This window comes from Alosa pseudoharengus, unplaced genomic scaffold (assembly GCF_046254945.1).
Source record: "Alosa pseudoharengus isolate Yale_2024_CS ecotype anadromous, Long Island Sound unplaced genomic scaffold, YU_APseudo_1.1 YU_APseudo_1.1_scf_24, whole genome shotgun sequence".
Lineage (NCBI taxonomy): Eukaryota > Metazoa > Chordata > Actinopteri > Clupeiformes > Clupeidae > Alosa > Alosa pseudoharengus.
The window spans coordinates 25399616-25471704 of record NW_027468689.1 but is presented as its reverse complement, the minus strand read 5'-3'; positions in this window follow the sequence as shown (position 1 = coordinate 25471704).

Below are 72089 nucleotides of genomic sequence, written 5' to 3'. Positions count from 1 at the left end.
AGCATGTGGGATAGGTCGTACAGTAAAGCTTAGCCAAAAAACATCCCAAAAGTAGGTTACTGTGCATGCATCACTTTGATACAGCCGATACTCATTTATCATTAAACAATCTAAACTGCAGCTTTTCAAATCAATTGAGGTGTTTCTGATATTGATCAAGTAGCAAATACAACCATTTTTATCAGTAAGATAAATATCTAAATACCCTAATAAATATCTAAATACCCTAATACCTACAGTACAACCAGAATCATTTTCAGACTCTGTTATGAGGGTCGGATTCATGTCCTGACAGAGCGCAAGTATAAGATAGGAATAGGAATAAATATGGGAATCCAACATATTGTACTAACAATATGTCCTGAAAGTGCTTCCCCACTGTATCTTTTTGGACCACTGTATCAGACCATATTACTTCCTCTCACATGGGCATTATAAGAACCAAATTGTCTCCTTTTGCAGATTCCTCCATCTCTTTGTCTTTAATAATGGATACCTGGCAAGGGTTATTTGAACTTCCTCCATCATTAGCTACGGAGCTGGCTGGTGTCTTCCATACATTACGGTGTCCCAGATTCAAGGGGAAGCGCCAGGACAGCACTGCCAATGCTGGGCATCAAGAATGGGACACTGATAGCATCACTGGTGGGATAGTCAATCAGCTACGTCTGGGAAGGACAAGACATGGAGTAGGGGTGGGGTGGAGGGAGTCTGGTGGGGAGTAGAGGACATGTGGTAGGACAAAGCATACAGTCAGGGTGCGATTTGTAGGGGGGGATGGTGAGGATTTCCCCCCCTCTGGTTTTCCTATCCCTACCTCTGCTAAATTATTTTTATCGTCGGGGGGGACAACATTTATCCCCCTCTGCCCCTCATATTGATTAATGCTACTTCATATAAGTAAAGCGCTGCAACGTGAGAACAGTCTAGGCTAGCCTACATAATAATCTGACATCAGAAACGCACCGTCACCGTCAGCACTGATGCTGCTGACAAAGTGGCTGCGTGATAACTTAATTTGGCCTTGATCGTGCAGGACATTTCAGAATGTCAAGTGTGTAATCCATCATAAATGGCTAGGTTCAATAGAAAAGTTAGCTGGACAAATGAAAGAAAATGAGAAGGATTCAGTGGAGCATAATAATGTTTTAGAACCTTCAAAATTAGAAAACTGATGCAACTGAGATGGAGGACAACTGCACGTAGAGTAGAACGTAGGCCTATTGTCCGAAGGAACTTACATTAAATGAGGAGATATTTGCTGAATGTCACAAAAAGTGTTACAGAAATTGCTTGGCATCGCTTATTCAATGGCTCTCTAAACACCTGTAGTTTGCAGAGGACGAACGAGAAAGCACTCGTTTGATAAATCAGCCAGTAGTAGACAAATAACTTTTAGAAATAATCTGTAATGCAAAAACGAATGTTGGTGGGTATTTAAACTATCTAGCGGGTGTTTTAACAGCTGCAAGAAATAGAAGCTTCATGGTCTTTATGTTCTGGTTCGTAAATTATTTTCATAAAACTTCAAGTTGCCCTATAACTTTACTCTCCAAACTCTTCACTGCACTGTAGGCAATTAACTGACAGTATGATAGGCTATTTATTTTCTGTAGGCTACAATAAACACATTTATTTTTTCAACTTTTGCAATATTACGCACTGGCTACTGAACGCAAATCAGCAGGAGAGAGAATGCACGTAGCCTACGCAGCGTGTAGCGCAATGTGTAGGCTATTTGGTTACCAACTAACACTGTTAGCCAATTCACTAACTTAAGACTTCAGTGCCATACAACGTTTTTTTACACAACAAATACAGAAAGGATGGAGGCAGCAAAAGTAGAGAAGTCATTTCAGATGGGGCAAGAAGGTGAATTTGTATGCTTGTCAAAACGTAGTCCTACCATGCATTAGAGTATGAAGGTATATTGGGTGCAAAAGTGGCGAGCACATTTAACTGCAGATTTTGCATGTGCACACTAAAGTCGTAAATGTGTAACAGTAAAGTTGAAGTTGTACATATTTTTTTTATATCTTGTTAACACAAAATAGGGGCTACGGGTTCACAAATCCTTTTTACAGGTACACAAATCCTTTTTACAGGTACACAAATCCTATCCTGTGAGTCACAACTTTCAAGAGTCACGCACTCGACACTTTTGCTCCAATCGTTGCAGCGCAGTAGGTGCGAAACACATTTGCACATCCGTGTTTCATAATCTGAGAACATGCACAACATTCGTGCATTTGTAAACCCAAATGTGAACTAATGCATCCGAAGTTGTGCATCTGTGAAATAATTTCTCATTAATAAAATTCTACAGATCGCTTTGATTTTCTTGCACGACTACAAGTCAATTGATACAAGTGCTCGAATCTGCTTCTACGAGTGACGAGTGACTTTTGCTCCTGGCTAGGTGATATAATAGGTGCAAAAAGATTTGTATGTGTGCACGTCGAGCAATCGATCGAGAAAACAAGTCGGCCGGATCTGGATCCTGGATCACGCTCAGACTACCATTGCCTGCTCATAAAGTAAGTAACCTCAGCATGTTTCCTTATCAATGAAGGACACACGATTTATAGTTTTTCTTTGCACAAAGCGAGGAAAAAAATATTGCGGTGTGCGGTGTTAAGTCGACCTTATTATTCATAATGTCTGCACAGCAAACAATTGCTAACTTGCCTTGCACTATTAGTACGGTGTCTTGTGTAATTCCGCTGGATTTTCTTGTAAAAATTGATTTTTTTGCATATTTTGCTAGTATAGAGTCTAAGGAACAAGATTTTTTTTGTCTTCAAATTTTCACGATCCATTTTCACACTTAGATGACATCATCATTTATATAATGCATAATTAAGACTGGGACTACTATCACTTGGGTGTCAAATGTGAGAAAACACTGGTAAAGAGGGTATTCTGCCTAATTTTTGGGTGCTGATTCTGAATATCATATTTACTTAGCTGATTTCTTAGTTTTAAACCTGCTAATTAGCATTTGCGGCCTAAAACTGGCCTCCATAGGCAACATAGAATGGGTGAATAGGGTAAAAAATTTAACTCTTTGATATTCTTATGAAAATGTACTAGTTGATTATTTATGTAGAGACAATATTTTTTTGCAATAACTTTTTTGCATTACAAGTTTTCTGAAAATATATGTTTATGCATGTAATTTAACAATATCTCATTAATTATGCGCTAATTTGCATACATTTCAATTACAGACATCTGAATATTGGATAGTTAACATTGAATGTAGTGACGTTCAGGTTTGCCTTCAGAACTTTTTCTGGATTCAGAGCCTTAAAAGAATGGCTTGTTCAAGCACCAGTCCTAGGTTATGCCAATTTCAGTCATCCCTTTATCTTAGAGACGGAAGCATGCCATGCAGAATTGGGGGCAGTTCTGTCACAGGAGAAGGATGGGTTACAGCAACCAATAGCCTTTGCTAGCCGGGGCTTGCGGCCAAGTGAGAGGAACATGTCAAATTATAGTGCCATGAAACTCAAACTCCTTGCAGTCAAGTGGGCAATCACAGAAAAAAATGGCAAGTATCTCCTGGGCAACACGTTCACCGTGTACACTGATCTGTGTCACACGGCCTGGACGTTCCCCTGCCGCTTGCCATAGCCAACATGCAAGCCTCGAGTGCACCTATCCAAGACTCTTGGATGACAGAATCTTGTATGGTGGACACCATCCCTGGTCGAACCAAAAGAGACCTGAAAGTCCTGCAAGGGTTGATAAAGCAGTGGTCCCAGATACAGGAAGTGGATGGGACCTTGTACCGAGCGACCCAGGCTCCTCCTTCTAGGGATCCAGTGCTGCAGCTTTTACTGCCAAAGGTGTTGCGAGTCGAAGTGCTCACTAGCCTACACAACAACCACGGCCATCTGGGGGTGGACAGGACCACAGATTTGATATGACAGAGGTGCTACTGGCCCCAGATGTGGCATGAGGTGCAAAAGTGGTGTTCTGAGTGTGAGCACTGTGCTTGCTAAAGTAAGACAACCCAAGCCAGATCCTTCTTGGGAAATATGTTAGCCACTAAGCCTTTGTAGATAATCTCCATTGACTTTACTCTCTTGGATTGGGCAAGCATAGGACAAGAGAATGTTCTGGTAGTCACAAATGTTTTCTCAAAGTTTACCCAGGCCTTTCCCACCCCTGATCAGAGAGCTTCCACCGTAGCTAAGATTCTAACTGAGAGATGGTTCTATGTGTATGGTGTGCCAAGGAGAATCCACTCTGATCAGGGGCGCAGCTTTGAGGGGGAGCTGTTGAAGCACCTGTGTGACACCTACATCATAACAAAGACTAGAACCACCACTTATCATCCCGAGGGGAATGGTCAATGTGAACGTTTCAACAGGACACTTCATGACTTGGTCAGGACCTTATCCCCTGAAAAGAAGCGTAAATGGCCCCAGTTGCTCCCTCAGCTCCTGTTAGCCTATAATACCACCGTGTACCAGTCCACACAGCACTCCCCATATGAGCTGATGTTCGGTCAGAAGCCACAGTTACCAGTCGACCACCTACTTGGAAATACTGGAGGTGACCACAGGGACAGTCCACCGACTGATTGGGTGGTGCAACATCAAGAGTACCTGACTTCTGTCTATGCTAGTGCTAGGAGACACTTAGAAGAGGCTGCGGCATATCTTAGACATGGTGGTCCTAACACTGTAGTCCTCTTCAAAGTGGTTGTATGCACATCCCACCTCACTGAGGCCAGGTGCAGGACAAAAAAGCTTATCAAGGAAAGAAGAGTAGTTGTCCGCACACTGCAATCATAACACATAATGCAACGTTTCGACCCACCAGGGTCATCATCAGTTATGTTTTTAACTCAATAAATGTAGTTCTTCTGGGAGATTGCAGTGTGCGGTCCTGACACTGTACCCATATTACCACCTGGCACTCTAGTCTTTCAAGTGGGCAGTGGTAGTGTAGTGGTTAAGGAGCTGGGCTAGCGTGCAGTAGCCTGAAAGTTGTCGGTTCAATTCCCGGCTTTCACTGTTATGCCCTTGAGCAAGGCACTTAACCCCAAGTTGCTCCGGGGACAATGTGATCCCTTGTAATATAGCTGACATACAGTATGTAAGTGACTTTGGTCAAGAAGTGTCTGCTAAATATAATGTACATGTAAACTCTTTTGCAAGAACCATTTTCATGGTCGCCACAAAATCCAGGATACATGGGTGTCTACCAAGTATGAAATTGTGGAGTGTCTTGATAGAATTGGCACACTATAAGATCAGGCTGTATGGGGCCCCCTTAAGACGTTCCACTCATAATACTGCCGGACAGCATTTAAACCCCTTCCACCTCCCCACAGTCTGTTTCACATGAGTTCTCTGCCAGTGTAGCAGAAGTAAATATTCTCCCCGTCCCCTTCAGGCCTTGGCAGAAAGGTATGCTACCAGGATGGTGAACTTTAAAGCCAGGTGTGTACTGTATGCAGAAAGGCTGACCTGCAGCGCTGGCGCACACGCCCACCCGTAGGTGGTGATCATATACGTAGCTTTCTCTCTGGGAGAACACAGCCGGTCATTTGATATTTTTGCCGCATGGGTGTTTGTGGTTGTTGTTGTTGGAAGAACATGGCTTAATTCTTAATTCTAAGACTTCATTGCTTCTCTCGCACGCCCGGCCTTTTGGCTGTGGATAACCCGTTGCTTTTAAAGAGAGCAAATGCACATGGTTTAGTGTCTGAGCAATGTTTTCCCTTGAGTTATTTGTTTTTTGTATTAGTTCAGGCTGTGAGAGGGCCATCCATGGTTTGTCTGTTTGTTTGTACCTTATATTCTTTTGTTTCTTAATTTTGCCTACTGTTACTCAACTACCCATGCCTATGACACCTAGTGGTGTACTGTGTTGCCTGTACTATTATAGATTATTTCCAAGACAAATGTATCTTAAGGTAGACAATAGAATGACATGGCAGGTCAAGGAAAGCATCAAGAAAAGCAAAGATTAAGAAATAGTTTTTGACATAGGCAACAAGGGTGGAGGTGTTTTTACACTTTTCAGACACTCAAAGTTTAAAAACTATGGATATTGTTTTAGAACCAACAACCTTTCTACATTATCTGGGGGGTTTCTGTGCAAAAAGTGGAATTAATTGTCAAAAAATTAGAAGAAAATGTGAAAATCACTTTTCGGACTAGATATAATCGCTTATTTTACAACATACAGAAAAAAACACTAAAGATGGATCGTGAAAATTTGAAGACAAAAAAAATCTTGTTCCTTAGACTCTATATTAGCAAAATATGCAAAAAAATCAATTTTTACATGAAAATCCAGCGGGACCCTATTTTCCAAACACAGCGTACTGTACTATATCCAATAGTCTTCGTGCAAGATACAAGTCAGCTGTTCGAAAATTGCAGAACGATTGTGTCAGATTGTGTGTCCTAACGATTTTGGACGGGCAGTGTTATATTTCTGTACTTCTAAACTAGTTATTTATCTAGCGATAGCTAGCTTGATCTGGCACTGGAGGATTTAGCAAGCAGGTAAACTAAGCTAAACATAGCTGTCATGATAATGTAAACCAACAAACAAGATAACTTTCTTCATATTATTATCATGTTACTTACCTTATGAGCAGGCAATGGTAGTCTGAGCGCGATCCAGATCCGGCCGCCTTGTTTTCTCGATCGATTCGCTCGACGTGCACACATACAAATCGTTTTGCTCCTATTATATCACCTAGCCAGGAGCAAAAGTATCGTCACTCGTAGAAGAAGATTCGAGCACTTGTATCAATTGACTTGTAGTCGTGCAAGAAAATCAAAGCGATCTGTAGAATTTTATTAATGAGAAATTATTTCACAGATGCACAACTTCGGATGCATTAGTTCACATTTGGGTTTACAAATGCACAAATGTTGTGCATGTTCTCAGATTATGAAACACGGATGTGCAAATGTGTTTCGCACCTACTGCGCTGCAACGATTGGAGCAAAAGTGTCGAGTGCGTGACTCTTGAAAGTTGTGACTCACAGGATAGGATTTGTGTACCTGTAAAAAGGATTTGTGTACCTGTAAAAAGGATTTGTGAACCCGTAGCCCCTATTTTGTGTTAACAAGATATAAAAAAATATGTACAACTTCAACTTTACTGTTACACATTTACGACTTTAGTGTGCACATGCAAAATCTGCAGTTAAATGTGCTCGCCACTTTTGCACCCAATATACCTTCATATTAGAGGGGCTGATCATCATACCAAGCACACTCGCTGTTTAAAGTCATACACCACGGTAAACTAAAACTAAAATGTTACAAAGGTGGCAAAAATAATACAGGGTATTATTGGCCATGACATTACTAGGCTATGAATCGTTCATTCATTAAAAAAAAAAAAAAAAAAATGGGGGGGTTTACAAACTTATTCAAAATCATCCCCCCCTCTGGTTTTTACACAAATCGCACCCTGCATACAGTATATTAGGGTGTGAGCTTTAAAAAGCTCTCAAGGCCCTTACATGAGCTCTGCTGCATTTCATTTAAGTTTCTTTCTCATCTTATCAAGATAACAGAGATTCCTACAATCCCTGTATGAAGCTAGAAAACTAGCGGTATTCTGTGTGCGGAATAATGTAGGTGTGAACTGATAACAGTTCAATGTTATCAGTCAGTGTTAGCAAATGGGAATAATATATTTACAGTTGATGTCAGAGATTAGTTCACTCACTGAGCAAATTTTACTCATTACATTTCTTATACAATTTACGGTGTTCCACATACATTGGATTGCTAGCATTTCTACAATGTTTTGAAGAACATTTGATCTAAACAAGCTATCCTGCAATTATTGCACTTAAACACGAGCTCATATCATTTCAGTGCCAAGTACAAATACAAACAGTAGAGTCTCCAAGTACCCCTACTCAAATGCATAAAACATCAAAGAAAACAAAAGCACAATTGACTCATAACGTTCCTCTCCTCTCCTTCAAGCACCAAGGTTTCTTTCTTGGGGTGGATTGTGTTACTTCAAACCGCTGGCAGGGCGTGCTGTGAGGCAGATTGGTGATCCCCAAGTCGAGTCTGCGTGGCGTGTAGTTTGCTGAGGCTTGGCTGCCGAGGTCCTAGTGGGAGGAAGCAGGGGAGCCTGGGCGCGCTGCCAGTGCTGTAGTCCTTTATGCACAGAGTCCCAGCTGTAGTTCTCTCTCTCTCTCTCTCTTTCTCTCTCTCTCTCTTTCTCTCTCTCTTACTCTGTCTCTCAGTGTCCCTCACCCATCTCACTATTTCTCTCTCACTTTATTTTTTCCCTTCACTCACTTCTCACTCTCACTTGTTCATTGGCTTTCTCTTACTCTCCCTTATTCTGTCCTTGCACGCTCATTGTCATTCTCTCTAATTCACATAGTTTCTCTCTCACACCATCTTGATGTCCTTTTTCTCCTTCTCCCTCACTCACTCTTTCTCCTTCTCTCTGTCACACACATACTCCCACTCTCTTTTCCTGTCTGTCTCTCTCTATTACTTATCCCACCCCTCTCTCTATTACTTATCCCACCCCTCTCTCTCTTTCTTGCTTGACACACTCGTTCTCTCTCCCTCTCAGTGTCAGCAGTCCCCCCTCCTTCCATCTCTCTAGTTTGCTGCTATGTCTGAGACAGTCTCAGAGCACTGGTTGGTTTACACTGTGTTTACAGAGTTACAGAGATTCACTGTACTGATAGTAGCACTAGCACACTTGAGTTCAGTGTGTGTGTGTGTGTGTGTGGTTAGTGTGTGTGTGCATGCGTGTGTACATGTTTCAATGATGATTCCATGTATTTTGTGATGCAATTTAAAAAAAAGGAGAGGACCAGTAGGACAACTTTATTTGTGAGATTATGAATACACATTGTTTAAATACATGGTAATGTCATGCCCAACACTTATGCAACAATTTGTACAAGTGGCATATTGCAAAAGCTCAGCTGAAAAGAGATAAAATGTAGTGTCGTTGTAAACAAGATTGAAGGTATGCTATTGCCAAAAGCCTAGTGCTAGTTTTTGACAGCTCCTGAAATTATAGCAATTGCCTGGAACCTCGAAAGCAAAATCCATAAAAATGCATTGGGATAAATTGAAACATTTTTCATTTATATGAAGGGAATCAGTACCAAAGCTTCACATAAAACATTGCTCAGAACAATAACATTTGTTAACATGCGGATCTGCTGTTATTTTACGTTTCACCTTATTGATAAATGTTTTGGAGCATAGTAGCAAGTCAATCTGATCTACGGCCATTATCAAACAGACAGAAAATGAAGGGGCATGTTTTAGCAACCAGCTTGCAAATTCAATCTCAGAAAATGTGTCTGACATGCCAAAAGCCTTCAACAAGCGTTTGCTATAAGTGAACATTTTAATTCAAGTTGAGGTGCTCTTTGCAGCCACTGCCACACTTGAAAACTATTTAGTGGTTTTATAGTTCTTCATGTCAGTAATTTGAAATAGGCCGTGACAGTGTTTCTTTTCAAGCCAGAGTCTGTCAGCCTAAAGGTGAGGTTCTGGCCATGGTTTTCTTCCATTAAGTCACCCACTTAAAACTTATAATCCATTTTATGGCCGCAGGTTATTTGAGCCTCTGACACTGATATTCCCTGAGAGTGCCAACAGGTCACTGGGCGTCAGATGAAAATGACCAGTGTGGTAAACTAAACAAAGGTGGCAAGCGTCATAGGTATTAAACAGTCATTTTATGTCTTTTTGCCTCTTATTTTCTGCTTAAAATTCACCCATAGCCTTGGAGTTTGCGAACATACTTATGGGCCATTTTAAATTCAGTTACAAAAACAGTGGTTATCTTTATTGTCAAAAACTGATTAAAGACAAAATGTAAATATTTTGTTTGGGTTTGGAAATAAATAAAATCATACATTAACCAATGATGAAATATTTTTATTTTTTAATTTTTCCCAATTTTCCCATTCTAGAAATGTGTTTCAAAGTGAATCATTAAGATTATAAAGTGATATCAGTATTCTTATAATTGCATATATCTTACTAGATCTGAATATTTCACATTCTATCTCCAGCCTTTCTAACTGTCATAACTGTGAAAGCAGTTTATATTGACCACACATTTCAGCCAAAAATGTCTAATGTAATTTGGACAGAAATTTACTTTTCTTGGCAAAAACACAAATGCAAACCAGCTGACCAGTTTTGGCCTTCGGACAACACACACATCATGCCACTCGGCACCCTGGGTGCAAGAGGAAACTCGACGGATTCACACTAGAGATAGCCGCTCGCTAAAGTGCGAATCCCAGGGAAGGCACGGTGGCGAAGGCTGGCACCATTTCAAGGCAGGCTGGGCTTCACGCTGCTCACTCTGTTAATTTCTCTCTCAGCACTCCTGTGCGCTGCCCTCTGTGCCCTCCACTGCCAGCGCCACAGCCCTTTTTTTACTGCCAATAGCCCTCCGAAATGCCACACACACACACACACACACACACACCACTTGTCCATTTGCATTTCCAAGGCAACACTTACCCACCTGCCTTCCTACCCGAGGATCTGAGAGCAGGTCTCCAGTTATGGCTCGCAAAGACGCCATACGCGGCCAGAACACTTACCGTCATTTGGAAATCCTCTTCCATAGACTCAGTGTCTAGGCTTAGTCCAGGGACTGTGGGAAACACAAATCCTCTGTGATCATTTAGACTGTTTTGCTTTTTTCCAGGCTTTGTTTGTTTTCACAAAGCGTCACAAAGCTTTTAGTGGGCTGAGGGAGAGGATGGATTGTCACCCCTAACTATCATATTAATTGTTTATGTTGACGACTTGTCAACAAATGAGGCCACACTGAAATGGGGACCACACCAGTCTGTTTACAGGGGTGATGTTTATTGCACCCAACATCCTAATGTAGGTTCTTAAAAGTCCCATGATAAAAACCTCAACACAAGATCTGTTCTTCACACCATACCGAAACTCTGAACACATTTTCTCAAATTGCTTGTTTTGCATGTATTGTCTTAAATTGCAGTGCATTGAGCATTCCGGATGACCATGCTTTAGTCCCTACCGTCGTTTCAAGCAGAGTTTTGTGAAGCATATTAGAAAGTAGACGTACCGCAGAGCGGTACAAAATATGACCGCCGCCCAGTCCAGCACATGTTTTCCACAAAAATATGTCACGCTGAAAGGCATATATGATTCTAACTGTCTCACTAAATTGCATTATGCACACTCAATTCTCACTGGTATGCTAGACAACAAGTACCAAAACATGATTAGTTCATAGATTTCACATGTAAAATACATTTTATACAACCCCACCCCCATCTTGCCCCGGTCTTACAGTGTCCCGGGAATCCTTGACGGAAATTTGGACGTGCGAAAAAAAATAAATAAATAAATAAATCTGACTAAACCTATATGACCGCCGCTTCGCTGCGTGGCGGTCATAATAAGTGTATCTATGTATGCCCTGAATGTGCATATATATTTATATTTATATTATTTTTGCCAGGATGCCTGCTCTCAGTTTCATTACAGACGATTCTGTTCACACAAAAAGAAAGAAAAACACCAAAAACACCGCTTTCACTTTCCCTCGGCCCCCAACCATTAAGAGAACATGAACCTCTCACCACACTCATCACAACAATCTCCCACTCACTCACTCACTCATTGCGTGTGGGAGAGATGCGGCGAAACCACCCAATGAGTCACAGCACATGAGATGAATCCGCAAACCCAACATGGAGTTACACAGACCTCCACGTAAGATCGCATTCAATAATTGAATCCCACAAAAGGCTCTTTCGGAGCCAAATCTGTTTTGCTCTATTTGAGTGTGCCGAGTTACACAGTGGTGGGAAATGAATATCAACTGCTGGATAATAGCTGTATGTCTGAGGCAGTACATTTATTATGACCGCCGCGCAGCGAAGCGTCATATAGGTTTAGTCAGATTTTTTTTTTCTTTTTTTGTCTTTTTCACATGTCCAAATTTCCGTCAAGGATTCCCGGGACACTGTAAGACCGGGGTACACGAAACTTGGTGGGCATGTAACCCCACATGGATAGCATGGAACCATCGTTTTTCGTTTTGATCTGTAGCCCCCCCGCTTGACTGGACCCCCCGAAAGGAGGGTAGGGCAGACACAGTTTTCTGTGAATATCTCGAAAACCGTAGGGTTTAGGAGGACCATTTTTTTTTGTATGTTGATCTCAAGGGGCTATGTCAACCCATTCCATAACCACTCATTTCATGTATAGCGCCACCTAGTTAAACACAAAAAAGTAAAAATGAGGTGTTGTAATCGCAGGTATCTGTGACCTAACATAGTCAAAACTTCACGAAATTGGAAGTGTAGGATCATTATGACACCCTCTGAATGCATGCCAAGTTTTGTGGAATTCCGCTCATGGGGGTCACACAATAAATGAATTTATGTTACTATTACTAAATGTATTTGTCTTGTCTTGATGTCATGGGTACGCTGGCGACTACGCCGCTTCATCCGGCATCTTTTGTCTTGTTGTTATGTGTCTTGTTTGTGGAGCGCTTTGGATTGCACTATGTGCATGTTAAATGCGTTTTAAAAATAAATCTGACTTGACTTGACTATACACCAACTGGCCTGTAGGTGGCTGGAGACAGTTTTCCATGAATACCTCGAGAACCGTAGGGCCTAGGAGGTCCACCTTTTTTTTGTATGTTGATCTCAACGGGCCATGTCAACCCATCCCATTACCACTTATTTCATGTATAGCGCCACCTAGTTAAAAATTAAAAAGCAAAAAATTAGGTGTTTTCATCACAATATCTCTGGCTGACATGGTCAAAACTGCACGAAATTGAAAGTGTAGGATCATTATGACACCCTCCGAATGCATGCCAAGTTTTGTGTACTTTCGTTCATGGGGGGCCTTACAATAAAACAATTTATGTGTACATTTAGTGACGTACACCAACAAGGATTCCCGGGACATTGAAAGACCGGGGTACACAAAACTTGGTGGGCATGTACCCCCACATGGATAGCATGGAACCGTCATTTTTCGTTTTGATCTGTAGCCCCCCCGCTGGACTGGACCCCCCGAAAGGAGGGTAGGCCAGACACAGTTCTCTGTGAATATCTTGAGAACTGTAGGGCCTAGGATGACCATTTTTCCGTATATTTGCCTCCAGGGGTCATGTTAACCCAGTTCATGTGCACACATGTGCACAAACAGATACACACACACACACACATTCACAGTAATCATGACACATACTCACACAGTAGACATATGTACGCTTCCATGCACAGGCACATACACAGGCACGCACACACACACACACACACACACACACACACACACACACACACACACACACACACACACACTCACACACACACACACACACACACACATAACATAAACATAACACAAACAATCAAGAATTTCTCATAATTATGAACAGGCAAGATGGAGGTGGGGTTGTATAAAATGAATTTTACATGTGAAATCTATGAACTAATCATGTTTTGGTACTTGTTGTCTAGCAGATACCAGTGAGAATTGAGTGTGGATAATGCAATTTAGTGAGACAGTTAGAATCATATAGGCCTTTCAGCGTGATTTTTTTTTGTGGAAAAAATGTGCTGGACTGGGCGGCGGTCATATTTTGTACCGCTCTGCGGTACATCTAGTTTATTTTATTGTTGTTTTTGTATCTGTCTGCTTAGTCAGGCTCACAGTGATATATATGATATATCAACAGCTCGAGGAAAACAACAGCTTGACCTCCAAAAGTGACGTACAATGCATGTGTTTGGCTTGCATGTCAACAGATTTGAACACGGTTACAGTAAGTTGGTGGCCAGGTGCTGTAGAGAAAGTTTTAGAGAGCCTAAGAGAGCATAAATAAATGAGAGTGCCCTCATGTCAGCTAAAGTGGGAGCCAGACAGACACATATTCTCAGTGGAGGATGGCTTGGCCTGGCATTTTGCTGATGGTGGATGGCAATCTACATCACGGTGAGAGAGTATGCCACTTGACATACTTTCACATCAGGACGTAGTATGGCAGCACAGACAGCTCTTCTTAGGCATCAAAATCATCACCATTAATATGATATGTGGCAACAAAGTGCTTTTCAGGTACCTGTGCTGTCAAGACACATCTCTTGTTTTTAAGATTCACTATGGGTAGTTCAGGCTATTACGCTGTGGTTTCCTAATACATGGACATGACACAAAGCCAAAATGTATCAACTTAGAGCAAGTATCATCAGATAAGGCACCAACCACCAAAAATAGTTTTCCTTACAAGTAATAAAGGTCACACTGCATGTGAAAATATTTGAGAATAGTTGCTATTGTATAGCTGACAAAAGGAAAAAGACCGGTGAAAGTGAGCCGTTTTTTCAACTGATCCAAATACACTAAAGTGTACCTCTGGCACAATCCAAGGATTGGCAAGACGCAAGTGCGAGGCAACTTAGAAGTTTTATTCTCAAACTGGCTTCACAAAGACACTTGAAAAAAGTCACAAACAACACCAGAGCAGTCTATCTCAGTGTAGCAAACAGTAGACTTTGCAATGTGCAAGCCAAACTAAGGGGTTCAAATACAAATGAAAATAAGTGGATACAGGTGCAGGCAATAAAGGTTCTGACTTGCATGAGCCCAGGTCATTGAGGCCTGACAGCCATAAATAGCAAATAGAAGTACAAAATTGGTAATATCCAATAGAACTTAAGTTGATACAAAGGTCTATCACAACATTAGATGATAATATATGTGTTACTAACTATGGATTTATAACAAGTTATAATGCAGCGGCCATTTTTGACCGGGAACACAAAACTAGTAAACATGAAACAAACACAACAGGAGGGTTAAGCTAAGCAGATAAAGAAAATAATACAATTTGTCTGCTGTGGAGGGAGGATCCTCTTGTCTAGTCAGCATCTCACACCAGAAGACCAGTTGAAGGTACACTATATTGAATCATGCTAACATGTTTTGATCTCATTCATCATCATTTACCGTAACAAGATTCAGATGAATGGCCAGCATCTTATTTAAGTAGATTAGCCGAGCTCTATCAGGCTTGCATCGTGTTTGAAAAGAGCACGATAAAAAATATCAAATGCTAATCTACCACCACAATTTATTAAACTTGCATTTTACACTCCTTTCTGAGCTGTTTGGATTGCTAAATGGGGCAGCGAGAGCTGGAATGTGGAAATGCTTCTGAGATATTTTGAAGGAAGACAAGAGAAACAGCCTTAATATTTGAAATAGCTCAGCAGACTGAAGCCAAACCTCAGCAATCATGATGAACCCTGAGGAGGAGACGGGTGCTTTGTGAGCCACGCATATTTTGCGATGGAGCCAAAAATTATGGCTGCCTCTGACTGGTTTATGACATCTGTTGGTATGTGTGGTGAATGACACAGAGTTAAGAACTCACAGAAACGTATAAATGGAAGTAATGCTTTAGGGTCTTGATAGGAATTTGTCACCTGCATAAGCCATTTGCTGTCAATTGGCATAAACATGTCTGAATATGTACATAATTTATAGACTACATAAGGATAATTTTATTCAGTTTTATTCTATTTTGGACAGAGACAGCATGATAGAAGGGAAGAAAAGTTTGAACTTGAGAGGCAGACGGTAAACTGAATGAAAAGATTCAGAAGGCCTGAATTTCCTGAATTTTCATTAAACCTTTTTAGTTCCCAGTTCTAAAGGCTGTCATAGTCACATCTAAGCTGCTCATTGAATGGGTGTGTGCACCACTGACATAATAATAGATGGGCATGGGAAAAAGCACGTCAACATTGTGGCTTCAACTCAGCAGTATGTTTACTGTGGTCTATGTGTGATTTGCACAGCAGTTGTTTTGATGTTGTCAGAGCCAAGCCAACTTGATAGATGTTTCATAAGACACCCAAATCAGGGCAGTTTGCGATTTGGTCCTGTGGAAATCAACATTTCTTTGAAAACAGAAGCCTGGTGATATTTTGCAATGAAGCTTAAGGAGATTTATAATACCTTTAAAAAGTGAAATATTTCAGGAGAAAGTAAGGATTTTGCATAATTGTTGAGTCTAAATCCTTTGAAATTGAGCCAATTTTTCCATTTTTATTACCTCTGTTACATAATTCCTTCATTATATGGCTTTGATGTTGCATGGTGGCATACAAAAAAGGTCTCTAATAGGATGTTAATTTCTAAAAATCTCTAAAATGTATTTCATCCCTTCACAACCCCTTTGACTTAAAATGTGGGAGACATTTTATGTGCACCTGCTTTAACTTGTTAATTCATGATTCTGAGAGGTTGATTCCTCAAGGACGTTTGACTGGTTTCCCTGAGGGCCATGCGTGATATTGAAAACATGACCTCAGCGGCATGTAGTGGTCAGGTGACTGCGGAGCCAGCGGTTCACGCTCCGTCTGGTAGGAACCTCAACCTCCCCTCTCTCCTTCACCCCGGGCCAAGACATGTTTAAAAAAAAAATAATAATAATAATAAAAATGTGTGTTTTGACAGATTGGCCTGACAAACCTGTGTGTGGTGGCCTTCCTGTGGAGCTCAGAGAGGCTCTCAAACAGAGAGGTTAAGACAAAGCTGCTTATAGCCTGTGACACGCGGCTGGGGTGGGATGCAATGCTACGTGCCGCCCCATTAGTGTGCAGCCCGAGCAGAAATGGGGGGGGGGGGGGGGGTCTAGTTGATGGGGGGGTGTCTAATTGGGTGCAATTCATCTTCATCCTTAAACGAATTCACAGTCATCATCAGTCTTATCGCCATGTTAAGTGGAACACCGGTATCAGTTGTCACAAAGTGTTTGTAGTCCATTAATGGGAAACAGACAGTTTGAAAATGCACTGAGCAAAGCATTTTTCAGATAATTTCTTTAAAGAGAAACTATGCAGTTTTTGGCAATTTCAGACAATTTCAGGTTTTTGGCAAAATCGCTTTTTGCTCACAGATTTCTCTGCAGGGCTCCCCCTACAGCTTCAGGGTATATATTCTACCTAGTGCCTGGCGTGTATGTGTGTAATGCAGTAAAGCAATTTGTTACATCATGAGGCTGCGAGACTTTCTGTCTCTGAGGCTGTTGGCCCGCCAGCCCAAAGTTGCAAAGGTGTTTTTTCTGCTCACAGGCACTAGGGGGAAGCGAGAGGGCCAACATTCAACCCGAAAAAAGTAATATAACCATTTCAATGACTCTGAAGCTGTTCAGTTAAGCTGCATAGTTCCCCTTTAAATCAGATTTCTTAAAATTAGTATTATTTCTTAAACAAAGAGTTCTCATAAACTCACTATTCACAAATACATCCTTGTATTGGATACAATGGATAAAAATGACAAATACACAAAATAATGGATGAAATGCATTTAGACTAATTTGGTAAAAGCATTTGGTATAGCAATGTTCTCTTCTAAAGAACTCATTCCTTTATATGCGCTACATGCAATGCTGTATTTTAAAAAAAGTAATATAGAATCAACTATATTAGTGACTATTATCGAATTGTTCTATGTTTTGCCGTGTCCAGATAGACTAGGTAGATAATAAACCTGAATTCATAAGATTGCTTTTGTAGCCTAATTAATTTAAGGTAAACTATGCAGTATTGGCAATTTCCTTACTGTTTTCTCAGTCTCAGCCAGCCGTCAGGATCTGACACGGATACTCTAACAACAATAACTACCGACACTGAAAAAACTAACATGGAGGCAACTTCAAGCAGCTTGGGAAAGGCAAGGCCAGAAAACCCAGCTAACTTTAACACCATAGAAGAGCAACCGCTAGCAAACTTTAAGGATGATCTTGGCTAAAAACACTGTTGTATGCACTAGGACATATTGCAAGCAATAAGTGAAACTGCTTTAAAGTTTAATGTCATTGATTTTTGTTTAGCACTTTACTGCATCGATATTGGCTCATGTAATTGCCAATATGTTTTCATCCAGTGTGGTAGGTAATGTAGCAGCCAGACTGACGTTAGTTTAAGATTTTAGACCTGTCTTCTGTAAACAAAAAAAGTATGTATAAGTATAAGTATACTCAGTGAATAACTCTCCTCTTTTCTTCCAGACATACACTGACACACACACACACACACACACACACACACACACACACACACACACCTCATTTAATTTACTTGCCTTATCAGAGTCCCAGATTTGAAGCCAAGGAGCTTGGGTAAATTCTAATTCACTTGAATTAAATCTCCTGGGGCTCAGCTGCTGTCAAAGATGATGCTTTAATTTAATATTCATCACTGGACCCACAATCCCAGTCCATCTTTGTCAGATATTGACAGTATGGAGCGTCATGTCTACCAACTCATCCAGTGGAAGGATTAAATGTAAAATTCAACAACCACTCTTAACTTTCAGTTACATTTTGAGTGTCTCAGTGGTGATGTAATTAACTGGCATTATTATTATTATTATTATTGTTATTATTATTATTATTATTATTATTATTATTATTATTATTATTATTATTATTAAGGTCAAAGGGCAGTACATCAAATATTTGAAGATGTTCTATTGTTAGAGTATAGAAGAAGAAAAAACAAGCTCTGTCAGGCTGGAAAGGAGGCTCTGTGTCTGTGCCAGTTCTGGTGTCAGTTCCTGGAGGTTTTCCATCATTATAGATTTGCATGCTACATCAAAGGGCTGTTGATTTTTTTTCCACCCACTGCAATATACGTTCAGTCTCTCCGCATATCTAACATTCTTGGAAGTGTTTGTTCTTTGAGGTTATGTTGCTTTAACAAACACCAATATTTGGGTGAAAATGATGCTCTAACATAGCCTGACACAAGTTTTAGTGTAGATGTGCTTCTAACATTAGTGTGATATCGTTAGAGCTGAGATCCAGCCATGTGAGACTGGACAGACCATCCATTCGGCCACAGAGGCGTGGCTGACACAGCGTGCTGAGAACCGACTGAACCTGAGGGAATAAAAAAGATGCTGTAGCATCTATGCTTTTCTTTAAAACAGTCTGAAGACAGTCTCCATCTCAAGCCTCTGAATGATAAAAAGCATTACCTATAGTTGATCAGTAGTTCTCACCCGCGTGTTTGTACAGGCTCATGAAATAGACTAGAGGGGTATTTTTAAATCCATCAAAAACACAGGTTCTTAATTAAAAATGGTTTCATGGAGTCAGAGATTTTTTTTAAATTATTATTATTTATTTAACTCTGGTTTTTAGTAGGCTACCATTCTCAGTTTGATTTCATGATGTGAAGCTGAGATCCTTCCTCAACGCCTTCTTGGCAAGCTTGCCACAATACTTTACCACCTATGCGGTTGATAAATTGCCATTGCTAGATTTAGCAACTTTCTCAACTGCCTGCTCTAGCAACAAAAAAAAAATCACATCTCACGACCAATCTGACTAGTGAGGATTCTCACAACTCTGCCAGCACCATTTCCTTTGTCGAGCAACAGAATAAAATCACCGTTCCCAATCTGTGAATAATGCCATAACTTGCCTTTCTTTTGAGCTCAGCTCATAAGCACTTGTATGTAGCCTATGAAAAACAATGCAGCCATATGAGAATGAACACCCAGCTGTTAGCCTATAATAATGTTTATGACATTCATCGTAATACTGCCTAGGCGTTTTGGTTTGATCTTTGGCGTGCTTTAGCCCCCAAAAAGTTGAGAACCGTTGAGATGATACACAATTATCCCTCAACCAGACATGATGTTTCCTGATTGCTCGTCAGTGCGTCCATGTGTCCGAGTCCGTGCATGCATGTTCTGTTCTTTAGGCCACAGATTAAATGTGATACTGCATTTAATACAGTGTTTGCATAATATCTGCCAAGTAGCTTGCAAATCTGCTACAGTTAATTACTGCATAAGCTAGATGGACTGGTTCACTGCTCAAGGTCATGTGTCAAAGATCAAGATTACATAAGGTTATACATGTTGTTAAGTGCTTGTACAGCCAGCTTGAGGGTTTTTCATTGATCATGGTATAATTTGTCACTATATGAAGGCTGTACTGGCTTCTCAAGGTCATAGTGTCAAAGGACAAGATCACATACAATGTCTTTTTTTATTCAAGTCCTATGGGTATACCATTGCTGACATGTGAACAGACTGACAAATCTGTGTTCAACCTCTCATAGCAACCCTCAGCAACCCTCAGTGATGGCAGCATACACTAATTGTCACCACTGGTGTGTGGGAATTAGTGTGTATGTGTATGTGTGTGTGTGAATAAGTGTGAATTGCATTATATAAATGCAGTCTATTTACCATTTGCTTGAACACTATGAGCTGTGGTCAGAGTTCAAGGTCTAGTTTGCTCCGGGGCACTGGAGGTGTAAGAGGACGAAGGCTGTACTTTCATGCTTTGTGTTGAGTTCATTTTCATTAACGTGTGTCTCAGTACAGTGTGTCACAATAAGCTTCATGAACAGAAATGAACAATCACCAAAATGACAGTATGTCAGATTTGTGTCACCCAAAAATAAGGGGTGCGTCACACTGAAGCACAGCATGGTACGGGCACAATACAAACATATCAGCATACAGAGCAATGGAATATCAGTGAAATGATGAGGCTATACTGGGAGGAAGTGACATGGTGTCATGTTGAAGCGTGAATAAGATGGAACTGAACACACAGATAACTGTGGAGATGATCATTGAGTTCAGAAATAAACCCACACTGCCTCCACTGGAAACGCACGGCTCCACAGTCAGCAGAGCAGAGGTTTAAACATTCCTGGGCACCACAGTTAAGCAGGATCTCAGACAGACACTAGACTACAGTTATGAAGAAGGCCCTTAATCGAGAGACAAAGGGGGGGAATTAAGTCAAAGAGTATAGAAGTAACAAGAGGCGAAACTCTGTTGCAGTTATGACAACAATCGCTAGTTGTATGAAGGTATATTGGGTGCAAAAGTGGCGAGCACATTTAACTGCAGATTTTGCATGTGCACACTAAAGTCGTAAATGTGTAACAGTAAAGTTGAAGTTGTACATATTTTTTTATATCTTGTTAACACAAAATAGGGGCTACGGGTTCACAAATCCTTTTTACAGGTACACAAATCCTTTTTACAGGTACACAAATCCTATCCTGTGAGTCACAACTTTCAAGAGTCACGCACTCGACACTTTTGCTCCAATCGTTGCAGCGCAGTAGGTGCGAAACACATTTGCACATCCGTGTTTCATAATCTGAGAACATCCACAACATTCGTGCATTTGTAAACCCAAATGTGAACTAATGCATCCGAAGTTGTGCATCTGTGAAATAATTTCTCATTAATAAAATTCTACAGATCGCTTTGATTTTCTTGCACGACTACAAGTCAATTGATACAAGTGCCCGAATCTGCTTCTACGAGTGACGATACTTTTGCTCCTGGCTAGGTGATATAGGAGCAAAACGATTTGTATGTGTGCACGTCGAGCGAATCGATCGAGAAAACAAGGCGGCCGGATCTGGATCGCGCTCAGACTACCATTGCCTGCTCATAAGGTAAGTAACATGATAATAATATGAAGAAAGTTATCTTGTTTGTTGGTTTACATTATCATGACAGCTATGTTTAGCTTAGTTTACCTGCTTGCTAAATCCTCCAGTGCCAGATCAAGCTAGCTATCGCTAGATAAATAACTAGTTTAGAAGTACAGAAATATAACACTGCCCGTCCAAAATCGTTAGGACACACAATCTGACACAATCGTTCTGCAATTTTCGAACAGCTGACTTGTATCTTGCACGAAGACTATTGGATAGTGCAAGGCAAGTTAGCAATTGTTTGCTGTGCAGACATTATGAATAATAAGGTTGTAGAACTTAACACCGCACACCGCAAAATGTTTTTCCTCGCTTTGTGCAAAGAAAAACTATAAATCGTGTGTCCTTCATTGATAAGGAAACATGCTGAGGTTACTTACTTTATGAGCAGGCAATGGTAGTCTGAGCGTGATCCAGGATCCAGATCCGGCCGCCTTGTTTTCTCGATCGATTGCTCGACGTGCACACATACAAATCTTTTTGCACCTATTATATCACCTAGCTAGGAGCAAAAGTCACTCGTCACTCGTAGAAGCAGATTCGAGCACTTGTATCAATTGACTTATAGTCGTGCAAGAAAATCAAAGCGATCTGTAGAATTTTATTAATGAGAAATTATTTCACAGATGCACAACTTCGGATGCATTAGTTCACATTTGGGTTTACAAATGCACGAATGTTGTGCATGTTCTCAGATTATGAAACACGGATGTGCAAATGTGTTTCGCACCTACTGCGCTGCAACGATTGGAGCAAAAGTGTCGAGTGCGTGACTCTTGAAAGTTGTGACTCACAGGATAGGATTTGTGTACCTGTAAAAAGGATTTGTGAACCCGTAGCCCCTATTTTGTGTTAACAAGATATAAAAAAATATGTACAACTTCAACTTTACTGTTACACATTTACGACTTTAGTGTGCACATGCAAAATCTGCAGTTAAATGTGCTCGCCACTTTTGCACCCAATATACCTTCATATAGTTGGCGCTGCTGTCGCGCTTTCGCCATTTTGGACTGATCATGCCACTATGGCCGTTGAGAACATGCCAACGTAAACCAGCAAGATTGGTCACTATATTGTGCTAATTTTCGAACCACTAGTTCACTTTTAAAAACTACAGGTCATATGTATAAGAAAAAAAAATATTTGAATATCACACCGCTCAAATTAAACGGCAATAATATTATGTAGGGCTACATACAATACATGGGCTACAGATCATGTCCATTCACTGGGCAGATCTACAACAAGTTTGACAGAAAGACTTTACAATGGATTTTTAATCTACAACATAACAGAAAGTTTACTTTCCATCACTGTTCCCTCCGGACTGTAAGTCTACTTGAAAATACAGTAGGCCTATGTTTAAACTGGAAACAAAATAGACGGCCATCACTTAGCTCAAGCTACGTTAGCCAGCCTGTCAACTGGAATGACTAGAGAAGCTAACTAACTAGCATACGCTATCAGCAAGCGGCAAAACGATAATTCAATCATTTCACGACGAGGGACATACTTTGGATGAAAAGGTAAATAGGCTAATCTTACATAGCCTACCAACTTCATTTCTCTTAGAAATCGATCCATTTTCTTAACAGTAGGCTACTTTACAATCAGTGCCCCTGATCAGCTTCGTAAATCAAAGCACCAATTACCAGCCCTTTCGTTAGACAATTCTAAAACAACGATGTTTTTTAATACCTCAAAATAACATTTGATAAATGAACCTTACATTTTTCAGTAGCCATAGGTATGTAGATTTGAACCAAATCTGGTTTGGTTCTTACCGGGGCTTTTACTGCCTGAAGTATCCGATTTTGTTTACCACGCTCGGAGTTTAGTGCTGGGCTGGTGGGTGCCTATTTCCATCTGTCAAATCTGTTGGAAGCTAAATTATTAAGAATAAATGTATAGCCTTACTCATCATATTTTGCATTTCTCAACACGATTTATGACAGTTGGGGAATTCAGGGTATGAGAAAAGGTTAGATATATTTTTTTTTTATACTGTAAGAAACTTTTTAATCTGGACCGATATCATTAAATTCTATGACAGTTGTGTTGCGTTCAGTCCAAGATGGCGGAGCTGCAGCTCGGTTATGGGTGCGTTTGTTGCAATGGGACGTTCTATTGAGTTTCGCCTCTTGTTACTTCTATACTCTTTGATTAAGTATCAGATAAATGCTATTCAGTGATGTTTTGTTGAATCGGCAACATTCCGAAACAGAAATCTGACCGCCACAAAAAGACTACACTCGAACTGGAAGCACCCTGCACGTCCTTATGCCAGACAGGGTTTTCAGGATGTGGCTGCCAGACTGTATTTCAGTTTGTTGCTGGATGTCACCAAACTGAGCTAACTGAGCAAAATGTTGTCTCTAATCAAGTCCACAGAGTGGTTCTGTCCACTTCTTTCACTGTCTATGGAATGCACTGACTATTCTTCTGGTCGTGCTACCATCTTGCGAGGAGGCGGCAGGTCATTCCCTGACTGCACAAAAAGTCCTTTTTATGCCCTTTATTGACACTTACAATGGTAACAACACATTGGTTAGTCTGCAGGGACCCTCTCCACAATAGCATAGAGGTCTAATGATATTTTGTGCCTTGTCAGTGGCTTAAAGTAGCGATTTACTTTGGCGCAGTGCTAATTGCCCTCAAGGCTGTAGCCTACTATCTTCTTTTTTGTTGCATATGCATAATCCAGTCTTACTCCAAACTATTTAGATTAACGTTGTTTTGGCACTCAGTGTCATCCAAAACTAGGTTAGTTTTACACTGGATTTCTCCTTTAAGTTGGACGTGTCATGTGCAGCTGTGTGATCCTGGTATGATTGTGCCATGCAGCAGCTTAATGAGGCTACTGATGATGACTGTTTTGTGCGCACGCCAGGCCAGCTGCAGCCTGTGAATGTAGGCTAATTATTTGTTTTTAACACACATGATAGGCTACAGTCCATCCAAACACACACATTTGCACACAGAGACACCAATGCTTAAAAACAAACACAGCAACATTCTGTTTGACCTGGAGAGACATGAAGTGTCCAACTTGCAAACTCTGCTGTCTTGTCACATGCTTTGAACCAGAGGCTGCAGGTCCCAGGTCTGAGTTCAATGCTCTTGATTCCCTCCTGGTCTTCTTAGCACTATTCCTCATGTGGCTGAATGGCATTTCTTTTTCCTCTCCTTAGAGTGCTTCTCTTTCCACTCCACCCAGGAAGCACACATTTGCAGTCTTTCTTCATCGGTTAGGGCTCCTTTATACAAGCAGCGTAAAGCTGTTTGCCTTTCCATGTAATCTCCCTCCTAGTGTTCCCTGGAAATTATCAGAGTACCAGTAGGTCGCTTTTCACAGAGCTGAATCAGGCTGAGATTATCTGCTGATGCTGTGTCTGAGTATGAATATGACTCTCTCTTTCTTTCTCTTTCTCTCTCTCTCTCTCTCTGTGTGTGTGTGTGTCTGTGTGTGTGTATGTGTGTGTGTGTGTTTATTTTACACATCACAGTTCAACTGAAGTGAGGCAGATAGAGAGGGAGAGATGGAACAGAGATGTCTTGGGGGGAAAAGCTGCAAAATGTAGATTTCTATACCACAACTGAGCAACTTCTTGACACCATACAGTGTCTCCTTGATAACGTAGTGATTTAGTGGCAAAGATAATATCTATGGATCTGTGCATCTGTGTGTCTCTCTCTCCTCTCCTCTTCTCTCTCTCTCTCTCTCTCTCTCTGTGTGTGTGTGTGTGTGTGTGTACAGATAGAGAATTTAATGCTTGTCTGCTTGTGTGTGTGTGTGTGTGTTTGTGTGTGTGTGTCTGTGTGTCTATGAGAGCCTTTTGTATTCTCCAGAAAAGTGGCACTACAGTGTGTGACACCTCAGCAAGGTAGTGTACGTAAACATGATGTAGAAAAAGCGCACTGGAAGTCAATAGGAGAGAGAGTAGGGCGGCAATTGAAATTTAATCTGTGGAGAACAACACACGCCCACCAAAAGGCTAAGGAGGCCGCAGAAATGCCATCAAAATGCCATTTAAACAGGACATGCCCTTTGGGGCTGCTTTCATCACTTGGAACTAACGCAAAACACTGACAGCGTGATGAGCGTGGACATGTGTCTGCCCAAAATGAAAAGGTCATTATTGGTGGGGGGACTCACTGGAATTAAAAAGTGGCTTCTTCTCGGTCAAAGAAATACATTAGGCCACTAACCTTTTTGGCCTGTAATCTATGTGAAAAGTGGTCACCCAGGTGAATTAGTAGAAAATGGATTATTTTCCCCGAGAGGTCGAGGTGTTTGTTCGCCTTATTCGTTTTATATGTTTTAAACTGTGCACATCCTAAGTATGAATCAAATGTCATTTGGGACATTTGATGGGATGTGAGAATGTTGGGTTGGATTTGTGCAGAATCAGTTATCTGCTAAGAATCCATTTTATTTTTTTTAAATATTGATGAAATCCATCTGGTTCCATCTTTTATCTTAGTGATGAGCTGAACATGTTCACAAAATGAAAAGCAAAGAACAGAATACATAACATGCACTATTTCCCTCTGAAGAATCTCACTGTTTGCAGTCATCTCTCAACCAAGAAGACCCAGAAGTCGAGACATTTTTAAGGCCCAGGATTTAACAGTTTCACATATGGCAGGCTATTACCAAGTGCCCGATATGTCTTGACCTAGGTCAGCATTCATATTGAATCTGTTCTTTGCAGCCAGCAATTTAAAAGAATGTACTTTTTTGCTTTTCTTGCCTCCTCCTTTTGTGTGTGTGTCAAGGCCACTCGAGATAGGAAGAGTTCCCACTCTTTGCAGTTCCGAGGTCTTAACGTGTCAAATACGCAATAAGGTAGCCTTTTATTTGGGTTGTCAATTCTAAATCATCAATAATCCATCACTTCAGTATGATTAAGTTTATTTATTCATTTAGCTGGAGCTTTTATGCAAAGCGACTTACAGCTTGACTGTCAACCAACAGTGCCTAAGGAGACCTCTGAATAACTGGTTGCAATTAAATAAACCGGGGAACAATTTACAATCAAAAAATTTCATTTTTATATAATTTCCAAATTAGTATCACAGTTTCAACTATACACATGCGCTAACTATGTCTGATTCGCAAATAACTGTATATATGTATAACAGCCAAACCATAACTGAACCTGTCTAGGCCTAGGTCTCCGATGTACAGTAGTAGAGGTCATATCAGCACTCAACTGGACTCAAATAAACTTATCTCTGGGATAGGAAAATGCAATGTTTTAAAAAAGACATGAATATAGCGGTCTAATTCGCTGCTAAGTGGGCTCAGGTTGCAACACAACTGGCGCTAATGAAGCAGCTGTGTGGGCCTAAAGAGTGATGTCAGGCCCGAGTCTCTGAACACCATGTGGTCGTAGGACCAGAGCAGCGTTCAAAGAAATCCCTCCTATTACTAAATCATTTGGCTGATAGACAAGGATTTGATTTAACACCGTGAGGGTGTTAAATCCTCTAAATGTGTTCTTACCTCCCACCTCCACACCTCCAACATTGGTCTCTTATAATGGACTCATCTGTAAGATAGTGCACGTTTATAGAAACCCTGAAAGCTACAGACAGAGAGAGAGAGAGAGAGACAGAGAGAGAGAGAGAGAGAAAGAGAGAGAGAGAGAGAGAGAAAGAGAGAGAGGTGTAGAGATCCACAGTTCCATTAATTCACGTCTACCATCACCCCGGAAAGCAGCTGTGCGTGTAAGTAATTAATTTCTCAAGGTCAATTATTTTTATGTGATTTATGGAGTGAAGCGATCTTAGTAAGAAGGACCATTTTTAAGTAAAAATTGTGCTAGCCTGAGGCATGGTGCATTGGAGAGGGATGAGTCCAGTTTACACGCCCCTGTCAGGTCCGTATGTATGAGGGATAACACAGACAGATCAGTCTGGGTGGATCCTATTAGACTGCTTGGTTTCAGCTCGGTTTTCCTTTAAGTAGTCCACTGTGTCATGTTTTATTATAATTAAGCAAATGTACATATATTATGTTTTTTTCATAAGCTTCAATAAAATGGACACAAACAAGGCATTCAAATCCAGAAATATTATGAATAATTAATAGGCCATTCTGCAGTATTTCCGGAAAAGGGTGATATTTCCATTTTAAGCGTGACTTTGCCCTCAGCAAATACACAAAGCATCAGTTACTAAAAGTAATTCCAGGTCAATCTAAATTTCAGAGTTGCAGCATATATATCTAACCCTTGCAGACTAGTGTTGTTAGCTATGACTACAAGCGAAATAGGCAAGCACAGTAAATTACAAACTATTCAGTGTTTTGCTTCTGACTTAAATTTGTTTCGGATGGCCATGGTCAAACACATGTACATTACATAATCTCTTAAATAACAAATTGTTGAGTTTCAGACCTCTCAGACACTTGGATTATGATTTTATCACCATATAAACTAAGCATTATGCAATACCATGGAGAAATGCCATGACAACACATAGAGTTTGAGTGCTGCACATGCCATTACAGTAATATTTCCCATGAAACAAACAGATAATCTGAGTAATTGAGAATATGTCAGATTGATATTAGGTCAACACTTATCTCTTCCACCGTACCATGCATGCCGAGAGGTAGGCATCCAATATCTGACTATTAGCTCATTAGGAATCTGTTGTTTCCCCTTGTCTTCCTGCAGATATGGTCTCATCAATTAGCCTGATGCAAGATTATTGATTCAGAGGTAAAGGCACTGAGTATTTGCCGTGAACTGATGCCTTTGAACAAGGAACCCCATGCAATCATTTACATTCTACACACACACACACACATGCACACACACACACACGCACACACACACTCTCTCTCTCTTTCTGTCTCTTCTATCTATCCCTCTCTTCCTCTCTCTCACACACACACACATACACACACACACACATTTCCATTGACAAGAACAACATCCCAGGGGTGAGTGCTTGAATGCCAAAGCTCATGTGTGGGAGAATATTCATGAGAGCTGAGAGCAAAAGGTCAGCAAGTCATGTTATCTGTCTGATGCTTCTCACCACATGCCTCTCTCTCTCTCTCTCTCTCTCTCTCTCTCCCCCCCCCCCAGGTGTGACCATGAGGTCAGCTTTTAGATTTTTGATCCCTTTAGGTTTTCTCATTGATCCTGTGGGGTAGAATGGCATAGCAATCACTGGCTTACACTGTAGTGGCAGAGAGCTGGTTAGTTGTGGAATGATGTGAGAAATCCTGTCTTCCACCAAACAATTGTTGTTGTTTTTTTGTTACTTGTTGTACCCTGCTGAACAGAAGGTTATCACTTGTTATATTTACCGCATCACCACAATCTGACTGAAACACACCAGAACCAGACCCCCTCCCCCAAACCACGCTGTAGCGATAAGCCGTGGTTCTGGCAGTGGGCCTCTCTTGGCTGGTGGCTGGACTGGGCTCTCTTCCTGCCTGAGTGAGCCCAGAACCGGACCAACTGGAGATGGGTCAGTGGCCAAAAGGAAGAGGCACTGGCAAGCCTGCTCATCTTTATCATCAAATCAACACAGGGGCCAGACCACACACAAGGAGCTTCAACGCAGTAGGGAAGAATGATTGTCTAGTAATAAGCTCTTGTTTATTATCATTATTTAAATATAATCTATATCTAGATATTCTACATCTATATGTATTTAATATATTATTATACATATTATATATATATATATATATATATTATATATAAATAAATTATCAACATCTAGATTTTCTTTCACATTTTCTTTTTTAAATACATTTCACTGCAGTTGTACTTGTGTAGTGACGCATGTGACAAATAATGCTGTTGAGACTTTATTCAGTTTAGAAACTGGCCTAAAGTTTAAAAGCATAAAAGTATACAGCACATGACTTGAGGTCTCTCAGGTGCATATTTATCATGAAATATATCTGTTGCTAAGGTTTTTGGGGTCATGGTAAAGTTCAGCTGATTTAATCACATTGATATTTTGTGTCATGTGCGTTTCGCAACCTCTGGGAGTATTTTAATCTATCATTCTGCATGCCTTAAAGATAATGGGGTTCGGGGGTCAGAATAAAAGTTGCCATATATTTAAAGGTCAGATAGCACTGTGAAAATATTTTCCCCACAGAGTCCATTTTTTACTCCATTCTCCATCACAACAAGCATTTTACTTTTACAAATGCTATGAGGGATTTCTTTGAGGTATGTTTGATGGGGGACAATGTTGATTTTATTGCTATTTTCAGTCGAAAGAGTGATGGCTTGGTGATTGAGGTAAGTCAACCCTAACCCCCCTGACAAACAGACTTGAAATGAGCAATGTTGAAATGAACATTGAAAAAACATGTTAAGAGACCATGACATATTGTTCTCCCTTAAGTTCAAGGTTTATGTTACTGAAAATAGACAGAAGAGGACATGAATCTACAGTAGAAAGTTCTCAAAAGGCTTCTCCACAAATAACTATGCCCATACATCGTACAGCTTGCTAATATAATGGCAGAACAATCTGAGAAATTGCAGACAATACCAACTTAAAACCTGTTCTTTTCCCAAATAAATTAAGACACTGAAGATGTCACAAACAATTAATGGGCTAAATGAACAATTTGCATAATGTCCCAAATACTGTTAAAGTAGTGACATTGGGAGTTTTAAATGCATTCATATCTTAATAATTTTCATGTAGAAAATCGATGATATGATTGCCTTGCTTAGAGAGTCTCATCTCATTTCCTGTGTCCTGCTGAGCTTCGGCAGCACCTGACACATCGTCCTGGCGTAGCACACAGGCTCATTTCTCAACGTAAAAGGTGATTAAGAACACTGTGAAATATTAATCTGTGTGTGTCTGCCAGGCTTCAGCGGTTTGAGTGATCTGTTTATCATTATTAGCCAGAGAGGGTCTACAGAGGCCAGCCGGGCAGGGAAACAGAGAGAGAGAGAGAGAGAGAAATGACAAAGTGAAAGAGAAGAAAGGACTTCCACTAATTAAAATGGAGGAGATGAGAGCAGATGGCCTCTCCACAGCTGGAAACATCCTTCCCCCACCCCATCCCACCCCGCCCCACCCCAACACATCACATCACATCCCATCCCACCCCCCAGCATCGGAGACAAAGGACAACAACAACAAGAGGACGACAGACACCTTTCCCCTTAAACCACTGGGAGTCACTTCCACAGGCAATTTCTCCCAAGGTGAGGAGACAACTACATAGCCCTAGGCTATCTTCCTCAGGGTTAAACAACAAACTGTCCCCAAGTTGAATGAAAATGAGACAGTTATGTTTCACACGTTAACAAAACCCAAGATAATAAGTTGTTTTTATTGTTTTTTTCATCTGCAGAGAATAGTTCCTCTGTTGTCAATTATGACAAAGTGTCTTCCTCTAAAGGATCACCACTAATGAATGTTCGAGCTGTTTCTTTGGCTTTGTCCTTCCACCCCAAATTATTATTAAAAATGTCTCTTTTAGGTACAGCATCGGAGCAAATGCAGTAATTAAACAACGAGTTCAGTAAATCTAAGAAAATTGCCATTAAAGCTTCTCGCTTCTTTAGTAGATAAAATGTGCTGTAATTAAATGAGGTGTTCAGAATACAAATGCATGTATGCACCAATGAGCACCAAAGGTATCAGAGAGAATAGGCCTACTATGTTGACTGTATTCTGCAGAAAAAAACACACTACAAGAACGGATAATAAATAAATGTATTTTGTACAAGCAATTATTGACTTATTTGTCTTATTTGAGATCTTTTCAAAATCCAAAAGGGCACAATGTACCATTTTGCTATTCCCGTGATCATGCAACAAGATATAATATCAGACACAGAATGGTCTTATTCAGCCAGAATTCCAATGGCACGACTAGGCATGGCAATTGTATGTCCAATCTAATTTATTGATTGCATTCTTAATTGACCAATTCTGGCTTACAAGTTTGTGCATCCTAACATCATATGAAATGATGTCTTGTCTGATCTAATCACGGAAAGGTTGGAAGATGGTACTAAAGACATGCTCCTTTGCAGGGAAGGTAGGGAGATAAAGCATTTTACATAGCACTTACATCTTAAACTCTTAGCCTAACTGGACTCTCCAGCCATACGCAGTCATTACCTTTTCACTTATTACAAGGATAGCACACTGCAACATGCATGGAGATATGTTGTTTTCATTACATAAATAGTCATGTACACTTTTCCTAAATATATCTTTCTATGTTACTCACATATTAGCCTCTGAGATAAAGGCGTGAATCATTAACACAAAGCGCTTCAGGTCTTATTTCCTTATTCAACAGCTATGACAGTGAGTACCATTTAAAATGTTGGCTCCTATTGCAATATTTATCTTTATAACTTATGAATTATTACTTTTTGCTACATAATTGATAGCCACAGCAGGATGGTTCCTTTAAAGAAGGTGAGACAGTATTCCTGTTGAAGTTCAGTGCTTCATTAAAGTCACTTTTATGCTAACTTATCTACCACATTGATTTGTTTTCCCATGTTAATGTCGCAAAGCAAAGATCTCATATGAAATCAACTTGAATGATCAGTATGTCAGCCACAGGTGAAAAATCATATTAAAGTGTTTTGTGATTTCAATTGCATTACAAAGACAGTAAGAACAGTAATCAAAGAAAATAAAAAAACAAACATATACCCAAAATTCCCATTGGGTTACTACATATTCTGTATTCTATTCTGAATCGTAATCTCAAACATTGAATTCCAGCAATATGATTGCAATTCTGAGATACGTCTGCACAAATAAATTATGTGAACGCTTCAGTTACCCAGTGTTTCTTCTGGAGCCAATATTCAAATCTTCTCTGCTGCATGATTAGATAAAACACTCTCTGCTGAGAGACACAAAGCAACAAGACAGTGCAGAAAGGCTAACTGGCTCACAAATCGGTCATATGGTGCGGTGGTGAGCCAGGCTGAGAGTTTGGCCGCCGCTCTGATGTTAACATCTTTAACTTCTTTGCCCGGTGCCAGAGCCATTAGGGGGACTGCACTGAGGGGCAAGAGGAGAACACTGCACTACGCTGGGGCATCTGCCTGGGGCAGTTACAGTGGTCAGTCTCAAAAGGTTAAACAACCCCCCGCCCACACACACACACACACACACACACACTGGTGATCTTGCTGTTGTTTTTACCTTTTTCATTTTGGTACTGATGGGAGTAGCACAGAGACTTCTCACAGCAGTGGCCATTAATCAGTAATTTGAAGGTGTATCCTCTGCATCATATTGCTGAGCGTAATGTCAGTCAGCTTTATCGTGTCATGCATGCGTGATTTTCTAATGCAGTTCACAATGCTGTCAGTTCTGTCATATTACATTTCTGCATCCTTGAATTTGAAATCGTCAAGGAAAGTTAAGAAAAACAAAAGCAACAGTAGAATACGTGTAAATGATCCTAATTGGATTCAAAGATGGCTGTTATGCCTGCTGGGCATAGCTCTGTCTCTCACACCAATGCCACCGGCTTTGGGCCAGCCGGAGGCCAAGCCATCAGCTGTCATATCCCAGAACCCCACCCCAACGCACGCACACACACACACACACACACACACACACACACACACACACACACACACACACACACACGACCGCTCATGGTGGAGGAGCAATGGTCAGGAGAGTCTTCCTACCACCAACTGCAGTTGGACATTTCCTCACATACAGTGCAACCGGAAAGTTTTCAGACCTTTTCAAGTTTCCCACACTTTGTTATTTTTCAGACTCATCTTAAAATGGATTCATTCAGTGTAGATTCTCATCAATCTACACACAATACTCCAACACAAAAAAAAAAAAAACAGGTGTTTGCAGTGTTTCGTAAATTAATAAAAAATAAAAGACTGAAATGTTGTTCCAAACTTTTCCATTTGAGAATGATGGAGGCTACCGTGCTCTTGGGCACTTACAATGCTGCAGAAATGTTCTTGTATCCTTGTATGTTCTTGTACGGACCATTCTCTTGACCTCGTGGCTTGGTTTTCACTCTGAAATACACCATCAACTGTGGACCTTATATAAAGAGATGTGTGCCTCTCCTAATAATGTCCAGTGAATTCATTTAGGCACAGGTCGACTCCAATCAAGTTGTAGAAGCATCTCAAGGACCATTGATAGAAGTAGGATGCACCAGAGCTCAATTACAAGCATAACAAAGGGTCTGAATACTTATGTAAATGGAATATTTCAGTCTTTTATTTTTTATAAATTTACAAAACACTCCAAAAACCTTATTTTTTTGTTGAGTGTTGGAGTATTGTATGTAGATTCATGAGAAAAAAAAGAATTGAATCCATTTTAAGATGAGTCTGAAACATAACAAAATGTGGAAACTTGAAAGCAAAGATTCTAGAACAGAGCTCTGTTCTAGAATCTTAGCTTGAAAGGGTCTGAAAACTTTCTGGTTACACTGCACTTCCGTTAGGTACTCTAAGGTCCAAGCCAATTTAATGATCTTGACCTACAATACTATTGAATTAAACTAATGTCCGTACAGTATACAGCACATGTTGTAAATTCATTTCCCATCTTATTCCTACATGCTGTGCAGTAACACATCATTTGAAGCTTTGGCCATGAGCAAGGAATCACACATATCACTTACCTCTGAAAATTCAATGCCACAACAGCCTCTGTCATATGACTAAAAGGCTTTAATAACTGCCAACATTACAAGCTGTCAAGGTACTTATCAATAATGGGAGCATGACTCCATTTCATTTCTGGAGACATTCAGTGGAGTGACACAGAGGAACTGTATCTTGAAACATTTCAGATGAGATCATATCTAAAGAAAGAGGATTCAAGCACTCGTCTGTTCCAATCCTTCCTCATCCTCTTGACGTTCCTCCTGGGACCGAGCCTTTTGACGCGGACATCAAGGCCCCTCCTGCTGACCCATCCACTCCACGACGCCGGCTCGTCCAGGCCCCAGGGGAGCGGCACCGGAGTTCTGAATGCATCTCGTCCAGGAGAAGCCAGATCGCATCAGGCTGTATCTACGCCACCTCATCCTGTCTGGGTGGATTCACAAAGCTCCAGAGTGACTCAGCTCTTTTGTCCACCCACGTGTACATCTTCTTCTGAAGCCGCTGTCCATTCACCGGTGTCGTACCACTCAAAAATGTGATCTGTGCTGACTGCTTCGTCCTACCTCTCAGAGGGACTGTCTCTCTCCTAACTGATAGAGGACAGGACATAAAAGACATTGGCGGTAAAGCTTATAACCCAATGGTGAGAAAACCTTCTTTAAAAACAGCTCCTAATCGGCATGAGCTTGTGATTTCTTGTGACTCTAATATTAATATGGCTTTGGCAAGTATGGGTGTATAAAAATGAAACATGTATGAAACTATCGGTTTTGCCTAGCGTTTTTTTTATGGTCACAAAGGCCTCTTATGTAGTCAGACCTGGCCTTTCACAACCTTGCTCTGTGGAGGAATACATCTGATATCTCCCACCCCATTGTAGTGGTTCGCTGGTCCGCTAACTGCAAGCAGTAATGTGTGAAAATCCCATTACCCCACACAAATATTTGACCTCTCTGTCTCGGACAGATATGATCAGGTGAGCTTAATGTTATCTCGTGGAGTGCAGAGAGCAATCTGCCAGCTAATTCAGTTTGTCAGGTCTTTGCATTGAACCAGGCAGCTCTCTACCTTTTACCTCATGCCCACTCTAGAAATATGCACGCACGCACACACGCGCACACACACACACACACACACACACACACACACACACACACACACACACACCCCACCACACCACACTACAGCACGCACACACACACACACACACACACACACACACACACACACACACACACACACACCCCACCACACCACACTACAGCACGCACACACACACACACACACACACACACACACACACACGCACACACACACCCCACCACACCACACTACAGCACGCACACACACATACACACACACACACACACACACACACACACACACACACACCCCCCACCACACCACACTACAGCACGCACACACACACACACACACACACACACACACACACACACACACACACACACACACACACACACACCACCACACATACACACACAGAGAGAGAGAGAGAGAGAGAGAGAGAGAGAGAGAGATGGATGTCAAGCTCACCTCACTATGCTGTCAGATACCAATTGTTCTCTTAAAAGAAAGAAGAAAGATAGTCTGACTTTAATTTTAAAGATGTTATAAACAGACTGCCAGACGGTGATGGATGGGGTGTGGGAAAATTGTCTCCTTGCTCCTTCTGCCACGACATGGGGGCCACATTAATTAGGTGACACAATATTGCTGCTGTCAGCTCAAACAGGAGCCACGCGACACATTAACATGTGCAGCAGTGTCTTACCCTTCACCATCTAGGCATGTGCCAAGCAATCAGACGTGAATATGATTACTGTAAGGTATACCATATGAATCACACCTTTGAGAAATTGTTCTACTGAACCTCTCACTTTGGTTTCACTCATGAGCTAACTGCAGCACATAGGGCTCAGAAAATACAGTATAGCAGATATGAATTTAGAGTGATAGGTTGTAATAGAAACTGAGAATGACTTAGCTTCCAAACATATAACTTGTTTTGTCACCCTCATACACCTAGCCAACAGCTCTTGTGTACTTTAGCACATTGCTATTACAGTTTTTCTCAGTCGCTTTGGTGCTTTTCTCAGATCAGAATGAAAATTATCATAACTATTAGTTCAACCTCCACAACATTTAGTCATTTGTGCACATCATAGTAGCAATTTCTCCTTCCTCTGAACAAATTGCAAATACTTTTGGACATATATCAGTTGCTTTCATACAATTCTCTGCTGTTTTATAACATTATCATTTGCTTATGTCATGTCAGTCAAAATGAACTATACTTATGGATGCTGAATAAAACTAATAGTCTTCATTTCATTGCTTGAGTCATTTCATACAAAATTGGTGAACTAGTTATCAAATTCTGTCACAATGCTGTAGAATTGCAAAGAGCATATACAGTAAAAATGTGAAACTGAAATTGCAAAGAGCATATACAGTAAAAATGTATTTAGTGTCTTGTACTCACTTACTCTCTTAACTACAGCAATGTGTAACTTTACTGTAGTTTTCAAATGGCTGTACAAGTGTATAGTGCTGTCTATAATGGCAGACTTCCCAAGTCTTCCCAAGTCTCCAAGTCTACTCATGCATCACCATTTATGCAACAGCTGGATTCCACCAAAAGTTTGCAGTGCTGAATCAGATGTGCATGTTGCATATGTATACACATTTTGCACCTGCCACCTGTCTGTTCCATTTATTTCTCATTTTTCTGGTATCAGAGAAAACTGTGAAAAGAAAAAAATTTACTGAATAAAAAATCATTTATTCATTCCTCCCAAGATGTAACTACAACTTGTCATTTTTCATTGAAACAGACCTACAGTAAACACCTTTTGTATTGTTTTCTTCACCAACTATGCAGTACTTTGTCTAAATGGGCATTAGATCCATACTTGCAAATAGCAACACAAAACAGACATGACATCTCTTATTGATAATGAATGATTGCTGATTGAAGAATTGTGCAAAGGAGTTTCACACAAGTGTATCAGAGATTCAGACTTATGCAAGGAATACTACCTGTGAAAAGATGTTTTCCTTTTGTTTAGCATGGGAAAACCAATAGAGTTTGGGGTTTTTGAATGACATCTGTGTTACTGTAACTGTTTTGCAAGAGGGTTTGAGAAATGTGTGAACCCAATGAAAATGTGTGAACACATTTGCAAGAGATGACTTCTGCTGTGCAAAGAAAGTGTTCATGAAGACCAAGTGGATCCCAGTTTCCTTAAGCAGGTCAAAGCAATCAAGAAAAACTGTAAAATACAGTAACTTACAGTTTTTCTCAGTCGCTTTGGTGCTTTTCTCACATCACTATTAACATTTGCACAGCAGTTAGTGCAATTCTCAAAAAAATTAGTGCAAACTGCAAAACCTAGTGGATGACCTGCAAAAGCACGTCACTTGCTCAAAATGGATAGTCCATTCCTCAAAAGCAGGTATTCATGTCAATGAAACTGTCAGTGTCATCAAAATGAGAAGTCTTGACACCATCGTTTATGAACAAGATAGTCAAATGGCTTTGTCATGTTTTCATTATGACAGTTCTCTCAGTGTTTTCCAATGCAAAAAAAGGTCAGAACTCGGTGACACTACCTGAACATGCTCAAGACAGCCCTATACACTACTTGTACAGCCATTTGAAAACTACAGTAAAGTTACACATTGCTGTAGTTAGGTGAGTAAGTGAGTACAAGACACTGAATACGTACATTTTTACTGTATATGCTCTTTGCAATTCTACAGCATTGTGACAGAATTTGATAACTATCTCAACAATTTTGTATGTAATGACTCAAGCAATGAAATGAAGACTATTAGTTTTATTGGGAACGACTATTCAGCATTCATAAGTATAGTTCATTTTGACTGACATGACATAAGCAAATGATAATGTTAAAAAACAGCAGAGAATTGTATGAAAGCAACTGATACATGTCCAAAAGTATTTGCAATTTGTTCAGAGAAAGGAGAAATTGCTACTATGATGTGCACAAATGACTAAATGTTGTGGAGGTTGAACTAATAGTTATGAGAATTTTCATTCTGATCTGAAAAAAGCACCAAAGCGACTGAGAAAAACTGTAACCTAAAGTAAATTCAGTATCTCTCTCTCTCTCTCTCTCTCTCTGTGTTTGTGTGTGTCAGGTTGAAAAGATAGTCCAGCTCACCGGCCATAATAATTCCAATACTGAAACAATGTCACACACACATACACACACACACACATAGGGACAGTGAGTGACCTATATCAACAAACACACACACACACACACACACACACACACACACACACACACACACACACACACACAGGGAAACTCTCTATATATCTCCAACTCAGACAGAAGCAGCAGGGAAGGGATAGAGGAGAGAAGGAGATACAGTGGGGGAGAGAAGAGCGATACCAAAAAAGAGATAAGAAAGAGAGTGCCATGGGGAGACAGAGAGAGAGAGAGAGGCTGTCCATAGTAGGGTATATCTCAGAGTGAGAGAATATGAGGAGATAGGGTAAGAGAGGGAGGGCTAGAGTAAGAGAATTAGAGAGAAGAAAGGCAGAGAAAGTCTGGCCATTGTAAGATATACCTCAGAGTTAGAGAGAGACGAAAGATAGAGAGTCTGGTTATTATAAGGCATATCTCAGAGTGGGAGAATAAGAGGAGAGAAAGTGAGAGAAAGAGAGAGAGGGAAAAGAGAGAGACGAAGAAGATAGAGAGGCTGGCTATTGTGAGGCATATCTCAGAGTGGGAGAGAGAGAGACAGAGAGAGAGAGAGATGAAGAAGAAGTAGAAAGATAGAGAGTCTGGCTATTGTGAGGCATATCTCAGAGTGGGAGAGAGAGAGAGACAGAGAGAAAGAGAGAGATGAAGAAGAGGTAGAAAGATAGAGAGGCTGGCTATTGTGAGGGGAGCGTTGGGAGTGCTGAGTCAGTCTGACACCTGAGTCCCCGGGTGATGGGAAAGGAGAGCAGGAGGCCCTCTCCAATTGATTGACCTGTCAGGACAAAAGAGGTGGACAGCACCTTCCCTGGCCTCTCTTGGACGCTATCACTCCAGGGTGATTCCCAACACTTACCAGCAGCGACTGCGTGCCATCTCCTCGCCTCCTTTTAATTGATGACATTTCAGTATTCTTCAGGGAGTGATATATTAAAGGGCTCAGTACAATGCCCAGCTGCGGAGCCTAGTACCCTCATTTCCTAATAAAAATACATGATCCTTGCCTTCTCAAATGCAGTTAAGGATTTTACGATGACTCAGTATGTCTCATAAATGCTGCAGTCCACCAGGAAAGATTCTGGGCCTCCATTATATCAATCATCAAGGATAACAGATGTACTGGCATTCATAGGGTATGTCAACATGCTAATTACCGTTAATTAATTCAGCACTTCTAATGAATGACAATGAAATTAACATACATGGAAAAGCAATGCATTACAGTATGTTTTCCCTTCACCACTGTCTAAACCTTAGGACTGGCAAATACTGGCTGTAGACTACAAAGCACACTGATTTCTTTTCTGCTTTTCAATAATTCATTTTGTTGGTCCCGGAGTATCCTTCAGGGTGGATGAAGCATTTAATTCTCGGATGTTTGTGGCCACACCAATCCAAACCGTTAGATAAACATTGGTTTCAGAAAAAAATAAAGTCACAGCTTAAGCTTGCTGTAACTGAATAGCTACTGAAAAGTAAAACATGATGTAAAGCAATTGGAGATTTGACCAAGGGTGCAGTAAAGTGCATCATCACCAGGTCAACACCTGCAGTGTTGTGTTCCTGAAAGCTCGGAAAGAGTTCAGGAAATCTTAAGAGGGTAGTATTCAATATCCTTTGTCTACACAAGCAGCCTCATTTCCTGTGATATACCACAAGCTCAAGGTTAGGTTTCACACACACAGTAAGCGTACTCACCTTACCTTCAACTTATCACATATTCCAACCAACCCATATTCCACAGTGAAATAATCTACTCCCGTCCTGCTTTGCTGCTGGTTCAAATACATCACACTATAAAAGCTCATTCCACATATTCCAAATTGTAATGAAACAGCTCCAGGCATCTTGACACAGGAAACATAAACAACCAACATAAGCAACCAATTTAGTTTTTTTTTATGAAAGATTGAATTTTCAGTCATTTTGTTTTTTTGGTCCCATTACCTGGCATGGCTCTTCTGCTTACTGGCATCTCCAATCCATCACCAGTAGAGAGCGAATTTGTCCTGGCTGATTGGATCAGCCCTCCGCGGTGTTGATCAGCCAGGTCAGATCTGATGACTAGATACATCTCCGCTCCGATGGCTACCTGACGGACGGACTCACTGACTGACTGGGCCTTTGGTTTGGGAAAGTGAAAATGATTTTCAGACTGTCAAATTGTTCCAGTAAAAGAGAGTCCGAATTGGTGTGTGTGTGTGTGTGTGCGTGTGCGTGTGCGTGTGTGTGTGTGTGTGTGTGTGTGTGTGTGTGTGTGTGTGCGTGTGCGTGTGCGTGTGTGTGTGGTCAGCTTTGTGTGTCGAGAGAAAATAAATGAGGCCTGTGTTATTAGTGTTCCTCATGGGATTCTCCGTGAACAGGACTGAGGGGAAAATGTTCAGGAGGGCTGGTTGATGCGATCGGATAGGCAGACATGCATCAAAGTACAACCTACTGCATCCCATGGCAGCTCTGCAATTAGGAAGTAATTTCTTATTACAATGTAGAGTTTGCTGTCATCTTTATTAGCACTACTGAATGTATAGAAAAGGTACACAGACATTTAGCATCATGCATTTCATTCTTCCTTTGAGAAACATGCATGAGAAATACATTGGAGTAGCAGCAAGTGCATCACCCTCCAAAAGCTCTCTCTTTCTCTTTCTCTCTTTCTCTCTCTCTCTGTCTCTCTCTTTTTCCTTCTCTCTCTCTCATTCTCTCTCTCTCTTTCTCTCTCTGTCTCTTTATCCATTGACACCTTCCCACTGCTTCCCACTGTGGCACCCATTCTCCAGAATGTGAAATGATGTGTGATAGGACTGTGCAAGTCTGGGGCAGAGTGGCTTCATGCCATCCGTATGTATGATATACAATATCATATTGTATTGCTCGACTGTGGCTGCAAGATTTAACTGTTCAATATGAAATCACAAAAATAAAGACATAAAAATGCAGCATGTTTTCCATATTTTGGAATACAGCTGAAGCTTATAAAGTGAAGTAATGGGTAAAAATGGTATGTACTTCACTCACAACATATTATCTTTACAATAATGATGGAAGGATTGCTCTCATCTGCATAAAAATACCAATGGCAAGCATGTTGTGCTGAGAGAACTTCAGCTTAAGTTTATGGTTGTCTATTTGAATGCGGGAGCCTGTGTCATTTATTTATAGTTTCTGAAGCAGATACACCTCCAAACTACAGCGCCAGTTCAGAGGGAATACCCAAAAGATCAGGTGTCTATTGGGAAAGATGAATCCGTATCCAAGAGCAGTCATTTATATTCATACCACACTGAGACGCATTAGTTTTATTCATTCGGGGTTTTATTCAGGCTATAGGCTCACATTTGGGGTACACTTATTTTTGAGCTGTCTCTTCATGGTGTCTGTGCTCCACAAACTCCTTTTGATAAGGCCCAGAAACTCACACAGCTTATAAGATAGCTTTGGTGAGTAGATTGATAACAATAAGCCACTGACCATCAGCTTTTTTGATATAAAGTATATATTGTCCTTTCAGTCTTGGATATTGTTTGATCCAACTGGTGATACCAACCATTTTCACAGAAAATAACATAACAACCTTAAAGTGATGATTTTCAACAAATAAATGTATACCACTAATGAGATACTGTAGAAATGACCAAGTAAGCCCTAAAGAGATATTGCGAAGAAATGTATTTGATTGAAAAGTAGAAAGACCCAGATAAGTCCAAAAGAATGGACAGAAGATGCAAAAGATGCACAGACACAGACAAAGTGAACAATTAATTAGGAAACTGACACCCTAAACAGAACCAACCCCTCATTCCCAAACACACACTCAGAAATGTTCTGTTAAAATGTTGAGAGTTTAGTGTGCAGAGGGCCATCTGTCGAAACCTAATCCCCTTTAGCGGTCAGTCGACCCAAAGTAGTGACTCCTCCTCACTCGGAACCAGCAGCCCAGTTTCATGGCCCCAATCGATTCCACAGTTCACTACTTTATGAGCAATTCTGTCCTTCAGACTCCACAAGAACGGATCGTACCTCGCTAACCTCCCCCTGGACTCTTTCCGGCCCTCTGTCTGAGCTGTCCACATGATCCTTAACTTGTCCTGGAAATACCAGCCATGTCACATGGGAACCTTTGGTGTGGATGACTGAAACTCGGCTGTGGTGCTTTTTAAGGCTTAATGACTAGACTCCAAGGCTTTAAGTAGTAGTACTAGGCTTCAACATTGGATATTCAACTACTGCAATAAGAAAATTGGGTATTATTCCCAAATCATTTCCCAAATCAACCATTTTGATTGATTGAATAAATGTCCATCAAATGTGCCAGCATCACTTGCCTGATAAAACTGGTTTAATAGCAAATAATGCATATTTGCTTTGTTTCCAGTTGAGTAGCAGTGAGTATCTAAGAAATCACTTCCCAATCATTCACTCAGTCAAACATCTCATTTAGCTATCGCTAACATCAGCACAACCTGTGCTGTAAAGCCAGATATGCAGAAGAAGTGACAAAATCACACACGGCACGTAGGTAATGACTTCGCTAATTATTTCCTTGCACTCGATTAGCCTATACAAGGGTCATTTAATTAATTAGACCTCATGCGGTCGACCTCGTCTCTCTCTCCATCTCGAGTGCTTTGCTTGTTTCACACTACTTTAAATTATGTCGTAATGAAAATTAAATAGGTTGACTATGGCATGAAGAACTTTGGAAGGTTTTCTCAAATTAGTTCAGAAGTGTGTTGAGAAGTGTGTTTATCTGATAATCTGAGATTGATTATTCATATTTCATATTTGATCATGCAAAATTCATTTTAACAGCAATTTGGAGTTGCAGAGCTTCTGACAAATGGTATTATTAAGTTTTCCAAGCACAACTGAGACTCATTTGAAATCATTAAATGAATGGATTAATTGCCAACCTAAGAATAAAATGATATTCTTTGTTTTCACAACTATAGGATACCATCAACATGTCTATTGCAGTTATTTTATAATCTTATAGAACGTTTTGAGGGTTTCGAGGAAGTCAATGGTGAAGAAGTCTCGTATCTTTTCAGTTTAAAATCGGTTGCATTTCGTTACAGTAATTGCATTTGTATGATAATGTGCTATATAAATAAACTTATATAAATAAACTTGAACTTAAACTTGAAAAATGCCTATACTCTGTGAGAAGTCTAGCTCTTTTGGAATACCACAGTGTACCACATGTGTATAAACACAATATGGAAGAGTGTCATGTGGCTGCATCCAAGATAATTTGAAGCCTATACAGAAATCTACAACCGTTGAAGGTCACATGAAAATGTCACATATGCTTGTAAGCAAGAATTTCTGTATCTGAGATGGCTTCCAATGAAAAAGCACTAAAATAACAACACAGAGTAATTTGTTTAAGGGCAGCTTAGGTCTGGAAATGTGATTCAGGTAGATCTAGGTAAGAGAATGAGCTGTTCAGAACTCTTCATGATGTCAAGAAGGGAAGCTTGTTGAATAAAACCATCCCAATGTCACCTATCTGGATGAAGTTTAAACCCAAAGCTGAATACCGAAAGTGCAAAAGTTTGCTTTTTATCTCACAGACTTGGGAACAAAATGTCAAAGCAAACCCACTGTGCAATATGCTTGTGTGAACAGGGCACTCTGAACAGGGCTCCTCAGACAGGGTTGAACACAGTGTTGTGGTGCTTCTTCCTTTTCGTGTTTTGACAAGAAATGACAGATAAGATATTTTATTACAAGCTCAAGAAACTATTTAAAATTGTGGGAAAAGGCAGTGGTGTAGTCTACGTCATACACAGGACTACGCAGTAGCCTATATAAAAAGCATCACCATCTCAGTATACCCACTTAAAATAGACAAGGATAGGTTTTAACATTTGGGGTTGATCCCAGTATACCCACTACAGCTAGCTACATCACAGTATACCCACTACAGCTAAATAGACTGCACCACTGGGAAAAGGGATAAAATATGTGACCTTTAAAGATGATAGGTTAATAGTTAGGGACTGAAAGTATGTGGTCAAGTCTGTTGTTGGCAAGGTTGGGAAGACACAAATCTGCATATGCAGAAAATGATCCTTCCTGATGTAAGTATGTGGTCAGCATTCATCTATATAAACTCATCAACAATGTTCTTTCACAGTTTGTTTGTTTGTTGTTTGCCTCATGAAAAACGATTTCAGACTTGTTTGGTTATGCATACCAAACCATAACCTGGCCTTCTTCATAAAGTGTAATGAATCCATTGGACTGCATATGACTCTTCAATCATTTGTTTAGAGGCTTTACTATTTGCTGTTTGTATAAAAAATATGCTTTGTATTTGCCTTCTCAACCCTCACAAGTCTGAATTCATGAATGCAGAGTAACCAAGATCGAGGAAGAGAGTAAAAAAAAAACAGTGAATACATATGAAAAAAAATGGCAGGGCTGTAAAAATTCAAAGACCGTTCTGGTTCTCGCTGAATTTTTGAAGCCTGCTAACTCTGGGTCCGACGAGAGCCATGTTTGATATGACGGTGGGAGGAAAAGGCAGTCAGGCTTCAAAGTGGCAGCCCTGCAGGGCCTGAGCATTTGAATGGTGACGCGTGAGGGTAAATAAGCAGACAGCAGGTGTCCTCTCTCTTCAAGTACTGGCAGTTCTGACCTTAAATAAGCATGCTGTGGCACCATTTTTTTCATGAGAGGAAAGAATTTCAGTGCCCAGAGCTACTGACGTTCGTAGAAGAGTCCAGGAAAAGCAAGGAAAGGAGGCTGAATTTGGTTTGTGCATGTATTAACATTTTAGCAGTTTTTCACCAATACATTTACTGTATATTTAAATTACTGTGTCATCTCAAATCTCCTACTCCATGTCATTGGGGCAGCCGTGGCCTACTGGTTAGTGCTTCGGACTTATAACCGCAGGGTTGCCTGGTTCGAACCCCGACCAGTAGGAACGGCTGAAGTGCTCTTGAGCAAGGCACCTAAACCCTCACTGCTCCCCGAGCGCCGCTGTAGCAGGCAGCTCACTGCTTTGGGATTAGTGTGTGCTTCACCTCACTGTGTGTTCACTGTGTGCTGAGTGTGGTTCACTAATTCACGGATTGGGATAAATGTAGAGACCAAATTTCCCTCACGGGATCAAAAGAGTATATACTTATACTTATAAGGGTTGATGATAGACCTAATAGTGGACCCTTACTTGTTCTGTCAATTGACTCCAAAGTCAAATTTAAGATTTCAGTATTCAGTTTTTGTTTCTTGTCTATTGCCACAAGTAGGGAACTCCTGATTGAATGAATTAAGGAAATGGGCAATTGTAATGCTGCTGTGAAATCACACCACTGAGACCAAAATTACCCAAAAAATAGACAAACACCTTTGATATACCTCGGTGATGTTGTAACTTTACTCCATTTTACAATTCACTGGCTTGTTGTTTGTTTTTGTTTTGCATCTACCTTCTCTGTTGTTGTTTTTTTGTTTGTTTGGAAAACAGGTTGCTGAATTATTGATGAGGATTATTTCAGAGGAATAGATGTGCTTCATGATGCTTTTAATGAAAAGGCTTGTATAGTTTTAAATTGTATAAGGTGCCTTTTTTACTGTCTTCCCTGCAACACGTCAGCAGCATTGCAATGTATAACATTTATCATCTGGATGTGAGATCCACAGTGCAGTACAGTAGAGCACAGCAGAATAGAAATAAACCTGTAAGCTACTGTATGTCACATAATGTTTGGGAAGGTTCAGTGAATATGGATTTATTCATGAAATGACTCATTCAGATTCCCCTGACTGCTACACATCTGGGTTACATCAATCATTAAAAAGAGAAAACATTGGAAAGTCATTGGAGAAATGAAGATCGTTGAACATTACATTGATTTGAAAGGAGCCCCATTACATTTTTTTTGTCGACAGTTTTTGTATTATACTGGTCTCATTATACACAGTGAGGAAAGCACACCGGAGAGTGCACTACAGTATAGAGTGGTAAACAATTGAGATTTCAAAAACACAGACATTTAGCTGCAACTGTATTATGCGCAGAGGCTTTTAGTCTATGTCTGTACAATGCACACTCTGTGGATGGCCAGGGACAACACAATGGGAACAAACTAAAGATGAACTTGAACTTGTTTGGATCCCCTTTGAGAAAATCTTGAATCTTGACCTCTTCTTCACTTCTTGATGTGCGAGGGCAGTGGCTCTAAGTGGCATACAAGAGAGCCTCTCATGCAAAACTCTCGTCTCGTGCTCTTCCACACCCCCCCCCCCCCTTGCCCCCCATCAAGGGCTCTCAACATCACTCACCCTCTGTTATTCTCCCTCAAAAAGATCCTATCCATTCCACAATGCTTTTCATTTTTTTCTTGTGATTCAACCATTCAAGAACCTTTACACGGCCGTTTAGCTTTTCATCCAGGATCCATTTTACTTCCGCTCAGTTGCCTCACAATTTTTACATGTGGTTGATCAAAGGTTAGAAGAAGTCTAGCACACAGTTGTATTAACTATCTAAAACATCTATAAATAGTATAATTATTCATGTTTTCTGACTTTCGAGACAGCTTCCTGAGTTTTGACACATCTTGAGTACTTGGGAAAATATTGAGAGACTGCCATGTGGACAGTTGCAGCCCTTGGCAGGATCAGTGAGCTCTCTTTCTATTTAACTAAATGACACTTTTGACAGTGTCTGTCAACTGAGTGTGACAGGGGAAATATGTATTTATACAAAGCTGTTCTGTGAGAGCACACTGTCCTCCACTCCAATAGATGCCAGGGTGACATAACTGTGTCGTAAGCATGTTATAGCACATGCCGTTATCATAGCATCAAATCATTTGAGATTCTGAGATCTGATTGATTGAGACTGATTGATACCCCTGTTCTATCACAGAAAACTGTCATGATGACTCATGTAGGATATGGCACTTTCCCTGACATGGGTATGAGTTCTGGCAGTGTCATGCTAGATTCTTAGTTCTTGGTGATGGAACATATGAGTACTTGTGTGTGTGTGTGTGTGTGTGTGTGTGTGTGTGTGTGTGTGTGTGTGTGCGCTCACACGTGTATGTGCACACTTCCTTGTTTTGAATCCACTTTAAGGAGGCACACTGCGGCGCTCAGGGCTGTGTTTTAAGGGGGACAACACGAGGGAGAGAGCGCCGAGGAGCCTGGACGCGTCCCACGTCGGCGGGTGGATCGGGCGATGAACTCACAGTGGGAGTCCTGCCCCGAGGCCGAGCGCACGCGTGTGGAGACGAGACGCACTGATCTTGACGAGAGCTCAGTTCTATTGTTTTCCCCTCTCTGTCTGCGTAAGATGTGTGTGAAGAGCAGTGTCGCCTCAGCAGCGCTGTCTTTTGCCTGTCCCTGGTGTTTCAGATCTCCTCGCTACATAAGATGGAGCGTTGCTAGAGGATGGGAAGATATATTTATTTATTTTTTGGTTATGTGTATGTTGTGTACTGTAGTTTCGCATCCAATGCACATCAGTTTATTTTATCTCTGACAACATTTGTGTGGGAATGTGAGATGGGAATTTTAACCCCTTCTGCAACTAAACATCATGATGCACGATGAATAACAACTGTTTTGAATGTGACACCCCCCCATGTGAGTTACACCTTACATACCTAAAACACAGACACAACATCCAATACTTCTTTCATTTACCTAGTCCCACATACGTAGCCTGCATATAACTGAAGAAGTCATATTTCTTTTGAACTGAAAAGGTCTCTGAGGCCAAACCTCAGCTTGAGTTCCCCCCACAGCTTGAGGTACCCTGATGCTTACTTGACATTTACCCTGAGCTTGGAAGCCTGGGCTCCAATACCTAAAGCGGCACTTTGATCCACGATGTATTTATTCAGCAGAGAAGGTTCTTAATGTCATGTGTGAAAAGGTGACCAGGAGGAAGGAAAACGGACTGTATGGCACTTGAGTAATGGTTTAAGGTTTCAGCCGTTCTGATGTCTGCTCTATATGCCAGTCGCAGAATTACATCAAAACCTCTGAAGTTCTTCCGTTTTGTTGCAAGTTTTATTTTTTTACGTTTAGCTCTTCCCAGTGAATCAGGCAAGCGAGCTGTAAGCATGCTGAGCCATAAGGGAGAATAAACACCTCAGCAACAGAAGCGCGGAGGAAAGGGGGGTGAAATAAATAAATAAATGAAGAGGCACATTATATTTCAGCCGCTTGCGTTATACACTACCAGCATATCGAGCTGCTGCAGCCCCAAGGTTGTTTCTGTCAAAGCCAGGAGGTCCAAAACCACCCGCCTCACCACTAGATTTCTCATCCCGCCAAACAAACTCTAAATGATTAACACAAGTACACGTCCAATAGAGAGAAAACAAATACAAAGACTTTGGACCTGGATCTAGTGTGTTTTTCTCTTTGCACAAAGTGATTTCCAGCAGTAAACTCGGCAGGATGTATAGCCTACTCTATCGTCCCGCCTGTCTAATGCCACTTGTCAAATGATCTAGTTAATCCACTCGCGCACACGCGGGATAGTTTGACGCTAAAACTCCTCTTGAGAATTACACAACGCAGTACACCAGCCTCAGTAATCTGTGTCAGTGGAGCGTGGCAAATGGAGGCCTGCTTGTTCTCGTGGCCCAGTTGGTGTTCCTCTGTGGGTGATCAGCATGGAGAGATGCTGCCTTGGGGAGTGGGTCAATAGTTGAGTCACTCTCCTCAAAGTCTTGAGACTGCATCCAGACAACTGCTGGGGGTTAAACGCATGTCATGCAGCTCAGCTTTTTTGGGGTGGGCAAACTGTACATTGTCAGACAGTGAGGAAGTGTAGTGTAGTTCTTCACTCTTAACTGAGGGGTGTTATTATGGATTTTGGAGTAAACTGGATTTCCATTGATATCCTAAATAGGCCACAGCCTTCACATGCTTGCATAAAGTTACTAAGAAAACTTTTTAGCAGATAGTATTTTATATTTCAATGGGGTTTTTATTCAGGATAAAAGTTCCCTATTGCTGTTAATTCTTATCATATATGTGACATTCTACCAGCCTGACTACTTCATCTTGTTTATTGTGTGGTAAATCCCACATTTTAAAAAACTGGCAGTGCTTTGAATAAGGTGGTAAAAGGTGAGTGGTGATGATGTTGTACTCCACAACAGATCTGTTAAGTCAGTGGGAATCCACAGGGTCAGTGATGACTTGCAGGCAGGGACTGGACTGTACAGAAAACCCCACAGTCAGCCTGCAGGGGAAGGGGAAACAACTCGTAAATAAGATTTTGTGATTTCACTGTACATAGTACTCCTATGTACTATGCACACTGTATATGTTGGGGACTTCTGCTGGAACAACTTTTTCCCAAAGCTGAACTTGGGGGAAAAAACAACCCAAATAAAACAAGAACTTTTCTTTGTAAAATATTTGCTGTTTCACATAATCAGGACAAACTCAACAACTCAAATTTCAAACCGCATTGATTAGAGGAGTCAACAAAGGGACCAAAGCCATCTGTTGGGTTGGTTGGGCTGATTTAATGTGGCTGGAGAATCGCAAATGTCAGAGCACGTTTGTTTAATCCCGTACCTTTTTCATACCTCCATGCCCTTAGAGGCAACATAGCCTTTGTAGCACACCCAGACAACACTGGCTTCGCTCAAACAGGTAATAGCCACCAAATAAAACATCAAAGCTCGCTGAGAGAGCCATCTGAAACGCCTCTCTGATCATTTGTTGTGAGCATTTTTAATAATACGTCTCAAGGATTCCACTTTGTCAGTGTCTCTTGATGTTGAGTAGATCGGATTGACAAATAACACCAAAACATTCAAGCCTATCAAGCTAATTAATGTTTCTAATTACAGGGATTTCTCTAGAGGAAATCCATGTTGTCATGAGATATACATTTTCACTTTGTTCCCTTGTTTATTTCCAAATGTCTCAAGAGTAGCTCAGCAACTGCAATATTTAGAGACGTGAACGGTCATCCTCAAAGATAAACTAAGCATGTGCATTATGCAGCTCTAGTCAAATACACTTGACACTGGACTGGCACCTGAGCTGCTGTGATTCTGTGACATGTTCTTACTGTACAGTAAGCCGTTCAAAAAAGTAATTGTGAGCACATCCCACCTTCTGGCAGGTGCAGGACAAATAAATTTACTTCAGTGAAAAAAATGTAATGTCCGCAACACTGCTTTAAACTCCCATATTTCATGTAAAAAAGGAGGATCTAGGCAACGTTTGGAACCTCCTGGGTCTTCAAGCCTGAAGAAGACCGAGCAGGGTCGAAACATTGCCTATCCTCCTTTTTCCCATTAAATATGTTCTTAAGCCTCCATCTCCTCTTAAGCCACCTGCCCTCCTCTGGCATGGACTGGGGCTGCACACATGGCGAGTGACCGCACCAGGCATGTTCTTCTGTCAGTACTGTATATCAGGAGGACATTGGGAACTCAAACTCAAAAGTCGATGTTGCACAACAGCTGTCATAAGTTTTCATATTTTTATTTCAGTTTTATTTTGGCAATTAACCATTGGAAATTGACCATTTTCCTTTAGGGCCTATTATTTAGTGTCAATATATAAACAATATATCTAAAACCTGCTGTTCTTTTCTTTCAGTTCAAACTGGTATAAGAAGTGGTTTAGGTCCATGTTATCAAGTTAAAGTATAAAAGAAACACACACTACACAGACTGTACCAACGATTGCGAATAAAAACTTATGAAATCAGTATATGAATAAGAAGATAGCTCAGAGTGTATACCTACTGTATACTGGGTATTTTTGACTGTATGCATAGTGCATTTTCAGTTGCAATATACACTCCATTGTCATCTCAGCACACTGTATTCCCAATTAAAAAACATTTCAAGAAGTATGAAACAGTGCATGTGAAGGCTGTTTACACATGCATACAGTTACACTGGTGTGATACGTATAAAACATGAAAGTCTGGCCCATGATTTATTCTATTGGAAACAGATTTATTTATTTTTAATTAAGCCAACGAGACAACACACTGCAGGCACAGCTCAGAAGGGCCTGTTAGCAACTGTCACTTTAAAAGTACATGTGCAAGGCTTGTTGTGAGAAAGACCAAGGGACATGTTGTCCCCGTTGTCTATGATGATTCAAAAGATGCCTTTGATAGGAAGGACCAGGGAATAAACTGAGATCATTTTTGTATCAGTTGCAGCTCAGGAACATGTCTTTGTTTCAGCTTGTACTTGCACTACACAGACTACAGTAAACCACTGTGTGGGTAAATCCCCTTACAACCAACCATGTTCTCCATGGCAACTAAGGGCCGTATTCTCCCTTACTTGTTATTTAGGCTACATGCAAGTAAATAATAAAACAAACACACAACCATGTGCTTTTCAACCTCCATGTATTCTACCCCTGACTTAAGCCTGTCAGTAATGTGCCATGAAGGCAGTTACACATTTTAGGAGGAGCAACTCAAAAATCTGGGTGTTTCTTATGTAAACACATAAGACATTATCCAAGCAATGCATTCCACTTTGAGAGTTTCGAGAGAGTGTTGTGCTTTCAGACACAACCTTACGCTCTCTCGTCTCCCTGACTTCTCGAACTCTCCTTACATGCGCCACTGGGCAATGTAGCCGCCTAGCTCCTGACCCCCACCTGATTGGTGTGTTGTTTGCTTGTAATCTTTCCACGCCGTTGCTTTTATAGGCAGCGTTAATTTTATCCCCCAGGTTCGGAGCTCCCACTGCGTTGCGCTCACTGAATTTCCAAGGACGACGTTTGTCCCTGATGTTTGACTGAGCTATTTCCATATGAGCCCTTTGGCATTTATACGTGCAAAAAATCTGTATACAATTATGTGTCACACCGGGATACAACATGCTTTTTGGCTTAGGTAATTCTTATACATCTAAATAAGTGTGATGAGGTACATGGTCTCTTTATGCTCTGTGTGGTGATCACTCTTTGCTTTCCATATGAAAGGACAACCATATGTTATTTCTTGGAGAAGAGGAAGAGGAAGCAATCTCTTGGCACGCTGAAAAAAGTAAGATTTACTTGATTATATAGTGTACATCGGTTGCAGGGGCGCTGCTAGATAATTTGGGCCCTATGACAGACGATAATTCTGGGCCCCCCGATACTATATAGTATTATTGGATGGGGGGGGGGGGGGGGGCCTCTGGGGGCCCCCTGTCAGTGCTGGGCCCTTAGAATCGTCCTAACCCCCCCCCCCCCCCCTTACCTTACATGATTCATTTAGATGGATTACTCAATTGGAATGAACATTTGCACACAATAAGGTTGTGTTTCATTTCAAAACTAGACTGTTTAATGTAATTATAATGTAATATGGTTTGATCAATTAGACAGCCCTGACTTCTCCTTTTTTACAGTGCAGGCATTCAGATGCTCTCACAAGTGAACTCTTAGATAGAGGGCACTGGTCACAAAGTTGTTTTGTTGTTCTTTACTTGTTCTTGTTCTTTTAGTAGTCTATTTTGGGTTTTATTTGACCACTATAGCAAATTCCAAATGCAAAGTACAAACTCAGATGAGAGCCACCTCCACACTGAGTACTACCAGTAGTTATGGTCGTAATAAAGTGAAGTAGTAAAGGGAAATGTAGCTATTTTAATCAAGCATAATTCTCCATCATTTAAATGGTAAAGTTAGTGTGATGTGATCTGCATTCATTTATTTCAAGGAAGTTTCACAACATAATCATTTGCAAACACATGAAACAGCTCACAGGTGCATTACTTCCACATTCCATGGAAATATAGCACTTTTGTAAACGATTATGATGATGCAAATACATTCAATGGGCTATGTGTGACTGAATTTCATCATCTGTTGACAGTCTCTCAAGGTCATTTAACAGGTCAGCATAGGCTGATTGAATTTGTCTGGAGGAGGACGCTAACCCATAATCCATTTGTTTATCATGCACTTCCCATTGGCACTGACCATAAAGCTCCTCTGACCTTGCTGTGTGTATCCTCACCGCACACAGACTATTAATGCAAGGCATCCAAGAACAAGATGCTTGTGGTTGTTTTATGTAATCACTGAAACAGGTGGTCACCTTAATCCTCCCTACCCTTAGCTTTTCATGAAAACTTTATTCACATTTCCCCCCCGATTGGGCCATGACCTCTTTGTTTTGTGGGGGTTATGTCTGATGGATGGAATACAGTGTTTTATAATACCATCTAAATCTGTTGAGTGTTATGTTCGTGATATTCTTCAGAACACTGAACAGGAATTTGTACAACATCTGCCAAATATAAATATTCATTACAGTAGTCCTAGGAGGGGAATGGGGATATGTTTAAGAAGATAACTTAACAAACCCAAAAATATGTTATGCTAATTAAACACTGTCAGATTGAATGAATTTGATACCCTCAAATGAGGGCAGTGATATCCTATTTTCCAATTACATGTTGCCTCCTGCATAGTTTGTGTTCACAACAAAATTAAAAAACATAACAATACAAATTGAGAGAAAGTGGAATAGAACATTATGTCCAATATTCCAATATGTGGTTTAATGTTCTGCATTTCTCATTAGTGGGTCACTTTGATACTAAAAGTATGATTCTATATAATGACTGTATGATATCTGTACTGTCCCTGTGTATATCTGTGTGTGACTGTGTTTAGAGATAAGCAGGAATATTATGACTTTGCAGTGTTTCACTGTTCTGCATGGCTGCGTCAGTAGCTATCTGCTCCGGATTGCCAGGTTGGCACTAATCAGAGTCTGATTCAGTGTAGTCCACGTGAGATGGGATGACCAACGCCATCTCCCGTCAGCCTGGAAGGATACTTAAACTCTAACTATTTCCTTGTCTAGTTAGAGCAGCTGATGGATCTTTAGGTAAAGTCATGCTGTCTCTCCCTTGATGTGCATCATTGTAAATAAACTCTGTTCCTGATTTTTCATACTATTGGTCTGACTGGGTCTCTATTAAATCTATGGTATCAAAATTACCATCAAAATGAAACAAGATACTTTTTACCCTTAAGCCATAACATTTTCACTTTAGAATACAACAGAGTAACATCAAAGTGAAACTGTATTTCATGTCAAATTGTAATACTGGAAGTGTTATGCTCTCAAGTATTGTGAAAGTGTTATGTCCATCAAGAAGGGACTGTCAGATACACCACTCGGAGTCCCTGAACAGTCGTGTGTGTGTGTGTGTGTGTGTGTAGGAATGAATAATAATTTCCCTGAGGTACCTGCCACCTGTAATCCAACTCCGTAAATACAAATAATCCCCCACTGGCCAGATGACTGCAAATAAGTTCTTGCACTTAATACCTCAGTGGTCTGTCATATAGGCCTATGGGCAATGTTATTTAACGTGACTTCCAGTGATATCAGGCAATCATCACCTGGTACAGTATCTGTGCATTCCCATAAAGGATGAAAGGCAGGCTGGTGAATATGCTGCGAGCAACCCAGCACAACAGAATTTCTCTCATAGTGAATCTGTTGTGCTGGCCTGCTGGTAATATACATGGCCATAGCCTATGTGCTGTTACGTTATGCATTATGTACAATAAAAAAAGATATTCTGGAAAGAGTGTAATTTCAGTGGAAGAGTGATGAAAGACACGCTCTTTGTGAAAACATTCCACCTCTCCTCGAACAAGCATCACGTCTCAGCTATAATTTGCTAACTACAGAGTGAACAAAGCAAAAGCTGTTCCTTATTTACTGAGGGGAATCAGCACTGATTATTGAGATGTGGGTTATTAGAATAATATTGAGAAGTGAATACTCCGGATGTACCTGTTGAGGCTGCAACTGATGTTGTGATGTCTTTGGTGCTGGTGAAGAGAGGTATATTTGTCACAAAAAATATATGTAGCTACATCTACATGCTAACGACAAGCTAGACTGGCTCCTTAGTTACTACCACCATCCAGAAATATAGCCTCAATCAAGAGTGAAATTTGTGTGATACAAATTTGGAACAGTAAATTCTATATTGTCAATTATCAAACATCTATTTGTGATTTAGAGTAAATGTGAAAGATTGAAAGTGCGTATCACAACATACGCAATGCCAGTCCTTCAGAATGTTCAATGACTTGACGTCCCTTAAAAAGTACCTTCAGACTGGTACCAAAGAACAGGGATATTATGCAAGGTCTACCCAAAGGAAGCTTTGGTTGTAAATGGGTGGCCCATTCTGATGGGATTTTCTTCGGTTTTCCTGTGACCACGGCCCTGATATTGTCATTGAGCAATGACCCCCAGAGGTCACCTGCAGATATAATTAATTTGCTCCAGAGCGGGCGACCTGTCTGACAGCATTCGTGTTTTTGCTGATGACTGGCATCGGCCCATCAGTCACACGCAGCCATGACAAATGCCCCCTGCTTTTTTATTATTACCAACATATCATTATCATTTTTTCTTGTCAGCATCTGCCTAGAAAATCCAACGAGGGGGCCAGGATAATGCATGCCCTACTAAGAACACCCATTTTTTTCCCTTTCACAGGAAGGTTGAAGGTGGTTGGTACAAGAGGTGTCACCGTTTTTATTGCTAATGCAAGCACTTTTTTTGTCAGACATTAATTTTGTTCAAAAGCAGGATAAATGCCCAGTCATTTTGTCCCGCCAGTAATGTTCCCCTCATTCCTAGGAATCTGATTTGGCTTGACACACACACACACACACACACACACACACACACACACGGTAGGTAAAGCAGGAGGGTTGCATGCATGGTACAAACAATGCATGTGTTCATTTCACTGTACCCCTCTCAAGAACATATTGTGTGTGTGTGTGTGTGTGTGTGTGTGTGTGTGTGTGTGTGTGTGTGTGTGTGTGTGTGTGTAGATTAATTTGAGAAGTGCGATAGTTCAGCCGGGTCCTGGAATAATAATTGGATTTTCTTTCCGGTGTCGTCCTCATTACTTCTCTTAATTAAGATGTAGGCCTGTGTTGTCCTTTGTTGAATCCTTTGTCACCACAGTGTAAGCGATCCCATTGATTTTATTTACTAATTTTCTTTTTAATTGTGTGGTGGCTCTCTCTCTCTCGCTCTCTCTTTCTCGACCCCCCTAAGAAAGGGGATCTCACCACAACCGCAGGATTCATGAAAATGCCAGTCAATAATGTTGTCTCTCAGAAGACTCTGGCATGGGATGGGGATGGAGGTGAAGTGCATGCAAATGGCAGTTTAGTAATGCACAGACACAGACACTGCCAAAAATACGTTCCGCTCCACACCCTGAACACAGCCCTTAGAAGAAATGATGTTTGCATTATCATCAAGACATTAGTGCAAAGAATTATATTACATTTTTTCTGGAATGCTACAACTTTAATTAAAATAACAGTTATGAAAAGCTACAGTAAATTAGGAGTCTTAATCAATTATCTGGTTGTAAGAGCTCAAATAAAGCTCATCTCCAGAATGTCAAACTTCACTGTTCGTGCCATTCTTTTCTCAATAGTGTCATATAGCCTAAAGACTTACTGTGTCAAAGAATCCACTTAAAAGCATACTTGTGAATCATGTTAATAATCTTAATCATTCACCATAACTAAGTTACATATGTTTCACATATACATGGCACGGATATTGATGCTGTTACTTTGCCTGTACTTTTCACATCTGCTTCATTTGAGCACTATGCCATTTTGCCATGGCGTCTAGAGCTATCAGTTTCTCATTGGTGGCCCTGTGTGTGTTTTTTTCCCCTGCTGAAGATGATTTGAGTCACTGATGGGCTCGGTGACAGTCCTGACAGGTGCAAACTCGATACTGTGCTCCTGTCTGTCAGGAGGCTGGGGTGAGGATGAGTTACTTTAGTTCCTCTAAAATGATGTCCCCATTCCCTGAACCGTTCTCTACAGCTAAACCCACCTCTCCTTGAGTTCTCCATGTATTTGGCCTGAGTAGGTTGTTCTGTCTGAAATATAAAGCACAGGCTGTCCATTTAGAGTATATGGTTTCCCTTCCAACATATTCGGAAGATGACTTTTGCTGTGGTTTTGTATTTCGAAGGCAAGAATGAGCCCAGATTTTAGTAGGGAAAGGACCAGGGGATCAGCCTACCACTGACACCCGCCTCGATGACAGCCCTTTTGGGCTTCATTTTGAGTGAAGGATGTGGCAGGAGGGTTATCTAACAGGACGCTGGAACTATGACAAGGGTACAGCCAGAACCTGCTTTAGAAAATAATCCTGTTCTGTTATACAAACCCATCATGTCCCATTGTGTGTTCATAAGACCTCACTCTTCCCAAATTGTAACCAACAGGCTGTTAGCCACTTAGTAAGGACTGATTCCTTAACTATTAACTCACTTCAGTCCATCCATGTTGGCTAGACTAGGACTAGAATGCGGTGCACAGCAGTAATGCACTTATCACTCCATTATGCAGACCTCCCATGTCTTGCCCATGACTAATCGCAACAGGCTCAACTGCAAGTTCATGGCCTTCATGATTTCTTTCTTTTCAGGTGATGGGCTGATTATGTCAGTAGAATGAAATGTGTATAATTGTCATACATTATTGTTCTATATGACGTCTATGAAATCTGGTGAAAGGTGAAACCAATCAAACAAGAACAATGGGCCTCATTAACCAACCGTTCAAGTTTGTTTAAGAACACCTTTTTGAATCTGCCTAAGATTTTTTGTAGAATCTTCTTAAAGGTACACTATCCACGGTTAGGAATCTTTGACGACTAGCTCCCTCTAGAGCAGTGTTTCTCAAAGTGTGGTCCACTGTTTCTCAAAGTGTTGGACCAGTAGTGGTCCGCAAGCTATCCCAAGTGGTCCGCGAGCAGACGTGGTAAAATATAATATAGATGAGTTGTTTGCAATATTGAACCAACTTATATGTAAATCCAAACAGTTCTGCAACACTGTCTATGTAAGATAAGCCAGTTTAAATCATATGAGTCCTCTGACACAATAACCAAAGTGCAAAGACAATAAGCAAGGTGGTTCAGTGAGTAGGCCTATTGTGTAGGCTCATAGTAGGTCTAATCTTTTTTTTTTTTTAGCTAGGTGGTCCGTGCATTTCTTTTTTATTGGTTAAGTGGTCCTTCGTCTGAAAAAGTTTGAGAAACCCTGCTCTAGAGCATCAACACTCCCGTTTTTCCCGGGTTCTTCCGTATTTCAAGGTCATCTCCCGGCACCCTCCCGTTTTGTTATTTCTCCCAGAAAAATCCTGTAATTTGCATGGCCATCAAACTTCATTTTAAAATTATTGATCCATTCATTTTTTTATTCCATTCATTGATCCATTCATTTTAGTCTGACATCTCCAGGTTGCCAGATTGTGTATGAAATACACCCTACACATACACGATCACTTACTTTCAATTTCAACCGTTTTGTCATAGGCTAGAACTAAAACCTGGCAACCCAAAACCCAAATAAGGAAGCGGGTACTGACTGCACAGCCTGAGTCTCGTCGTAAGCAAGCGGGCTAGTTGAATGGCCTACTCCAGAACTAGCTGTTTGGAATTGTTGGACATTTAATTGATTAACACATCACATAAACTGTTATTGAGTGTTGCTGATACACTGAACTTGTGTCCTCAGAACCAAATCTAACAGCAAGCAGCTTTGGAGATTTGGAAGTAGCTGGTGGATACATAACTGGCCTACACAGTCGTAATGGTAAGGTAAAAGCAATGACCGAAACATGGTAAATACTACCTTCAGACCGTTGCGCTCCTCAGACGAACGACGTCTAGCTCTACCACCGGTACTCTCAGGCCAATCCAAACTTTTCTCATCTGTTGTTCCTCATTGGTGGAACACACTGCCAGTTCCTACAAGGGCATGGACATCCCTCTCCATTTTCAAAAAAACTCCTGAAGACCCAGGTGGAGGTGAAAGATTAACAACAGGAAAAAACTATCTCCAAAGAGCTATATCTACTAACAAGGTAATGTTTCACGGTTCTCACAAGATTTGTCGGACCGCCGTTCTTGAAGTTGCATGGCAATCTTGCATACTGTACCTTTAAAAACAAATGGTGAATGAGGCCCATTGTGTATGTAATCTTCCTTATAGCCTGTATACAATATGAATGAAATAACTGTATAAATACACTACAGAAATGATATGAAAGGGCTTATGTATGATATATACTATATGAAAGGGCTTATGTACCGTGATATCACACAGATGTTCATGGCAGATGGATGGATCTGTTATTTGGAAGATGCAAAGAAGAGTCAAGTATAAAAAACACTGGAAAGTTTTCAGGCAGCCATTCTACTATTTATTCTATCATACTAACAGTAACATATAGCTGTGAACCTACTATAGAAAAAATGAAAAGTGGAGCGTATAAAGGTGAGCGCACTATATGTTCAAAAGCAGTGAGGTAAATTAGTCATGTGTGCATACACCAGGCCTTCACAAACACTGGATTTCCGGGACAGAGCAGGTTGCTGTAGGTCAGCTAACAGCTCTTATGTTCAAAGTTTGTGTGTGTGTTTTGTTTGGTGCGCGCACGCCTGTGTGTGTGTGTGTGTGTGGGGGGGGGGGGGGGGGGGGTAGTGTGTGTGTGTGTGTCTCTCTCTCTGTGTTTCTGTGTGTATGTGCATGTGTGTGTCCCTCGGTTCATTCTCCAGTGACACAGCAGGGGTCACCCAAGTGGTACATGGCCACAGATCCATCACCCTATGATCCTCCATGTCTGCCTTTCGTTCAAAGCAACATTCCCCTTTCATCTGTGGTGTGGGGAGGTTGTCAGAGCTCTACTATGTTTTATCTTCACCCAAACTGGAGTGAAAACCGACATGAAAGGCAACAGGCATCTTATTACAGATACTTGCCTTAAAAACTGTATGATAATGTAAAATAAATAAATAAATAAATAATGGATTTTAGCCATTGTTCAGTTAGTATATCCATCACATCCAGCTTTATGCAAGTTAAAAGAAACAAAACCATATTAATACCATATTAACTGCCCCCGTGTATTAACCTAATAGCTGAAGAAATTTCAATGTATATGCCGCAAAATCAATGTATAAGCTAATAGTTAGGGAAATTACGGTTACAGTCCATTTTAACTGAAATGTTCACTGTTTCATTTATGTATTTTCTTAACCTGTTACCTTTATTAAGGTAAAGCCATAAATACTTGCTCTGCACTTGTTTTTCTATTTTTCAAATAGCATCATTTAAAAAAATATTGATGTGTATCACATTTTTAGGTCCAATAAATACATACAGCCCACCCGAACTGACAGTGAGACAGCACCCACCATGTATTCTCTTGCACCATCATTTGTCTCTGACCAGCGTCTCTGGTCACATGGCCCCCCTGACACCACACCCCAGTACACCACACCACACTACACCTCACCATCACAGCACACCACACCACACCACACCACAATACCCACCACACCACACCACAGCACGCCACACCCCACCTCCTCTCCAGGGCAACAACAGATGAGTTTCATCTGTGCTCAGTCACCTGGACGGAGGTAATTGGTTGTTTTAGGGCCCCTCCGTCCAGCGAGCAGACCTCCTCCAGTCTCCAAAGTGAGTGGGCACTGTGCACCTCATCTTCTCCGAGAGGACAATCCAATGAAGCTCAAAATGTGCAGCCAATCGGTGTTCTCTCTGTCTATCAGTGCCCCCAGCACTCCATGGAACCCACTGGCAAATAGTTTTATAATGGCAGCTGGGTCTTGTCACATAGGCGGTGACCAGGTTGATAATGGCGAGCCGAAAAGCTCCAGTGGTAGAGAAAGGGAGAATACAGAGAGCTGTTGAGATCTTGTGGAGTTTGTTTCATTATGCAGTTCTCACAGTCCGTATGCCTAGTATGACAACAATAACAACAGACCGGTCTATACTTTAGACATATGATAGTTACTATGTGATTACCCACAGGTTAATGAACTAAAGAACTGTTACTTTGCCCTTCAAAGGGAAGTTTAGCTGGCTGAATGTGTTTTTTTGTGATTATTAATCTATTATAACATTGTGTATTTTATTGCACATAATATTTTGAGGAATGTCCTTTCCATTAAAAACAGTAGTCTATTTAAAAGCCAAAAGCCTCCACAGACATTCCATTTACCATGTGTGTGGTGATGTCTTCCTAGATCTGTTGTTTCCTTATGCTACGGCAATATTGTAGGTAGTTGTAGGTCTGGATATCTCCTCACACTTTGTTCAATTATAAAGTCTGTATCCATAAAGGGTTCACATTATCAGTGGAGTGTTGTGTTCTGTATTGATGGTTGAATGGGAAAGAGAATTTGTTCTCTGTCAAAAGCCCAGCTAGGTAAACATCCTGAGGCAATTGTGAAAAAAAACTCTTACAAATCTTCTGTCTCTGGCAATATTTTATGCTGATACGATAAATCCTGTTGCACAGATAACAGGTGGTCCAGGTTTCAAGTCAGTCTAATCCATTTTCAGGAACACTTTATGAGGGTACATGAATTATCATGAATTCATGCTGAATTAATTCAAGATGTATGCATTATTTCATTCCTTTATAACTTATGAATCATCAGGAATCCCTCATGCATGAACAACACAGCAATTAAAGCATTAGGTACGGTGGGTACATCATCGCGATTTATGATTTCTTAAGAATGACATCATGATTATATGAATTTAAGGTTAATTGCTCATGAGTTCATCATGTCTGTGGCCCCCCAACTAAGGTGGTGAATAATGATGTGTTCAGAGAACTGAAAAGTCGTTTTCAAATCAGAATTTGAGCAGTGGTGACAGATTTTTGGCAGAAAAAGAAATAATCATGATCATGCTCAAAATTCATAATGATGTTCCCACCGTACCTAGGTGATGTGCTGTGATGTATGAGGTCACAAATAACAGTATATGATCTCATATCAATTCCTGATGATTCATGAGATATTAACAAATGAAGTAATACATAAATCATTAATTATTTCATGCATGAATTCATGATAATGCATGTACCCTTACCGTAAAGTGTCACCCACTTTTCTTACTTTTTCATACACCACCTCTGCTTAAATTTCAATGCCTCTCGTTCCATGGAAATTCCTAGGATGTGCAAAGGCCTTTCACAAGACAAAGATGGTTTGTGTAATCGAGAAACCAAGCACAATTAAATGCCCATTAACAGCATAGATGTGAATCAAATTGTGAATCAGATGAGGAGACTGTCTATTTGCTGGATTTATATGTGCTGCCACATTCACATTCCATATTCTTTAAACACAGAATAGGAAGTTATCCAGAGAAACACCAAAAGCTGAGCTGAGATATTCATGAAAAATTCATGTGCGAAATCAAATCAAAGAACAGAAATCACAGTGAATATGCTAAGATTAGGCCACATGTAGCTTTTACTAAAAAAATCCATCTAGGTCATGGAGATGCAAAGTTTGGAGTGGTATTACTTTTGAAGTCATGAAATGTCCGGTTTGTCTTTCAACTTAAAATGACTACAAATATGTCCAAAGTCTGAATTAGTTTCAATAGAAACGGCTGTGTTTATTTCTAAAATAAAAAGTAATATTACAGAGCAGGACTCTCCTGAATGTACTATGTTGGACATGATGTCTACAACTCATCAATAAGGTTTCAACACACACACAAAGGTCAAAGAAGCTGTTTGGCAAGAAATCAAATGTACACATTATTTTCATCTGGGCTCTGGAGTTGTCAGTTTACAAGAAGCTGCTTCGCATCTAAACATCTTTTTTTTCCACTAGAGCTGTATCGCTTGAATTAATTGAGAGTAGGCCTACTGTCTTCACTTGGTCACCTTTAGATAATAACACCTTTATTATGTTTGTAACAATACAATAATGTACAAAGTAACACCATATCCATCCATGTGTATCCTTCTAGTCAGTGGAAATTCCATGCCACAGTGATTATCATCTGTTCCAGAATCAGTCGCTGTTTTGCTCCACCCCTGAGGAAGTGATCATCATATGTTAAATGAAGTTCCTAACTTAGTTAACCAGTGGCCATTAGGTTGATTTATGCAGAGAAAATGCAAGCAAACATGGGGGACATAAAACTGCACATAATTTAGCTTGTCAACTATGGACTAACTTTTCAATACATGCTAAATAGATTTCTTTGAAAGTGTTTGTGAGTTGCTGTGGGAGCTCTCAACGGCTGATTATTCCACATGCCTGATTTATGGCTGAACACAAGGGTCATAAAAAAGTTTTGGTGTGAAGGGTAATAAAATATACACAGCCACCCCCCACCAGCAGCAGCACCCCCACCTCCAACCACATCCCACTCCTCCACCAGCCAAAAAAGACAACAAAAAAAAACAATGATTCAGTACTCAGCGGGAGCATCAAATTCATACCACGGCATCAGTCTCATCACTCGCTGGTGCTGTTGTTGGTTTTTATGGGCCCCTGTATATCTTCAAATTATTTGGGTTTGTGTTTTGCTTTTGTGTCAGTTATATGATCCCTTTTATGTTTAACTTTCCAAGGCCCATCTGTTCGGGCCGTAAAGAGAATGTATGATGTGCACTGTTGCACTGCAGATTTTTTTTGATATGGTTTTGAGGTGGCCTAATTTGGATTAGGGTGGATTTGCGAGAATGCTGTGCGCGGGGTATGTTTGCCGATAGACTGGGGGATTTGATTTGATTCGATAGGTCTGCTGCCAACCTCTCAACATGACACTACACCGAGGCTCAGACAGAAAAAAAAAATATGTTTATGCCTGCTCCCAGGAAGACTTAAGTCTCGGTTTGTTTTGAATGTCATTTATCGTTATTTTTGTGCTATAGCTTTATGGGGGTTTTGTCATTTCAATGTGTGCTATCTTTAAATAAAATTATAGTAAAAGTATTGGAAAGGCTTTGCATTAAATATAGTCCAGGAATTATGGAGGAAAGTACCTGGTAATATGGCACAAGAAAATGTAGTAACATATAAGTAAAAGGAGTGATAATAGAGCTTAGTAGTTTTACAAGGAGGGTAACATTTGTGTATTTTCAAAACACAATTATAGGTTTCGGAGAATTCATTTGTTGTGTAGAAATGTTAAAATGTTTAGCTAAGCCTAGTTCTACCACTTTACCAGTAAATCATTTTAAGTAACTCATAAATATATCATGAAATATTTGTATATTATTCACCAATTGTCCAATAATAAGCATTTACTTAATCATACGATATACTCTTCACTTATCTTTTTGTTATGCCTTACTTACCTTGTACTTACCAAAGTATTTTTTGATAACTATGTGGACTAAATAACCACCATATTATAGTAAGTAAAAGAATTTACATGATTAACCCTATTTATGACCCAAAACATACATATAATATTAAATGAGTAAAAAGCAACCAGGACAGTTCTTAAATGATTTTATTTGTATGGCTAAATGTAATGTGGCATGCTTATCAAGGCTTGTTATACAGTATGCAAAACATGTTCTTGGTTTCATTAAGCTCTGCCAAGACCTTGATGGAGTCAAGATGGCTGACTCCATTTTTAAAGGTAGATAGAAAAGATCTTCAATTATGTGAGAGGGGGGAGGGGGAAGAATACAGACCCCTGAAATGATTCCCTCCTGGTCTTCAAATAATCCCCTCTCTCTGAAGCACCCACAAGGATACACTCACAAAATGCTAATTAATTCCTTTGACGTTTACCACAATAAGGTCACTCGTGGATGGCTTGTCTTCCACTGGCTGTTTGGCAGTGCTGTCAAATATAATTGGACGAGAGACTAATTGTACACCAACAGCTTTAACCCTGTCTTAATTAGCCCCAAACCTGATGTCTGTCTTCACACCCATCTTGTCATTCGATAGATACACTTGTTGTTATTTTCTTGATCATGTACATTAATTACAATTTATCCAGTAAAGTAATACATAAAGACATCTAAATGGAATCACTTTCCATTAGATAATATCATAACAAGAAACCATGTATAACCTCATGTCATTTATTTGAAGTATTATAAGTGTTCTTTCAGGACTCATGGCCACCTCATTCTAAATAGGCTACCACAGTTCTTTGGATTAGCAGTGCCTTGTTTGTCTCACCTGTCCAAGCAATTTCAGGCGACAGTGCTGACTTTAAAAGGATATAGGTGAGCTATTTCCTGTGAGCTATTTCCTGGCTTTGTTTGAAGAAAGTCAATGACAAATACTTCTTCAGAAAAGCCTCTCCCAGTCCTTCACACAATGCATGACCGTTAACCACACGCATGCACACACACACACACACACACACACACACACACACACACACACACGCACACTTTCTAATCTTGATTCTCTGTTGTGGCACTAAAAAATCTTGGATCACTCTGAACAAAAGGAAACACTCTGTGTCCTTCCTGCCGTGTTTCTGCCACTGTCCCCTGGGTCCCATCGCCCTCCCCGGGGAAGCGCGCAGAAGGGCAACCGTGTCTCAGCTTACAAGCGTGTCATCCAGGTCCCCACCGCTGTGCCTACGGACACATTTCCGAGGGACATTCAAAGCCAAACAGAGACGGGAAGGATGAGGAATCTCTAGCGCTGCTGTGCTGCTTCTGCTGGTAAAGCATCTCCATCACGGCACATTCCCGAAAAAAGTCATGGATTGAGTACTGGGAACCTCTACTACACTATGGCATAAAGTTTCACATTATTTTATCCGTCGGGGGACCTCAAGGTCCTTTGATGGTCAGGCCTCAGCCGTCAGAGGGTGTTGGAACTGACCATAGCTATCTTCTGAGCATGTATAAAAAAATATGGATAAGAAACAGAAATCAATAAAAAGGGTATATTATACTGGACATGATATGACCCTCTCACCCAGTGACTGTAAAATATTTAAGTCCTGTCAATGATTTTTTTTTATCGTATTAATGTCAGACGTGGTTGTGAATGATGTAATGTATGTTTATCAACATACTCAAATTCAGATTTCCGTATATGTTGTGTAACTTTTGCTTATGGAAGCTAATGAGAATTCCTACAGTGTATGAGGCCGTGCAGTGGTTTAGAGACTCGCTTCTGAACAAGGTCAGTGTTTGCCATGTTTTTTTTTTCCTGCATGTGGTTTACACCCTCGAATGAAAACATGCTCCGCAGAGCAACACTCTTGACACCCCTGCCTGGGCGGAGGCGAGAGTGCTGCTGGGTTGTGGAGGCACCAACCATGTGAAGAGGCTTCTGGTCAGCACCCCGCGCCGCACCCACCCCCACCCCACTTCACCCTACCCCCCTACGCATTCTGACCTCCAGCCGGCTCCTGATGGAAATCTAACCAAGCATCACGGGCAATTTGAAGCCCCACTGTAAACAAACAGAAGTGCTCTTCAAAGACAGTGGGGGCCAAGCAGAGGCTGGCAGTGGAGAAAAAAAGTGGAGCAGGGTGGATGTGCAGGGCCCATTCAAAGGCGAGACGCACAGCCCTATTGTGACCTTGCTCAAAGCCTACATAGGCCTCCAGCTGGCCGTTCACCATTACCTTCAGAAAACTATTTTTCTATTGTGGTATTTTCATTTTAAGTGATGTTTTCTTGTAGCCTAGAAATCTAGACGCACCCTAGCAGCAGCAAATTACATTTGCTTCCAGGGCTAGTCTAGCAACTCTCCGTTGGCTTGTGAGCTCGAAAAATTAAACTTCTATCAGGCCAATCAAATCGTGTATACTGTAGAGTCGTTAGGCGGGCTTAACATAATGATTGATGGCAGAGTTGCAACAGTTTGGCTTGAATTCCCTGCTACTTGAAAACAAAGAAGATGGATGTTGCTGTTGGCCAACAGTGTGACACGAGTTAAGCTTGTTTTAAGTTGGCAAAAGTTTGAACTAGCCAACTAGCTCCACATGGGACTCAGCGCTGTCCTATTGCGTGCAGAGGGAATTTGAAAGACAACCGATTATCCCGCCCCTCGGACTGAGCACTGCGAACGCTGAGTGCCCAGACCCTACATTTTAATGTGGGTCTGGCTCGTCAGGCTAGTTTTCTTGTGGTATTTTTCTAATTCACATGTAGCTTCTACAGAATCTTCCACAGAGATGTGGCCTAGTTTAGTGTCTCAATAACTGAGTGACAGATACTCGTACATGTTCATGCTCAAATACATTGTGATTTACAGTATACAGTATATTTCACAGGTACATCATAATGTACATATTTATATTTATTAGAAATACATTACAATTATTATATACTGTATGTTGTTTAGTACAGTTCCCGGTATAAAATTCAATCACAAAGCACTGCTTACAGTGTACTGTAAATTAATGATTCATGTGTGAAAGTATGTCAGTATGTGTGTGTGTGTGTGTGTGTGTGTGTTTGTGTTTGTGTTTGTGTTTGTGTGTGTGTGTGTGTGTGTGTGTGTGTGTGTGCACCTGTATGTGTGAAAAAGAGAAAGACGCACATTACAAGACAAAATGTAATTTTCCAGCAGTCTAAGCCCAGTTCAGTACTCAGGCAAGGAGACCACTTCCCTCCCTTGGAGACAAATGTTGTTGAGACACTGAGTCTGTCCCTGTAGCGCTCCTGCCAACGATCCAAACAAACCGCTGAGAGACCCAGGAGAGATGGGCTCAGACGGACGTCGACCCGATTCCTGGAAGCCGATGGCGGCCACAGACTGCCCAGAGGTTCCCCTCTGCACCACACCTGCAGCCTGGCCTCTCTGCAGAGGCCTGTCGCCTCACATTACTGCAGGAGGACGGGGTGAGGTGGGGGGCTGACTAACAGGTTTGGCTTCCAAAGGTCTCAATATTTTCAGACGTGACAGGACAAAGGTCGGTCACAGCCACTCACTCATTTATATGTCATGTGTTTGTTGTTGCTGTCGCTGTTGAGTGGGTTGTTGTTCCGTTGATTAAGTTCATATATTGTACAGTGCAGTCCAGTTCAGGCCTCAATGTTTTTAGACATGACAAGGGTCGGTCACTGGCTGCCACTTACTCATACATATTTAATTTGATGGTTGTTGTTGTATGTCATGCATTATTGTATTATTCCTGTTGGTTTAATCTATATATCTATAATATATATAGTCTTACTGGTTTGTTCAGTTTCATCAGAACACAGTTGAATTAAATCTGTGCAATGAGGTCATACATCATAGCATGTCAATGGTGTACTTGAAATCCATTTCATCAGATGCCAATGGAAAACAGCCACAAAGATGGACAATACCAGGAGATGTTTTGAGTGAAATGTGAAAGTCAATATCTGTTCCAATTAGGAAAGTAAAATAATCATTTTTTCATTACCAACAGGGATTTTCAGAGTACTCTTGTATGACACTGGACTGATCATTGTTTAAATCATGTATGCTACTGTATGCTAAATCTTCCCTGAAAGCCATCTGACTGGCAAAATAATTCTCTAGGAACTATAAGGATGTCTCTCTCTCTCTCTCTCTCTCTCTCTCTCTCTCTCTCTGTTTCATGGTCATGCATTGTGTGAAGTATATTCTGTAATGGAAAGTGATTACATTTTTGATTATTCTTATGTTACATTATTGCATTATTTGCCCACACAAGTTTTTTCCCAGAGTGATAACTACCTCAGCATCTTTACTTCTGAGACTTTCTGGGATGCAACATTTGATATATTGGCAAATGTGTTTTGGTGTTAGATAATAGGCTACCATGATTATGGAGCACTTGCTAAATGATAACTGATTAGCAGTCCAGCACAGCAAAGTAAAGCACAGTGTATTGTAGAAAAGTGGGTTTCTTTCCTTGCAAAGTTTGATTGATGGTAACTGAACACCACGCTCCCACAAGCTTTGCCCAGGGATTCAAGGTTACCGAGCAAACTGCTCATCCATGCACGTAAAGCACAAATACATTTTTTCAATCTTCACTAAAGCACTGTCTTTTCACCATTTAAGTGAACCATATGAGGTAGCATTTTCAGGTGGTAGACACCCTAGAAACTACCATCAAAAACTTAATGAAAAATCTCAAAAGCTTTTTCATCTTTCTGCTAGAACAGCCACAATCAATAGTGTCATCCTATCCCGAGTAATGGCTTCTAGATGAACACAAATTAATAACACATTGGGCTGTTCTTTGATGAAACTATTATATTTTTGAATCATCCATTTTCTCATCGATTCCTCCCATAATCCTTGCATTGTAATCTGACTGCTTCAGATGCTCTCTCAGTAAATCCTCTGTATATGACCTTAGCTCTTCACTTTTCTCTATCGGTACATAATTTCAAATCTGTAAGACGCCATACTTTTGCACTTTGCTAAAATTCTTTTTCAGAGGTGAGGTTAGGCATAAAAATGAATACCAGGTGCAAATAAAAAACTATACATAGCCAGTCACATCTACCCTTGTAGAATTTTAATTTTGTGGAACAGCAGTCTACGACAAACTGGTTTGACAAGACAGAAAAAAGGGGCCTTGCGTCTCTGAAGTCAGGCCATGAGAGTATTGCCACGAGGAGTCAGAGTATGTCTGAAACTTTCATCATTTCTCTTCTCAGTGTAATATAGTGTATCGGTGCACCTTTGAAATGAAACCATTCAATTAAGGTGATCATAGAGTCTAAGACTGTGCAGCCGGCCATGACACACTCCACACTGATCTGTCAGACATGCTGCTTTCATCAGTAATATCTGACCCAGATAATGTGCCGTGGAATCCACAGCAGTCTGTCTGACATGAAAAGATTATGGCTGGTTCCTGACTTCTTCTGTTAACTCAAGAAGTATACTTTAGGTGAGTGTGTCAAATCACTTATGTTTACACATGTAATGTATTGTAGCAATGACACAGGAAACAGACTGGTACAAGATTCAACTGTAACAGAAGTGTTATTATGCAGACACAATGCTAATACACAAGGAAAATATACAGAGCACTACACATACTATAGCTCACAGACTCGAAATGATGACAGACATAGCTTACATGCTGACATTAACACAGACTACAAACATAAGTGTGGCGTACATGAAACACACTCTCTCTCTCACACACACACCCACACACACACACACACACACACTGAGACACCACAAGGGAGCACAAGCCTCTGGCATGTTCCAATACCTAGGGTGAGAGCTAAACCACTTATGTTTAGCTATTCAGCTAGCATACCAAGAGCGAGTGCAACATCACTGCTGTTCTTGAAAACCAGACTCCATGGGAGTTACAGTCATCTGCTCTGGTATTACAACAACATTACACTCCACTGCTGTAAACATGGCTGCTTATCCTGCCGAGGTGATACTAATTTGATTTCTCTTGGAAGCTCCATTATTTTTTTTAAAATGATCCTAATGGCCCTGTTTTTCTCCTCTGACATGTTTCCCCTCCTTTCACTATCTCTCTCTTCCTCTCTTCTTTCTTGCATTGTCTCTACACAGTTGCAGTGTGATGTATAAGCAATTTCCTCAGGGTTTCACACTTAATTAAGCACGGCATTACTAACTCTAAGTCCTCAGCTATGGAGGCTGAAATTGGTTATGAATGGATCCTGGAACATTAACGCCTTCAGGTAATTGGGTTTAAATAAGACTGTCAGTTATAGACCTAATTTTTGCACCTAAGGTAAAAGCAAGCATCAAGCAAGGTAGGGTCATTCCGGGGAAGGAAAAAAAGCAACAGATCAGTTTTCGAAGATTTCTCAAAAGTGTGCTGTCTCACCCTGTGAGATTTATTGTGAGGTGCACAGGTGAATGGGAAAGTGGCCTTTGGCTTGCCCGCTAAATCCTTTATCATGGTAAGGGATTAGACTTTTACAGGGAATGTAGACAGCCTGAGCTCTGGGCCCAACTCTCTGCCGGTGCAATGGATCAGCCCGTACACAGCTGGAGGGTTCTTGATCCAGAACAAGACTGAAGCGTTGGACCCGCGCTCGCGAGCACCGATAACTGACTTTACTTTCAAAGTGGAGAGAGAGTTTTTAAAAACTAGTGCAACGTTGTTTGTGTTTAGCTCTTGTTGTCAATCATTTTCATTTTCGTCCTCATGAGTGTTTCTATTCGTTCACTGTTGATTTGTTTGTTTGCTCTGTCTGTCCTAACTATGCATGCATATCTCTGCTGAAAGAAATGTCACAATTTTGTTTTGTTTACAACAATGCCACGTTAAAACAGTACAAGTCCCTCATGCAGTTAAAACAAAGTCAAACTAAGTCTGTGTAACTTTAAAGTGCCACGTAACTGTATGCAGGCTGTCTATATTCTGGACCACCTGGCAGCAGAAATCACCTGCTTACGTGTCCTATGAAATCCCTCACTTGGTAATCATTGTGAATGATGGGCCGCCGGTGCTGAAAAGACAGCTCCTACTCGTGGAAAGCATGCAAGGCATTAAAGTGCTCCATCTTCATCTGGCTGGGACACGGCGACACAAAAGACAGCCTGAAATATTTCCCCCGGCGTCTCGGCAGCAGGGGGTGGAGGTGGTGGTGATGGTGTATGTGTGTGTGTGTGTGTGGAGGATGGAGGAGGACCACTGGCGATGTATTTGGCGCTGCCTCCGTCACTGTGTTGTGGATAAGAACAGGGTGCAAGATTGACAAGAAGAAGCGCCATTAACTTGAATAATAAAATCATTTTCTTCTGTTATTATGACAACCCACCAAACACACACACACACATACACGCACACACACACACTCACACACACACTCACATGCACAGATGCACACACCTCCAGACA